Source organism: Pantherophis guttatus, chromosome 1, assembly GCF_059756535.1.
Source record: "Pantherophis guttatus breed Tessera chromosome 1, ASM5975653v1, whole genome shotgun sequence".
NCBI classification, from domain to species: Eukaryota; Metazoa; Chordata; class Lepidosauria; order Squamata; family Colubridae; genus Pantherophis; species Pantherophis guttatus.
Window position 1 is genome coordinate 247,124,147 of NC_142063.1, and position 71,917 is coordinate 247,196,063.

The 71,917-nt window shown below is 38.0% G+C and overlaps 3 protein-coding genes across 6 annotated transcripts; all 3 read left to right on the plus strand.

Annotated features, from left to right (window-relative positions):
* The first annotated feature begins 420 nt into the window (after window positions 1–420).
* On the plus strand, window positions 421–22,519 carry AMD1 (adenosylmethionine decarboxylase 1). Of its 3 annotated transcripts, none has more exons than XM_034409165.3 (9): window positions 421–1,845; window positions 7,413–7,499; window positions 11,517–11,643; window positions 13,655–13,757; window positions 15,066–15,108; window positions 15,204–15,348; window positions 18,617–18,709; window positions 18,811–18,966; window positions 20,226–22,519. In XM_034409165.3, the coding sequence occupies exons 1-9, from the start codon at window positions 1,712–1,714 to the stop codon at window positions 20,358–20,360; spliced, it is 1,023 nt and encodes a 340-aa protein (XP_034265056.1). In that variant the 5' UTR covers window positions 421–1,711; the 3' UTR covers window positions 20,361–22,519. The 3 variants fall into 3 exon arrangements, with proteins under 3 accessions (XP_034265056.1, XP_034265057.1, XP_087738765.1); XM_034409166.3 differs by lacking the exon at window positions 421–1,845 and adding an exon at window positions 2,249–3,506; XM_087882639.1 differs by lacking the exon at window positions 421–1,845 and adding an exon at window positions 4,267–4,348.
* Window positions 22,520–26,198: 3,679 nt separating this feature from the next.
* Window positions 26,199–32,913, plus strand: GTF3C6 (general transcription factor IIIC subunit 6). 2 transcript variants are annotated; one of them, XM_034409168.3, is made up of 6 exons: window positions 26,199–26,330; window positions 28,684–28,764; window positions 30,205–30,268; window positions 30,938–30,982; window positions 31,067–31,180; window positions 32,257–32,913. In XM_034409168.3, exons 1-6 carry the CDS (start codon window positions 26,244–26,246, stop codon window positions 32,556–32,558), a joined length of 693 nt encoding a protein of 230 aa, XP_034265059.2. In that variant the 5' UTR covers window positions 26,199–26,243; the 3' UTR covers window positions 32,559–32,913. The 2 variants fall into 2 exon arrangements, with proteins under 2 accessions (XP_034265059.2, XP_034265060.2); XM_034409169.3 differs by having other exon boundaries at window positions 26,206–26,330; window positions 31,070–31,180.
* Window positions 32,914–33,845: 932 nt separating this feature from the next.
* RPF2 (ribosome production factor 2 homolog) lies at window positions 33,846–57,886 on the plus strand. The gene is made up of 10 exons (XM_060689097.2): window positions 33,846–33,946; window positions 36,110–36,242; window positions 37,740–37,777; window positions 40,154–40,193; window positions 43,216–43,297; window positions 44,666–44,742; window positions 52,668–52,767; window positions 53,196–53,298; window positions 56,388–56,532; window positions 57,462–57,886. The coding sequence occupies exons 1-10, from the start codon at window positions 33,924–33,926 to the stop codon at window positions 57,636–57,638; spliced, it is 918 nt and encodes a 305-aa protein (XP_060545080.1). The 5' UTR covers window positions 33,846–33,923; the 3' UTR covers window positions 57,639–57,886.
* The last annotated feature ends 14,031 nt before the right edge of the window (window positions 57,887–71,917 follow it).

Genomic DNA, 71,917 nt, shown 5'->3' on the forward strand with positions numbered 1-71,917 from the left:
ATTTGGCGGTTTCATGTTCCATCTTGTGCTGCATAAGTGTGATTCTGTCTCATGGTACTGAAGAATTCCCCTGCCTATAATGATACTTTACAAATTACGTACAGACTCAGTGATTAGATATTTATGACTAAAAAGATACAAATAATGCATACAGGCTGGAATCTTAAATACACTTATTAAGGAATAAGCACCACTTCCAGCTATAGGATTGTTCTCCAAGTAAACATAAAATGTATTGCATAACCAAAGGATACATAATGGGATTTTACGTGACTATTTAAAATCTTAGCAAGATTATCAACTACAGGACTATTTATTTAATGCTAATGGAATTGTAGTGGTTTTGATAGTACCATTGGTATGATTGTCTAGTTAATCTGGTTAAGACGGAAGAATTCTTAAGCAGTCTTTTCAATTAAGCAGTTTATTTTTTATTATTACCTCATTCCTCATTGTAAGAGCAGCTCAGTGTCTTACAAAATATAAAACTAGTCACCATAAACTTAATATCTTAAAAGCAGAAGTAAACTTTTTTATAAAAACCCTCAAAAGCAAAATTAACAGGAAATAAATATTTTGGTTTTAAAAAGAAAGAAGAAATTCTTAAACCTTAAGCTTCCCTATGCAGTCCTTTCAGTGACATATGCAGCCTGATTCAATGTTTCTTTACTCAGAAGTCTCTAGGAAGTTTTATATACAAATACACTCTTTCATCAGTTAACACATGTCCCCTGCGCTCTTTATTTATTAGAAATAATTATTTCTCAAACACATACACCTCTTACTTTACTCATCCACTGTGGCTGAATTTCAGAAACCCCCCCCCCAACAACAATCGTGATTTTAGGAATTCTCAAAGTAAATTTCAACCAGCGCCATAGCTTCTTTCAGAAACATATCTCTTGAGCACTATGTTACCCTTACACATGCATTCGTTGTTCTTTTTGTGTTGGCTTTAAAAAAAAAAAAAGAATAACATAACTACTCCCTGCCGATTATTTTCTCGCTTGTTTCAAGCTCTCGCATGTGCCAGCCGGGGCCATCTACAGCGCACCTCGGTGGAGACCGCACGAGCTGGAACAGCCAACAAGCTGGGACGAGCTCCTAGTGCCTATCAGACAGCTCGAATGCCCTATCAGCGAAGGAAACGGGCGGGCCTAACGAGCGGACATCCAATAGCAGCAGACCCCCTGTACCTGTACGGTTATAAAAACTCTGCGTGGCTTCCCTCACTTCGCTTCCACAGTATGGCCGGCGACATTAGCTAGCGCTCGCTCAATGCTTTTCTCTGTAACGGGAACACACGGAATACAAGGAACCGAACCGCACCGCATCGCCTGCACGCTTGCCTACTCCGCACTTCTCGCCTTCCATTTCCCTCCTTCCCCTACCCCAAAGGATCCTGAACAACCCGCCACCCTTTCTGCAACCGCTCGCTGATATATATTTTATATATGAGCGCGCGCGCACACACACACACACACACACATGTATTTTATCTTATAACTTAATATAAGATTACTGCCCCATCCAAGGTAAAACCTGCTTGGGACGGGCTGAGACCCCACGAAGGCGCCGCGGCCCTGCCTAGAAGCAACAGTCCTATCAGCTGTAGCTGGTGTAGGTGAGGAGGGCGGCGGCGACAGCAGCAGATTTTGGTCGGGGAGCGTCGTTTTAATTTCTGTGGTTGGTTTTGCGGAGTTGTCTCACCATGATGGAGGAGAACGGTGCACACTTCTTCGAAGGGACTGAGAAGCTACTGGAGGTGTGGTTCGCCTGGCAACAGCCCTCGCCGCAGGAGCCGCACGAGAGTAATGGCTCCGGCGACCTCCGCACCATTCCCAGGTGAGTTAGGAGCCGGCAGGAGAGACGGTGGGAAACGGGAGGGTTAGAAGAACACGGAGGGGGTTAGCCGGGCGAGTGGGGGAATATGCCCGGCCGGTGGCGCGCATGCCCTGGTGAAGAGCGGCCGTCACGCCGCACCGCTGGGCGGGAAGCGAGCGAAGCTAATGGCCGGGGAAGAGGGGCGGGCATGGCGGCTGCTCCATTCAGGACGGCGTTATGTTGCGCGAGGCGAGGGAGGGTCGGGGCCCGCCCGCTCCGAAGGGGAGGGGAGGGACTTTCACCGGGACGGCCTTGCTGGGGGCGGGCAAGTGGGGGGGGGGGAGCGAGCCGGCCCCTTGAAGTAACGGCCGCTAACGTCCCCCCCCCCCCCTGGCGCATGCAGGCCCGGCCTCCGCGTGCGGCGGCTGATGGCAGGCCGGCCTTTTAAGTTCCCTCGTAGGCCGGCGCTCTGAGGGAAACTTAAACAGAAGAGCAGTTCACGTCGGGAAGGGCGGAGTTGTGACCTTGCTAGGGCGGGACGTGACCTTTCCGTGGCTGTCCTTTTAAATTTAAAGCAGGCCTCGGGGATTGCCGGTCGTCTCTTTCCTTTCCCCCCCGCCGGGGAATATATTCATTCCCAATGCACGGCGGGCTTTCCCGAGTGGGTCCCCTTATTTATTTGGCTTTGCGCTCCTTAACAACGGAGTGTGAACATAAGTTCTTGTCTTGTGCGGAAGGGAGTGTTTGATCCCGTGGGAAGGTCGGGGGCCACCGGGATTCTCGCAGGGTTTGGTATGAACCGAACGGGTAGACTTGATTGCTTGTTGGTATAAGAACTCGACGAACCCTAACAAGTTGGTCATCACAAGTGGGCGGGCAGGGCATCCACGGACACATCTCTGCACCAGCATGTTCTTCAAGAGCGGATTGGGTGCTTGGCTTGCAGCCTCGTAAAGAGGCTGGGACTATTCGGGTTTTTTCTCTGAAACTGGCTGCAGCTTAGTTATCTGATTCTTGACCGCAAGCCTTTTGTCGAAGTGTCGAGGAAGCATATAAGTTTCTTCTGCTTTTTCTGGTCTCTTCCAAGTACAGTAAAAAAAAAAAAATACTAATCATGCAGGCTGTTGAGGAAGCTGGCAAGGATTTTTTTTGTAGAATTTAGGGTTTGTTTGTTTGTTTTGCCCCTTAAAGGGTTAGCAAGAGCATGACTGTAAGCAGTGGCTGGGAGTGGGAGGTTTTATGTATGCATTTATTTGCCCTTCTGGAATTCAGGCAATGCAATGGGATAGACAGAAAAGCCCCTCCTGTGTTTAACTCAATTTGAAACCTTTTTTAAAAAAAAAAATAGGCTTCAGTCTCAAACTCCAGATGAAAAAACTGCTCCTCCGTTAATGAGATCAAGCATTACTTTTTAGTGTTACTTTAAGGGGTTGGGTCTGGGACTGTCATCTAGTGGGCATTTCAGGAATGTGGAGGAGGCGCCAACTCCTCAATAGTCATGGGGGAAGGGTTGCATTCTCTACAGCCTTAAATGCACACTAATAGTACTAGTATTTTACTTGCACTGCACGTACAAAATAATAGTTTGAATCTGCTTCAGTAGAATTTAGACATTTGAAAATTACAATGCCTAGTCTATATGCGTGTTTGAATGAGCTACATTTAGCAGAGAATAATTAAAGGTAAATGGAATAATGTACCCTTTCTGTGTATGTTTATTCTCATTCTCTTCTAATGTACGGCTAATGTGCTAAGAACATCAAAGAAATAATGGATAGTTTGGATAAGAAGAAAAACATGTAAAAATTTATATCTGTTCTCAGCTTTATGTAACTTTATGCATTTGTAATTTTTGTTAGCAAAGAGTAGTGAACTGCAGGAGTTTGTCTGCCAATAAATTACCTTTGTGGAATGCTCTCACAATAATTAGTGCACCTTCAGATTTTTTCTGAAAACAAAAGTCAATTTGGAAGGCCATGTCAAATCTCATTGGATAAGAGTTGCATTATGAATCAATTTGCCTACTGTGCAAAAATGTAAACTAATAATTGGGTTTGTATATTTCTGACATCAAACTACATTATGCCTATATATATCAAATATGTAGTAGCATAATTTAGTTTTATATGACAGTTCTATATTGTTTGAATTAATCTGTTACAGATTTAATGGTTTTCTAATATATTTCATGCAGATCAATTTTTAACTAAATCAGTTGTTTCACTTGATACTACATACTGGTTTGTGATTTGTACTGTTCATTTTGTAATGCAAAATCTATAAATAGCAAAATATAAGAAACTGCATAGTTACAAGTACCTAGACTGGATGTCTAATTATGTTTTTATTCTCTTTCCTTACAATATTCATATCATGGTACAAGCTTTTCCCTTGTCCAAATTTGTCCTTGAAATTGTTTTTTTATGTGGTAAATTAGGCTGAGAAATTACTGATGCATATCACCTATGATCTTGACCATACAGCGTGGAATGTTAAATACCAGTGTGCCCATTCAATTATTCTGGTAAATGTTTAATTATTAAAAGTTACTCTGAATTTATCCATTTATTTTTCTATGGATGGCAACTGTATGTTTCTCTATAAACAATCATTCATGAAGTATGTCAACAGATAGTTTCAGTAATACCCCAAGTGCTACTACAGGAATTACTTAAATTTATGATGGTTATAGACCCAAATTACATAAAAGAAATTATATAATGTAAAATACACTCTAGCATATATAGTAAAAGTCTGTACTTGTGTTTAGACTACTGTCATCAATACATGAATTCTGTATACTACTTTTTGACAGCAAGAGTTTCCCTGGAATTTGTTATATGCCAAAAGATACTGTACATAGAATTCATTTGTCCAATCTGGAAATGGGCGAAGAAGATGCCTTAATAGCTCGTTACAAATGCCTTAGTAAAAATTACAGTAAAGCAGAATGTGACTCTATAATTCAATACTCCATCTTTATAAGGACAAAGCTTTCCATCATGTGGAATTTTGCAGTATTTACTCTCCAACACTGCTGACAGTAAGATATTAAACTCTGGTAGTGTGAAGACCTTCTGAAACACATGTTGATCCAAACATAATGCTAGCTTGAAATAAAATTTCCTTTGACCCAGCATGAGCTCTGATTATGTTAACTAGTTGGGTAATAAAATGTCTGCAAGCAAATAACCAAGCTCAGAGATTAACATTTTTGCTTTCACTATTCTCCTGAATCAATGAAGGAGGGAGCCATTTTGATATCCGTTGGGAGATTGTTCCACAGGACTGGCATACTACGAAACAGCAACACCTTTGGTTTTAGTTCTCTTCTTTAAGCGGGGTGGGGAGTAAGAGCAGTTTCCCCTTTATAATCTAGTCAGATGGGTCTGTTCAGGTTGGAGTAATCAGTCTTCTAGATACCCAAATGCCAAGCCAGAAAAAGATCTGCAGATAAAGTCATATCCAGAAATCAATTGGTAGCTGGCCCAAGGTTCATGGCACTTGGCACATGCAGATGTGACATGCTGAAATTATCCTGAAATGTTTCTGATGTGTGCATGACAAGAAATATGTCAAAACAAAAATGTTCTATGTACGCCAGTCGCGAATTAGTTCTTTTTTGAAATAGGCTGCAACCATAAAATTGTTTCCACTGAGCATAAGAATAACACACCCCTCTCATAATATGAACAGATGTCCTAATTTTCAGAGATGCATGATAGATATATCCAATCTTGGTAACACATAATGTATACATGTTTCCATATATTCTAGAGTTAGAGAACCTATGGCTCTCCAGGATGGCAAGTGATGAATACTGTTGGACTTGGCAGCAGTGAAATGGCTATGATTTCATATTTCTGGCAGTTTGATACTAATCCAGTCATTTTCACATAATACATTGTCCCCCTTTTTTTAAAGAGCCTGGTATGGATTGTAAATTGCCTAGTCTGAGAAATTAGATGTTATCCCTATCTCTATTGTTTCCTGAGGAAACTTAAGGAGTCTGATATCTTCTTGTTTTGCAAAACACAACTGCCAAAGCAAGAATGTGCTTCAGCAGTCAGTTTTGAAAACACACAGCTCTCTTGTAAGATTATAGTGACTGAAGCTATTGAGTCAGCCAAAATTATATAGACCTTTAAACAGTACTGTAGCTCCTGCCAAGAAACTATAGATAGGGCTGCCATTTCCTATGAGTTGGTCATTATTTAAAGGGGGAGCATAAGGGTGGGCAAAACATTTCATGCACAGACCAAATCCAAATAATGAAAGTATTCTGTGATTCAGTTCAGCCAAACTATGACCCATCTGGAAGAGTAGGATGAACATTAAGCCACAATGTATTTGTTTGGTATATTAAACAAAATACATTTTCTAGTTTGTGCAGTAGGGTAAGCTAGCTTAATACAGGAAGGAAATATACAGACCTGTGCAACAATATGTTTGTGGTCTTTGGTATAAGAAAACTCTTGCTTTCTTCTGTACAACAACTAGGAAGTATAGAGGTGTTCTGTGGTTTAATCCTATAAAATCAGTCAAAGGATTAGTATTCTGTCTGACAACTTAGTTTATCCTCAGTTCTATCTTAAGATAATGACAGAATTATTTGGCTTGCTGTGAAGTGTAACAGGCTTGGCATATGTGCATGGAATGGTTGCTGAGGATTTGAAAGTATTCACGAGAATTATATAAGGGATTTTTCACCTAATTCCGAGGAAATAAGAATTATTCCAGATTGTGTATTTTTATCCCTTTATTAATTTTATAAATAACCCAAGGCAGCACATTATTTTTATATATAACTCAAGGAGTACCTAATACCCTTTCCTCTTCCTATTTTCCCCACAACAACAATCCTATTAGGTGGGTTAGCAGAGAAAGTGACTGGTCCAGATAGTTTGAGCAATATGATCTAACTAGTGCAATGTCACAATATACTTGATCAAATATTCAAAATTCAAGAGTGTAATATGTAATTAACTGAATACTGTAATGTCTTTATATTTTATAGTCTATATAACAACTATATAAGTTTCAAATTTAAATAAACTATACATTTTTCTCCTTTGAAGTCATGAATTATGGTGGTGACATCAAGCTCTATAACATAGTTTAGATTTACTACAAGTGCCTAAAGCTTTGACACTTGAATACTAGTATCAGAGGGCATTGGACAAGGTCAAAACTAGGCATTAAATTTGGTTTATAAGAAATATGCAGTATTTCAGCATGAAATACATGGTTTCCAAGAAGTTGGTAATTTAAATTGTCAAGAATCCGTAAAATTCAAATAAGTTTACAAATTCAAATAGTAATTTCTGACTTTCTACCATGTTGTCATTGTTGGTATATTTTTATGTCATTCTTAAATATACTTTTTTTAATAAGTAATAATGAGGTTGATAATTATATTATTTGATTAAGTTAAATTATAGATATTGTACAATAGTTTGCACATTCTGTTAAGTTCCTTTTTTATATTGAAATGTAGATTGACCTTTTGTGATAGTACATAGTACCCTCTTATTTTAAAAAATTATGAAATTCACTTAATACTTCTTTTATTGTATTCCTTTTGGCAGGTTTGAGTGGGACAAACTTCTGGAGAATGTGCATTGTTTGATCATAAGTGTGACAAAAACTGACAAGCAGGAAGCTTATGTACTCAGGTAAGTAAATAAAATTCCTGTACACAATGCATGGTCTTGTTTTTAATGTATTACAGTTTTACATAAATATTAACAACCATTCATTTAGTGACTGCTTGAAGTTTCAATGGCACTCAGGAATATCAGTTGCTCAGTTACCCTTCCTGACTAACTGGCTAGGATGTGATTGATCCCATTGTGTTAATACTTCCATATTGATTGGAAGTGTTCCCCTGCCTCAAGCAGGTAGTTATAAGAACATTATTGAAGAGATCATAGCATGCTTTGCTATGCAGTTTTAAGGAAACTAAATTTTTCGTTTTATGGAGAAAGTGGCTGAAAAGGAGTAGCACTGCAGCTTCTGACGCATCTGGTTAATATTGTTCACACCCATTTTTAAACAGCTTTTGGCAAGAATATACAGAGGTTAAGATTGTTGCCTTAAAGGATGACCCATATAGGTTATTGGACTGGGGAAATATGGCCTGAGTACTTTACCGAGATTTCTGTGCAACTTCTAGTAACATTTAACACTGACTTTATCTCAATGTTTTGATTGTAATGTGGTGCTGGGGAACTACTAACCAATATACAGTGTACAATGTCCCACAGCTTTTCATTTTGTCCCACAAAATCTACATGATAATTTGAGTTGAGTCATTGGATTCAATTCTCCAGTCCTTGAGGACCAGGGTGGATTTGATTTAAATCGAGTTGATGATTTAAATCACAATTTAAATCATGATTTAAATCACTAATAAAAAGGCTTGATTTAAATCAACTCGATTTAAATCATAATTTTTAAAGAGCAACTGTCATCTCTGCTACTCCTTTGACCCACTGTTGACTCACCGATAGTCCCAGTGTTGCAGAATATACAGCCTCATGCTACATAACTAAGCTCCATTTCATGCTGAATAAACTAAATTATTTATGTATCTTAAATAGAAAACTATCTTACGATAGATTTTTACCCCAAAAGTTTTTTATTAAAATAAATTCGATAAAAATCAAAAAAATCTGATTTAAATTTAAAAAAAATCTGATTTTTTTTATTTTTTAAAAAAAAATCATTGATTTTTATCCACCCTGTTGAGGACTCAGGTTCAACCTGTTCTGGGGAAGTTTGGTGACAGTGAAAGTTCTGTGCTAGTTAGCAGTATATTTTAAGAGATTTGCCCTGAGTTTTCAAATTCTATATGGCTTAGGACTGGACTATTTCAGAAATTGCTTTTTTGTTGTTAGAAACTTGTCTGACAAGTAAGAGCTACAGAATACGCCCTTTTGAAACTATTCCACTATTGGAGGCTTACCTATTTGGCAGAAAGAAAAGTCGTTCTGTGTTCTTGTTTTTGAAAATGGGATTGAGAATGAATTTTCATTATCAAACTGTAGTAGAAACAAATGTCTATGGAGATTCTCAATCATCCAAGTCATGGTTATCTCAAATGTGCTTTTCAAAAGGCAACTGGGCTTTTGGGGGTTTTTCCTTGAAAACATTTTGCTTCTCATCTAAGGAATTTTTCAGTTCTCTTCAAGGAACTGAAGAAACTTCTTGAATGAAAAGCAAAACATTTTCAAGGGAAAAAAAACAAAAAAAAGTCCAGTTGCTTTTTGAAAAGCACTTTTGGGATAACCATGACTGAGAATCTCCATAGACATTTGTAATAGGAAATATTCTTCTCCATGTTATAGGAAGTAGTCCTATCACATAGATACAATCACTTCATTAGATTCCATTATAATATAGGTCAAAGTTCAGAAAAAAGTGCTTCCTTAACTGTTGATTATATTGTACGTAATATGGTAAATACTTTTCACAATGGGGAGGGGGAATTCCTAAAAGCACCCCATTTATAATAGCTTGTGGACAAATACTTAATGATCATTTTTTCAAACTGCATCTGATGTCAAAAAAGACTTTCATTTCAACATTATTATAATAGTTTTCTATGTCAAGGCTTTGTTAAAATATTAATATATCAAATTAACATTTGTATTTAAATTATAATCAGTATTAAATATTCATTTTAAAATTAAGATTAAATGCTAATATATCGTACTACTATTAAATATTTTGAAAGAATACTAACATCACTGTAAGTGCAACATACCCACATCTCGATTTCTTGGAACTTGTGTTGTATTGTTCGGATGTTTTAAATATTCATGCAGTTTGAAGTTTGTCAGCGATTCTTGTAGCATGTGATGAAAACAATCATGTATTCTAGCAATGAAGTAAATTGGATGTTTCCATAAACAATTGCATGAGAAAGAAGTGAAAGATACCAGAACTAGATAAAATGCAGCAAGAGGAATTTATTGTTAAACGTTGCTATTTAATTATCCACAGCACCTTGATCAATAATTGATACTATGCTTATATGCTGATAGTTAAGCTGGTTAAGAATGTGATAGAATTACAGAACTTAAGGTTGAAATCAGTTTATTATTTGTTGTAATACTAGATACAATGAAATGTCTATGGAGATTCTCAATCAACTAGATCATGGTTGTTCCAAAGGTGCTTTTTCAACAGGCAACTGGAGTTTCTGGTTTTTCTTGGAAGACATTTCGCTTCTCATCCCAGAAGCTTCTTCAGCTCAGTCCATCTGCATTTAAAACACAAAAGCCACTCTTTTGAAGGCTGCAAAGTCCACATTTTGGACAGAGAGGACTGCTGGTTTGAAAGATGGGTCAAAGAGACCATTTATGTCAAAATTGAACAGCCCTCTCAACAGAGGGGGAGGGATACAACATATTCTATCTCCAGTCTACAATACAATCCTTTCAACAGTTCCAAGAAGGCTCCACACTCATTTGCACCGCTTAGGTGACCCTGTTGACACAGTTAAACCTCCAGGTGGCCTCAACAACTCTCTAAAAGAATGCAAATGACCAGCTGTCTGCAAGGACTAGAAATCCTTCCATTCCCCACTATCCAGTGAGAGCTGAAGAAGCTTCTTGGATGAGAAGTGAAACGTCTTCAAAGAAAAACCAGAAAGTCTAATTGCCTCTTGAAATGAAAACTGAGTAATGCAGTGTTTGTTTGTTACAGCACCTCCAGAAGATATTAGCTGTTCAGCTAATATCATCATTATCATATCTTTATTGCAGAATAAGCAAAATTGTTAGCATAACAAGTAACATTTTAGTGTAATTGTGTGAGATATTCTTAAAAGAAGGAATTCTAACATATTAAAGGGGAATTTTAAGACCTGTAGGAAGTGCCACCTTAGGGAAGTAATTTCAAATTGAAGAACAAGTTAGGGGTACTAGCTTTCCCATATCTCAATCATTTTTTCTCTTTGTTTATGTCTCTTTTTTAAATTTTATTTTGGTTAACATGATGTAGTGCTTTGTCCACAATACCTGTTATTATAGAAGTATATTTCAAAATCAGCTATATCTATGAAAGGATGTCCTTATATTTATTGTGTTATAACCTACTGTTTCTCCAAAGAGTTCAAAGTGGATTACATGGGGTTCTCCTTAATGTTATCTCAGTAACTCTGTTATCAAATAGGTTCAGTTGAATTAATTAATAGCCTAAGTTATCCAAAGAGTTCTATGGATAAATAAGGATTCAAACTTGGTTTAACCATTAATCACCATTCTGATTCTAATATTTACTTCAATACCTGTATTTTGAAATCTGCTTTAATGCACTATGACACATTTCCTTACCTCAGGATTAGATAAGAGTCTAAACAGAGTTGCCCATGTGGGTGTGGAAGAGTCAAAAGGGACAAATGATGAAAGCAGTATCATTGTAGCATAATGCAAGTTGGATCTTTTTTATGTGTTGCCTGCATTTTGCATATCTAAAATCAGGCAGTTTGTATCACAACAGCACTGTGCTACTTTTGTTATTTTGATGAAAGCATCAAAGCCTGCAGAAAGTTCTTACTCTAGAAAAAAAGGAAATCAATGTTTCATGTTGCACCCTTTATATAAAGATTTATACAAATCTATCATTTGGAATTTCTAAAATCCATTCAGATATGAAATATATTAATTATATTTTGTATTTTTCAGTGAGAGTAGCATGTTTGTCTCCAAGAGACGTTTCATTTTGAAGACATGTGGTACCACCCTCTTACTGCAGGCACTGGTTCCCCTATTAGAGCTTGCTAGAGAGTACTGTGGGTTTGACTCAATTCAGGTAAGAAAAGAAAAAAAATTCTGAGACATCTTCAAAGTTGTTAACTATCAATTATATATTAAATAGTATATTGACTTATTTTTTGGTATATATTTACAAAATATATCAGTAGTAAATGCTGAGCATCTAATAGTAATTTATTATTGTACAATATATAAGAAATGTTTTTCAGATTAATTCCCCTAATAATATTTCTGGGATTTTCATATCTCATTCATACTTGGTCTTTCTTGCACTACATATTATCTTGTCTTCACTCTTGTAGTGCTCTGCCACTCATGAATGATCATCTTAAGGTTGCTGAAGATGCAAACTTCATTGTCAAGAGGTTATGCAGAAATACATTTAAACACTTTTCAGTGAAAGTATCAGTGCTTCTGGGATCTTGGATTGGCAAGTGTCTCAACACAAAGCCCGCAAAGATTCCTGCTTTTAGGATGACATACAGTACAAAATCATTGATCAGTATTGCTAATAATTTTATTGGTGACAAATGACCAATTTGCCCAATATTTTTTTGAAAGTTTTTAAACTTATTTTACCCCACTTCTGACTTATAAAATGCACCCCTCCACAGTATGGCTTTTAACTAATATGGCTATCAGAGGTTGTATGAGATAGCTCATCTTCATAAAGATGGAGTGGATATATTCAGATTTTTTGTTTGACTTAAATTGGGGGCAGCAGGAGGAGAAAATAACATTTTCTTGAAGATGCTGAATAAAAATGCCATACCTGTAAGAGATAAGATACCAACTTCTAAGTGGCAGCCAGACTTAAATCAGATAATCCATATTCATAGTAAAGATGAAATAAGGATACTGCCTCAAATAGGCTGGCTTTAAATGATGCCAGCTTAAGGTGGGGGATATTCAACATATGCTATTGGAGGCTTCAGTATGAGGCTTGCAAAATGGTCAGGAGAAGGAAAGATCTAAGAGTACTCCTTTAAGCTAATTGGCATATATTTTATTAAAGTTCTTGATTCTCCTTTTCTATACTCCTGCTGAAACTGCAAGCAAATGCTTCAAGAACATTGTTCATATCCAATCATACTCTTAAGTACTTCCTGAATAAAAAAATGCACTTGACAAAATGCTAATAATATATATTCATTGTGTTCTTAAATATCAGTTCTGTTCTTCATTATACAAATATGTCACGAACCAATCATTTTGAAGCTTTATAATAACAAAATAGATTATCCTTATTTGAAGAAAGAAAATATAAAAGCTATTGCTATTTCAGAGTTATTTACTGTACAAGTATGCATAACCATCCCATTCTCTGGTTTTAAGTAAATATAAACCACACTGATGTACCAAGCAGAGCTTGTGTTTTTGTCTCTCTTGCTTCTTCATTTGCAATAACAGGAATATTGGGGATGGGGAGTAATATGTGAGACTTCAGGTAATCTTAAAGCATAAATTCGTTAAAAAATAAAAATAGTATATATCATATTTTTTGGACTATAAAACGCACGGGTGTATAAGACGCACCAAGTTTTCAAAGAGGTAAGCAAGAAAAAAAAAGTTTTTGCCCTCCCCAGCCCCCAGGAGCACTCTGCAGGCTTCCCAAACCCTCTGTGTGCCCCGTTTTTCGTAAAAATGGGATGCATGGGCCGGGGCTTCAGGAAGCCAAAAATGGCTGTATTCGATGTATAAGACGCACCAACATTTCCAACCTCTTTTTTTGGGGGGTGGGGTGGGGGGAGTGCATCTTATACTCCGAAAAGTATGGTAGTTGAAAAATTGGTCCAGTTGAAAATAAATGTTATTCTAAAGATGCCACTTTTTAATGTTTATACTCCACCTTGGTATCTTTTATGTAGCAAATTATATTGTTTATGAATTTCTAAGTGATTACTGCATTCATTCATTTATTTAAGTATAGATGCATGTCTATATATGTATACAGTGGTAAAACCTTGTACAGTAGATAATTTCCTTTTATATAAGCATGCAATTGAAGAAAACATACTTACTTTATTTGAAATCTTGGTTCCCCTCAGAGCTTCTTCTATTCACGTAAAAATTTCATGAAGCCTTCCCACCAAGAGTACCCACATAGGAATTTCCAGGAAGAAGTAGAGTTCCTTAATGAAATATTTCCAAGTAAGTAAATGTATTAATATCTCTTCAATATTACCTCTTCAATAAGTATAAATGTATTATAATCTCTTCAATTTACAAGTAAATTGAATTTTCTCTTCAATTTATAAGTAAAATCTGGCTACTCAGAATGTTTATGCATAGGAGACTGTTCAAATTAGTCATGATTTCATGGCTAATCTGACTGAAAGATATAATAAAAATAATAAAGCAGAAAGTTGCTCTGTCAGCAACATTTTATTTTATTTAACTTTTTCAAAACAATTACCCATGAAGATTTTTACATGTGCAACATAGATGCAGTGTTGTTTACTATCAGTTTATGATAGTAAGAATGAAAATGCCATTTGTAACTGAAGCCTAATTTAATACACAGACCTTGCTTTTGGCATGATATATGTAATAGATTTATATGCTAATATTTGTGGAGCATGCATTTTGTTGAAATACTGTAGATTTTTCTACTTAGTAGTATAGAAAATGATTGTACAGGTAAAAAATAGAGATGTACATTATTTTGATCTGAAGTGGCAAAAGGTGCTTTGGATCCAAGATGAACATGCTGTGTACCTGTTGGTTCCTTAAAGAAGCTGTTTACTCAAGGAAAGGTGTAACTTCTTTAAGGAACCACTGAGAGGCTGAGTAAGTATACCCACATCAGACCCAAAGTACATTTCCTGCTTTGGAAGAAAATACTGCACACCTCTAAAAAGAAACTATTTGCTACTTTCTATAATATAGTAAATTACTTTAATACCAATAAGTATGGTATAGCTATATATTTTTTTTCTTCACAATATACTTTTCTTTTTCTTCTTCTTCCTAGTGTTTTTTCCCCAAGTGCAGGGTTCTCTTCTCTTCTCTTCTCTTCTCTTCTCTTCTCTTCTCTTCTCTTCCTTATCAATCAAGTGTTGATCCACTGGTTACAAGAGGAAATAACTGACCAGCTTGTCACCCATCCTGACAAAATGGCTGAGAGAAAATGACTAGCCCAAAGTTAGCCAGCCAGCTTTCATGCCTAAGGCAGGACTAGAACTCACAAATCTCCTTGTTTCTAGCCTGGTGGCTTAACCACTATATACTGCAGTAGTAAATAATTAGAAAAAAATTCTTGACAAAAAAGATGTAATAGTAAATACCTAAAGCCAGAAAATAATTCATTAAAAGCATTTATTGGTACAGTGTTCCATGATTTCTTTATGAGTTACAGAATGTTGTATAGATCTGTCTGTTCATATAGTCAGATTTAATCCAGGAATATAATGGAAAGAGTTCTTTTTATAAGACCACTTTTCATTTTATCTGCCACAGATGGAGCAGCATACTGCATGGGCCGTATGAATTCTGACTGCTGGTAAGTTTGCTTCTATCAGTGTAACATTTGAAGCAGTATAAATCTTTTTATACCAGTTTAGAATATTTTTTTCTGAAATGCATTTTTTAAAACAGGTACCTGTACACTCTGGATGTCCCAGAGAGTCGAGTAATCAATCAGCCAGATCAAACATTGGAAATTCTGATGAGCGAGCTTGATCCAGCAGTTATGGACCAGTTCTACATGAAAGATGGTGTTACTGCAAATGATGTCACTCGTGTAAGTCTTGAATTATGGTAATTAAAATAGATTAGATTAATTCAGTGAATATTAGAGCTTTTTGTCCGAACAGCCATTCATTTTCAGGCGGGGTGGGTGTGGGTGTGGTTGGGTGGTGTTTTTTCTCTTTACATACAATATGTGTTTAATGTCAATTCGTTTACATAGTAATACTTATTAAGTTCCTAATTTCTACCTCTTTTATCCAGCCATTAACAAAACAAGTCCCAGGTTTGAAAATATTCTGTGTTCTTTTATTTTGGTATGGTGATAAAAAATATAATTTCCCAATTTTTGGATATTATAATGCTATTTTTTAATGTGGGTTTCTTGAAGGCAAATTATACCTATTTTCAATTTTTGTAATTGTGCAAAAAAAATTCCTTTTTAAGGGGGAGTTCAATCCGTTTATGTTCATTGACAGCATTCCACTTTCCTTCTCCACCTTCTTTACTTACTGGTATATATAGGTTTTATTTTCCTAGTTGTTCTTGCCTGTTTCTGTTCCTTTACCCTTGCTCCTTCTTGATCTGCCTTTTCTGTTTCTCCTTCTTCTCATTGTAGATTTCTCTCTTCTACTGTTAGTTCCTCCTGTCTTTTATATTCTACTTTTTCTTTTGCGTCTTTTTCCCCAGACAAGGCTATGTAACTATCATAAAATTCTGTTGCCTTACAGAATCCAGTCTCTATCTTTTACCATCCCAATTTATTAAAATTCCCTCTGGGATCAGCCATCTAAAATTTATTTCTCTTTCAATTAATTTAATAGTCAAAAATTTGTATTGCTTCTGTGAATCTCTTACCCTCCTAGAGATCTGTTTCAGAACCACAATCTCTTTTCCTCTATATTAAAATGGATCATCTCTTATTTTTCTCAATATTTCATCTCTCATTGATTTTTTTCACAAATCTCACATGTACCTCCCTAGTGACCTTGTGTCTCTTTGCATAGCTTGAATTTATTCTAAATATTTAATCTATCTTTCCGCCCCGCCGCCCTCATCTCTTGTTTCCCTATGTCTAGGGCACCCGTAACAACTCTATAATCAATTCCGGGAGATCTTCTTTATCTTCATATATGTTCTGGTTCTTAAAAAGTGTGCTACTTTTTCCATTTCTAAAACTACAACTGTATCCCCCAGATTTTTATTTGCTTGTATCAATCTTTGGTTTATTTCTTCCATTTTTTGTTCTGCTTCTTCTGATTTGTCCTCTATTTTCTTTGTTCATTGTGGCGTTTCTAACAAGTCCTGTGTATAGGTTCAAGATCATCTTGAGGTGGATCCCTTTCTAATCTAATCTTTGTATACCATATATTTTTAATAATGACTTTTTTGACATGTTTATTGTTTTATATCTTTGTTGTGGTATACCATCCATGTAACTTCTTGTGAGATGGCTAGCCATATAAATTTGATAAATAAACAAAATCCTTTGGAAAGTTGATAACAGATAGTCCTTGAATTACAACCATTTGTTTAGTGACCATTTGAAGTTCAACAGCACTGACAAAAGTTACTTATGACCATTTTTCACATTTATGACCGTTGCAGCATTTCCATGATCACGTGATCAAAATTAGGATAGTTGGCAACTGGTTCACATTTATGGTGGTTGCAGTGTTCCAGAGTCATGTTTTTTGTTTTTTTTTAATTTGATTTATATGCCGCCCTTCTCCGGAGACTCAGGGCGGCTTACAATGCGTTAAGCAATAGCCTTCATTCTTTTGTATGTTTTATACAAAGTCAGCTTATTGCCCCCACAAACTGGGTCCTCATTTCACCTACCTTAGAAAGGATGGAAGGCTGAGTCAACCTTGAGCCTTGGAGAGATTCGAACCAGCAGAAATTGCAGGCAGCTGTGTTAATTACAGGGTGCACTAAACCCCTGTACTATCAAGGCTCTTAATGTAATTATCTTTTGCGACCTGACAAGCAAAGTCAATGGGGAAGCCAGTTTCACTTAACAACTTTGTTACTAACTTAACAACTGCAGTGATTCATTTAATAATTGCAGCAAGAAAGATCATAAAATAAGGCAAAACTCACTTAACAACTGTCTCATTTATCAGCAGAAATTTTGAACTCATTTGTCATAAATTGAGGACTACCTGTACCATCTGCCCCTCAGCTCCATAAAGATAATTACATAGTCCAAATTTGAATGTATTCCAAATTACAGGTTCTTTTAGCATGCTAAAATATTTTCTTGACTATAATTCATGGACTAAAACATAATTATATGAGGTTTTTTTGTGAGAGGAGGGTTACTTCAAGTCAATGTTGACTCCTGGCAATTGCCTAGACATTTTTTCTTTGTAAAATTTTGGAAGGGGTTTTCCATTCCTTCTCTTTCTATGAAAGACTGCCTGTCCTAGCCACCCAGCTAGCTTTCTGCCAAAGGTGGGACTAGAATTCCCAGACTATCAGTTTTTACTCTGATCCTTTAATCATTACACCAAACTATTCTCTAAGTCATAGTTTAACCTAACAAATAAATAAATCTGTTGAATTAAAGCAGTGAATGACTCCAATCTTCTAACTAAGCAGTGCTCTTATTTCAGCTTTACACTATCAAAACTGGTATTTTTTTTAAGCATTAGTTTCTAGTTGAGTTTGATTTTTAAAAAATCTTCCGGTAAAATACAGAAGCAGCATTAAATTATCTATACAAGAATTCTAACTATTCTAAAGCTGTAGCTGTGGGGCAATTAAGCCTTCATCTCAGATGCACCTTTAATTACTATTGTTTTGCTTTGACAAGAGTTACATCTATAAATATAGAAGAGACCTTGGTTGGAAGTTATTTAACAACTACATTTACTTTTTCTTAAGCTTCTTTCTCTTTCATTTCACTTACGCAATTCAAAATTAACAAAATACCTAAAGGGAAAACAGTGTTTAACACTTCTCAGAATATTAGCTGGAACAATGTTTAATGTTTCATTAAATATTTAATAATGAAATACCTCTAACAAAAACAAAGAGTAACAATAAAACCAAATAACATTTTTTAAAAAGGAGCAAAAGATGGTAAAATTGAGCAATAACAACAACAACAAAATAGGCACATTATTCAGAAGGGGCTTCAATCACCTTAATAAAGAGCCAGATCTTCAGGACTGTGAAAGAACAATAATGTGGGTCTCAGATGGGAGCTCATTATCTGAGAGAAGAAAAGTTTAATGATTTGAATGAAAAATAACTGTGGTAGACATAACATGAATCTTCTGAAATATTCATTAGTATGAATCTTCTTTATTTTATAGGTGAGTGGAATTCGTGACCTGATACCAGGTTCTGTCATTGATGCTACAATGTTCAATCCTTGTGGGTATTCAATGAATGGGATGAAAACAGAAGTGAGTTTGATATTTTTTTCTAAATTCCATTAAGTATTTTCAGAAACAATGTAACTACATTAAAAATACTAACATAGGTTATTTATTTTGCTCCTCTCCAGGGAACTTACTGGACTATTCACATCACTCCAGAACCAGAGTTCTCATATGTTAGTTTTGAAACAAACATAAGTCAGACATCCTACGATGACCTAATTAGGAAGGTCATAGACATTTTTAAGCCAGGAAAATTTGTGACAACTCTCTTTGTTAATCAGGTAAATATCTTTTACTTTGGGAACATGGTACAGATCTTTTAGATATGTTTTTAAAAAACTCCTAAGTTACATAATTGAATTGAGTGTTTGTTTAGTTTGGGAGTAGAAATCATAACCAGTCCCCATCTATACAGAAGTAAACAAATAACAGTAACTGAATCTGTAATAAAGGGAATCACCCATCCTCCAATTGACTTAACATCTTTATCAATTAAGGGAAAGTAGTTGAATTTCATCATAACAGACTTAATTGGCATACATTTCTATGGCTATAGCTACCTCATTTAATGCAATCCTTATAAATTTATATGTAGTAAATGTTATGCAACCACTAGACATTCAGAGATGTAAATTTGAGGCATATGCATTCTCAATTATTATACATATCCTTAAGATAGATGATTTATGGAAATAGAGCTATTCTGTGGGGCAGTACCTACAGTTGCTTCCACCATAACCAATTTCTCAGAAATCAACAATAGCTGCATAATCACTGTATTCTGATGTAAAATTTGCTAATTTTAAAGTTACTTAATGTAATTTTCTGATTTTGAATAATTCTTGTAAAACCATAACTTGCTGATCTTCTTTATGCAATTGATTTGTGAAAGGGATCATTTCAGTTTTACATATCCAGAAGATTGCTGCATATAAATTTAATAAGTAGCCAAGTGCATATATCCTTATATTCTACTTGTTTATTAATCTGGTTGTTCTGTCTTTCTTGTACATATTTTCTAACAGATCTATTCTGTGGTTTTGGGAAGCCAGGAGACATGCGCAATTCTTATTGAGTTCCCTCAGATACATTATTTTGTACTGGTTTTCCTGGTTTCTAAAATTCCTGAGTTTAATTGTTAAATCTATGTTAATTTCATTTTTAAATTATTCTTTTCATCTATCACCATTGTGGAAATAACATATCCTTTCAAATTAATTTTATTTGCTATTCTATTTTTTGTTCTACATAATCTTATCAATCTCGAAATTATTGTGAAACATTTCTAAACTTATTCCCATACATTCATTCTCTTGTTCTCTTCCAAATAATTATACCTACCAGCTGTGGTTCTTGTCACTCAGCTCAGAAACTGAGTTCTTATACAGGACAGTACATGCCATAGTAATGCTTAAAGCGCCAGAGCACACACTGTTGTATAGTTGAAGATAGTTATTTCTACACATTGTAATATTCCAAAGCTGATTTTAAATGTTTGATTAGTTTTCTCCAAGATTTTATTACTTTTCCTTTCTTCTAGAGCTCAAAATGTCGCACCGTGTTTTCTTCAGCCCAGAAGATTGAAGGTTTTAAGCGTCTTGATCGCCAGATTGCCCAGTTTAATGACTACAACTTCGTTTTTACCAGTTTTGCCAAGAATAAGCAGCAAAGTTGATTAGGAGGAATGAAGAAGAAAAAACGCAAAAATATACCCAATAGAGGTGGTGGTGGTTGCTTTCTAGTAAATGATACAAGGGGCCATATTTTTCATATCCACCTCGTAGTTGCAGAAAGCCCTAGATGTAATCATAGTATAATTTTCAATTGTATGCATTATTATAACAGAGTTTTAGATATATTGCATGAACACTCTCTTCTGTGTTTAGATATTCTATTTCACTTTTGCTGTGAAACTGAAGCGCATGTAGAAACATTTTACTGTATGAGACTCTACAGCATTTATAAAAACAACTCAAATAGGTTTACATGCAACATAGTTTTTCTCCAAGTATCACCAAAAATTCCCCACAGACAAGGATTTCGTCCTCATTAGAATTTCCCCTAGACTTACTTAACTAAAAGACTTAGTTGGCAAATTTTTTTTCATTTGTATGCTGTAACAAATTTTAAAATAATTATTGAATGTGTGGTTTCTAATTGGCACATTTTTGCAACAACTGAATAACAGATTAATAATCACAGTTTAAGATGTTGAAACTGATACCGGTAGAACAAAACTGGTTATGCTTAATGGGATATTTTCACTTTAAAAATATCGAACAATTTTTATCACATTGGATCTGCATACAATTCTACAATGAATTGAAGTGGCAATTTGCTGTGGTTAGCACATTACCTTTTCACCTATGGGTGAAAATGTATTTGTTTAGTTGTCAACATGTTTTGACAGTTGTGTAATTTTTGGCAAATCCATTCTTGCTCCATGTCCTTTGTTTAAAGGCAACCCATAGCAGTTGGTGGCAGTCGTTGGACATCTGTTTTAAATATATAAACAAAATTTTGACAATTAAGGACACAGTTGATTCCAGGCTTTTCAGAGTTCAGATGCAGTTTTGGCATCTAGGAACCTAATCGGTTAGAAGATTGGTGCGCTTTATGGTAATTTTAACAGAAATTTGGTAGAAAACGGTGAAATGTGATTTCAAACTACTGCACAAAATAGCTGCCGTTTCTTACTGTGAAATATGCTGGCTCAAATGTTAACTTTATATTAATTCAAACACAGGCCCTTCCACTCTGTAATGTCCTGTGACAACAATGCATGTGATGTTTAAGCTAAATTTAGCAATATTGTGACTTCATCTGTGTTTCTTCCTAATTAATATGCAGTTCTTTTTTACATGGTGTAGAAGGCATTGGGTGATTTCGCTGCAGTGAGCAAATATGAGGAGCCTAAATACAGTCATGTAAAACATTTATATGTAGTACAATAGTAACAAAATAGACATGGATATTGCTTCATGGATATTAAATGCAAGTTCCTGAGAGAGCATGTTCTGTCACCTCAAATGCTGTGGGATTTCAGCTGTTGAGACCAGCAAATCTTATAGATGTGTCATTCTAATCCTTGGCTGTTTTTGATTATGAGTGTTTTGTTCCTTTTGTATTTATAAAGGAAACATTTTTAGTGTTTCTATGTTATTAAACCTACTTGCTTGGAAATCAAGCAATTGGAACATTTTTTTCCTACCAAAATCAATAAATGTTGTTTCTGTGTAGCACCTAGCAGTTTATGGTGCTTTTGCTTTTTAAGGGCCAATTTTTCAAATGTTTTTATAAAGAGTACTCCAAGTCAATAGCACTCTTTGACATGAGATCTGTTCAACTACAGATTCCTTGAAGTAATGCTGGAAATGCAGAACTTTACATAAGCCTTGGATAGAAATAAAGCAGTTCAATGGATCTTCATGAATTAGTAGGCTGAACAAAATGGGAGGGGGATATGTTTGGTGTTTAAAATTATCTCTGGTGTTAGACATGGAACATTAAAATGTACAAAGATATATCTGTACCAGAAATCATAATGCTTCAATAAAAGTTTGCTTTCTAAGCTGCTGCAAATAGTAAAAATGCTACTACCCTGACTTAGATAATTCTGCTTTGTGTTTATAACAACAAAGCCTTGATACAAATTAACAGATGTTACCCGTATTTTCTCAATAGTCCCTCTATGTGCTGAATGCCAGGGTGATTCAAGAAGATTAAATCTACTGGAAATGCTATTCTTGTTAATCAAACTAGAACTCTGTTTCTATTCAATGAAAAAGCATGATGATTAAGAATGAAAGCTGATATTAAAGATCTTTAAAAGTATCTCAAATTGTAATACTGTATAATCAATCTTAGAATGTTGTAAAGCTTCATGAAATTTTTACTACCATCTTTAATTTTAAAGACTGGTTTATTATTCAGAGATGAAAATTTATGAAATCTTCAAAGCTGAATTTACAGATATGCCATATCTTGGAGAGTGTAAGGAGCAAACTCTTATGTGTCCTACTGCTTATTTTTTACTAACTATAACATTTTAACTTGGATTAGTCTACATTCGACTGTGTAGCTCTTGGCTTTGTGCCCTCATGTATGAATTCCTATTTTCAAATCTTACAGGCTATTCCAATCAGAACTATGGTATGCACAGGTTTGCAATTGGCCTCTACAATATTATAACTTCAGAATCCATAAATTTTCATTTAATTGGACTCCATCTGAAGTCAGTAATTAAGGACTTCAAGAGAGGTGTTTTTTTAAAGAGCAAAACAGCACATCAAGTAGGAAACAAAACTCAATGAGACAGAACGAGGTTGGTGAGGGTGTTCCACAAATAAATTCACCATTGACCCACCACTCCATCCATCTCAAGGCACATTTTCCTACCCATTCATCAGCTGTGAGGCATACTAGATGGAGACAGTTATGAGATTTATAGGGGTGACGAAAGAACGACTATAAGCATGATTTTAAAAATACAGTAGCATTGCAAAAAGCATTGGTTTATTAAAGATAGTATACATTGGTAGGTCCTTATTTTTAGATCTTGCCACCAGTTGATAATGGAACCATATATAATTGACAGGGACCTGATTATTTACCCTCTGAAGTAAATTTCTTGGATAACAGAAAAATGTGTAAATATTATTTATGACTTTGCTCTGGTAATGCTCTGCTATACTGATTTAAAACATTTAAAAAAATCTGATATTCTTTCTCCAGTATTGCTTTCCCATCTGAGGAAATTTCAGGGATTGAATTTCTGCCTTTTAACTTTGGTTAATCACTGAATTTGCATAGTCTATGAAGCAGCTAACTTCATTCCCACAAGTTTGTCTATGGCTTCATTAGCTCATTTTCTAGTGCAGACATGTTGGACTAAGATAAAATGTGGTTGGGTAATCTAGTTCAGTATTTTGTATGAACTTAATTCAAAATATAGTAATCACCAGGACCAGAAATGCACAAACTAGATTAAAATGTTCATTACAGTAGTTCTTGTCTTAAGACTGTAATGGAATGTGCCCATTACAGTTGTATATCATGATGGTTGTAAAAAAATCATGTAATTTTTAGTTTTTTTGTGGCAATTGTTAAAGCAAATGTGGCAGTTAACAAGTTAAATGTGGCAAACACGGAGTTAAGTGAATCCATTGTTTATTATAGTATGATTTTCCTGAGAACAGTCACATGACCAGAGGATGTTATAAGTGGCCATAAATATGGCCAAGTTGCTAAGAGCCTCTTGAAGTGTGGTCATGTGATTGCAGGGATGGTGGGGAACTGACCATCGAAACTTCAGAACCAGATTGTAAACTCTGTTTTCCAGATACGCTGTCACTTCGGTCATTAAGTGACAGCTACAAGTCAAGGACCGCCTGCATGTGGTTCACTATGTTGTGGCAAGTCAGAACATGATGGCTGATGTATCTACAAAATCTGACTTCAAAACCAAGGATAATTTTTCTAAAATGACAATTTGAAATGCTTATACAGAATCAAGTTCATCTATTGGGCCATATATATAAACTTTGATAAGACAGACCAAATAAAAGCATGTATTATAAACTGGATGCAAACCCTAAAGACCCAATAAAATAACAGGAAGAATTATGGAACAAATCAATAGTATTTACAAACTATGCTTTTAGAGAGAACTGATATAAAATGATTTACAGATATTCAACCCTGTCAGTGATTGTTAATAGACAACTCTTATACGGTAGTAATAAATGCTGGAACTATCATGCGACAAGGAACACCCAAAAGTATCGAAAATTGAAAAAAAAACAGTTCAGAGAATCTTGAACAAATTGGAAATGAAATCACTTTTTCCCTGAGTTAAGTATAAGTTCAGAACATCATAAAAACATTTTTACTACTTTTTCAACTCTTTCCACCAATTTTTCATTATTGGCACATGATAATTTTTATCCATGTTCCAATGAATCATTTTGGTGACTGCAGCCTTCCAGCCTTCCGAGTAAAATGAGGACCCAGATTGTTGAGGGCAATATGCTGACTGTAAACCACTTGGTGTAAAGCACTATAAAGTGGCATGTGAATCTTAAGTGCTATTGTTCATAATCAGTTTGTGCGATCTTGCATGAGCTGAGTATATATGACATACTATTTCTTCTGCCTCTGCACAATCTGCAATTTGAATCATTTGGTGATTTTGTTCAGTTCTAGCCTTGGCTCCATTGGTTCAAATAGTTTGCTTTTGCACAGCGAAAATCAAGCTTTCAGTTTCTCTTTAATGTTCCAATCGTAAGCAATTGCTAGGTTTTATCTTTATCCACTTTCCCCTCGATCTTTTGTAGAAATTGACCATGTAATACTTTTCCTTCCCAGCATTCTGTTCGTTTGTATTAACATTATTTTGATATTCATGTTTTATTTCCTGCACATCCAATAAGTTTCAATTTTTAATTTACATTGGTGCTTGTTCTTGATTTTTACATAATCAGCCAATGCACGTTTTTTTTTTCTTCAACAGTTTCACCTGAAATAAACCTCTGCCTCCATTTCTGCAGGGCAGATATAATCCATATCACAGTGGAGAGGTAACACATGGTTAATACTCATTAGCTATTTCCGTCCCAATTGTCCAGCTCAGCTTGTTTCCAGCTAATAATTCCAGCAATGATTGTATCATAAGTATGGCCCAGGCTTTGATAACTGTTTTTACCATTCAATTTTATTTTATTTTTAAAAATACATTAAAAAATTAAATATAAAAAATTATAAAGCCAATCACTGTTGTAGAAAGTGTCAGCTACACAGCTGCAATAGTATTTCTCATCCCTAGTGATGCTAACGGGCAGAGATATTCCCCACCCTAATATGTTCACAGTAACTTTCTTACAACAAATCCCTGATAAAGCAGATGTATAAAGTGGTTTTGCATAAATAAAATGATAGGATGTGGGAACAACAAAGTATAAATCACAGGACAAAGTTAGACTTTTTTTTCCCCAAACCCTCAACCACCCTTCTCTAAAAATTAAAATCCGGGAGGCTGCTTGATTGATGGATTAAGCGCCCCAAAATCATCACCCACTCTTAAAGACCATCGAAATTGATGTTCTCCATGTGTCCATACTAGCCGCCCTAGTCCTTCAGCTATTCATTACTATTCATTAGTCCATCCACCTTGCTGCTTGGTTGTCTTTTTCTTTTTCTCTCCACCTTTCCCAGCAATATCGTCTTCTCCAGAGAGGTGACTCTTAACACGATGTGTCCATAACTAGGAAAATTTAAGCCTAATTCATTTCTATTTCGGAACAAAATTCTGGTAAAAGAAGGAAAAGCCATGTTGGCAGGCGAACTCGAGTGCTTCGGGCTACTCTACGCACTAGGCGCTTACCCCCCGGCGAACGGATCCGCCGTTTCCCCCAGTCAGACTAAGTCGTGAACAAGCCGTGGTTAAAACCAGGCTACTAAGCTCAAGGTTCGCGCGAGGACCCACAACCCAAAACTCCCCCCCCCCTCCGCCCGCCAGGCGGCGCTTCTGCCGCAAAAGACGCGCGAGGTTTCAGCTGAGATGGCGGCGGGAGCGTCACGTGACGCCGGCGGAGTCCCTGGTAGCATGGAGGCGGCGGATGGGACACAGCAAGAGGAAGAGGTCGAGGTGGGTTTGAGTGGCGGGGAAGAGCCCAGCGGGATGCGACCATTGCAAGATGCCTCTGCACGGCAACCGTCGGGGAAGGGACTTTCTCTCCTTCGGGATTGCCGAGTCTTGACGATGTCGCGGGGAGATTTCGCTGCCTGCGGATTGCCCTGCAGCCAATGTACCAAAACGGGAGAATAATATGTGTAGCTCAGGGTTGAAATGAGGGGTCGTTGGTGCTCGCTGAGCTCGGTTATTTCCTTGCAGGCGTTTCATTACCCGAAGTAGGTAAGTAACATCATCAGTGCTACTATGTTACCTAGTTTGGGTAATGAAAAGTCTGCAGAGCGCACCAAGGACCCTTCGCTTTTGAATGGGCTGTGCTGCATTAACGGCACACACAACACCTGCAGCAGAATAAGAGCGCCCGTCAGCCTCTTTGTAGGCTGGGTTGCTTTTAGGGAGGGAAGCGTGAATCTCCACCTCAGTGTAAACTCCACTTCACCCGTAAGGAGGCGCTGAGGGTCTTAGCGCTGCTGCGTTATCGTCCTTGTTTTGAGCCTTCTCGGGCAGTTGAAAAACTCCAGCTTTTCCCAATTTGAAGTCCTCCAGATGTTTTAGACGTTGGTTCCAGAGGTGGGTTTCAGAAGGTTCTGACCAGTTCTGGAAAACCGGTAGCGGAAATTCTGAGTAGTTCGGAGAACCGGTAGTAAAAATTCTGACTGGCATGGCCCCCATCTATTCTCTGCCTCCCGAGTCCCAGCTGATTTGGAGGAAATGGGGATTTTGCAGTAACCTTCCCCTGAATTTGGGAGGGAATGGAGATTTTACAGTAGCCTTCCCATGCCACGCCCATCAAGCCACACCTACTGAACAGGTAGTAAAAAAATTTGAAACCCACCACTGGTTGGTTCCCATAAGCCTTAACCAACACTCCTGGCTGGGCCTTGAAAACGTAACTTCTGTTTATAGAGACCAGCGGCTTGATTCATGAGCGATGCTCTCCGGAAGCGGAATTCTTTTCTACAGCTTTGGGAGGAATCTGGATCTGATGAGATCTAGCCCTTTCCCCTTTGAAACAATGGGGGGAGGGAAACACTTTACTTAGGATATAAATATCATTTAATTTGTATTTTATTTCATTAAATGGGGAAAAAGCTGAAGGAGAGAATAGTATGGATGCAGACTTGGGCTCCTGGAGGAAAGAGGTTATCTAACGTTATTGATTGTGTACTGTCAAGTTGTTTTTGGCTCCTAATAACCATATAGATCAGGGATCCCCAACCCCCAGGCTGTGGCACACTACCAGGTTGTGGCCTATTTGAAACTGGGCCGTGTGAGAAGTGGACTGGTGTGCACATGCATCTCCATTCATGCGACCCTAGTCCACCACTCACTTGGCCCGGTTCCCCTCCCCCCCCAAGCCAGCAAACCACAAAGGTTAAGGACTGCTAATATAGATTTTCTCCATGACAAATATGAAGCCAACAAATGAATAAATTATTATTTTTTAAAGTTTTCTGCTGTTTTGCAGGAAACTGGAACTAGCATGCATGGCTTCTAGGGTAGTTAACTACTTAAGCCTAATGGGAAGAATTTCTTCTAAATCATTTTAATTGGTAACTTAACATATTTACTACTGGTACCCTTATCACAATTTATCAACAAAGTAGAAAAAAATGACTTTGATCACCAAATGTGGAGAATTGCCTTTCCGAATTGCAGGTGTAATCTTTTTAATGGTGCAATGAATGTAAAATGACAAAACATAGTTCTTTTTTATTTTCCAATGAATTAATGTAAGTTTGTCCTGTGTGTGTTAACTGTTAAGAATAGTGAAGCACTATATAGAAGCAGTATAGAAAATCAACAACTTTTGGGCAGTGGGGAGGAATGTTGGGTTTGAAATACCATGGTTACTTATTCTTCTGCTAGATTTTTATCTCACTAAAGACAGTTTATTTGGTGGCATACACTACTTTCTACTTTATTTTTTTTCCTACAACAACCCTGTGGAATATATCTAGAAGAGAGAGAGTGACTATTTACCAGTGACCTTTACAGTGACCAAGAAGAAAACAGAACCTGGATTGTCTAGTGCTAATTCCCATACCATATTAGCTCATTTGGTTCTCATTTGGCAAACCAATATCAGAGGATGACACAAATAACTTCCACAGTATTTTACATTTGGGTGAAATGGTAGAGAAAACATTGGATGGCTGCTTTTTCATAGTGTCACAGTCGTGCTTAAACACCCATATTGGAACAATGTCAGTGACAATAATGTATATTTCAAATGGGTATGTATGTCAGGCTAAAAGATTGAGCTGTTAAATACACTATTTACAATGTTTTGTAATTTTCCCTCTAGGAACAATTAGTTGTGGTAGAATTGTCTGGAATAATCGATTCAGACTTTCTGGAAAAATGTGATAATAAATGCAAGATTTTGGTAAGTGTTTTTAACATAGTACAAGTTAATATATCTTTTTATTAAAAAGTACAATTGTGATTCTATTCAAAATCTTTTAAAATGGCAGGAGTTAAACTACTAAATTTATTTCTTGCTTAACAAAGTGGGTATGAGCGTGATGTTTTACTCAGCCTTTTTTTGCTTCTTACAACAAACATTCATTGTAATAGAACACATACTTCCATTCCTTACAACAGACCACATCTTAAAATCTCTCCATACATTTTCCTTTGCTTAATCAACATTCTACTGAGTACACAAATTCACATTCTTAATCTAGATTTTTCCACTACAACTTGTAGTTATTTTCATGCTATTTTCCCTATCAAACAGAGCTATCTTGGTCTTAGATACCCTGTTTCCCTGAAAATATCCCCTGATAATAAGCCCAATTGGGCTTTTGAGCGCATGTGCTAAAATAAGCCCCCCCCCCGAAAATAAGCCCTTCCCAAAAATATTTAAATGCAGAGCTGGAAATCAGGTCAGACAGCAAGAGGAGTCCCATCTTGCTCCATGCGCCCCAAAATAATAAGATCTCCCCAAAAATAAGGCCAAGCCCTTATTTCGGGGTTCAAAAAAATATAAGACAGGATCTTATTTTCGGGGAAACACGGGTACATTGATTTCCAGATTCATGTTCCTTACTACAAGTTATCTAATATGTGCTGCAAAACATGTTGGCTGTCAGCCAACAAATCAGAATCATTTGAATACAGTATGTTCACCAACCAACATACGTCTAATATCACTACAAGTATTCCTTATACATTTATCCATATTGCACAACCAAGGCAACATCATGTATCTTGGCCCTACTCTCTGTTTTATGATTTACTAAGTATTCTCTTTATTCTTATGGATGCTTTACTTCATTTATATGCCATTGTTTTTGCATTTAGCAACCAACCTGCTAAAACATTCCATAATTGAAACCTGTTTATCATTGTTTTTCTATATTAAAATATACAGCTTTTTTTTTTTTTTTGCTGTTTGTATATTTCTTGGTGCCTTACAGAAAAACAAAATGCTTTGCTCTGCTCACTTCCGGTTTGCTAAACTCAAATTTAGCTTATTGTCATCTCTTGTACACTTTCTATCTGAATTTGGCACAATTCTCCCTAAGTAAAAACCAATTAGATGTGGTAAATTTTGGTTAGTAATACTAAAGACATAACCAACAGCCCATTTTATCCAAGCTTGCTCATTCTAGAAAGCATATTCAGGGTACTGATGAATATTCATGATGTCTGGATATTCCTGCTCATTACAAATGGCAGTGATAAATGTCTGTCCATGCACAAAACATTTTGTAGTGACATGTCATTTTTATCAATTTTAGAGATATCACCCAGTTTAGATCATGCTTTGAATTCACTGACTTCCTTTCTGTCAAATGTGCTTCTGTCTTTATGATTTTAGGGAATTGACACAGAGAGACCTATTTTGCAAATAGACAGATATATCTTTGCTGGAGAATATGAAGGTAAGAAAAGTAATGAATAGCCTATTTTATAAGCTGTGATGTAAAGTAACATGAACCTTAAGAACCATTTTACTTTCTTTTTGTCTTTCTTCTTCGTAATTTTTTTATATAGAAACAGAGGGAACTTCTTCATCTAGTCAATAAACTGATCAAAAATTAATTTATAGTTTCAAATCAGTAATTTCCTTGATTATGTAAACAATCCTGAATGGGTGACCAAATTTAAAAATAAACCAAGGAAAAGCATGCAATTCTGTGGATAGTGAGGTTAAGCTTAATACTAGTCACATTTGTATTTAACTCTTAACTTTATATGTGCTCCACACATTGGGCCCAAATTGGGACACTACCTATTAGGGCAACAACTGGAAGATACATAAGCCTCCTATCTAAAAAACAAACTTGTTTCTGTTCAGACTTAGAGGTAGAATCTGTCTCACATGTCCAGGATTAAACTCAACTTTCTGAGAGAGATGAACATCTTCATCTCTAAATCAGCACACTACTTAGATATTGTACTATATACAAGTCTTTTATTGTGTTTGATCTTGGGCTGTAAATAAATTTTGAATGTATGCATGCAATCTTCTAATTCTTTCATAGATTTGAGTAAATATTACTCTTTAAAATAAGTATTTTCTTTATCAATTTGTTTACTCTCATCCTCAGATACCCTTGGAACATGTGTAGTGTTTGAGGAAAACCATGATCATGGTAAGCAGTACTTTGTATTTTAGTTTTTCAGAATCTCAACTTTTTTTTTTAAAATGAGAAACATTCTGCTTTTTTTCTTGACAGTAGATGTGGAAGGCAACCAAAAATTGCAACTAAAATATAAATGCCACACAATGAAGAAACTAAATATGACGCGGACACTTCTGATTGAGAAAAAGGAAGGGGACGAGAACATAGGTGATTTTCAAATTCTAGAACTTCATCCTCTTTTTCTAAAACTTCATTTTTTGTTTCCTCTGTCTAAAAATATACTTTAGGTATATCCACAAGATCCCTTAATATCATGTATTGCTTTTATGCTTTTTTCTGTCTAGGTTTCATATACTCTAATTGGGTTCACAGATAGTTTAAATATTATATTGCAGAATACATTGTTATAAATCATAGCAACATAACAATATTGCTTGTGTAACATTGTAAGCCAAAGCTAAATTACTGTTTTGTAAAACAGTCACAGACTGCTCTACATTGCTGTTTTCATGGCTTGTAAATACATACTTTCTCTGCACCACTTCAACATCAGACAACTTTAATTGAGCTTTTATAAAATTGTAGCTTAGCAACTCTTTCTGTTATCCTAATGAGATCTTAACCAGTCGATCATAATATCCTGAATTGTAAATATAAATTAGTTACTAAAAATGTTCCCACTCCTTAATTGATAGAATCAATTTGAGAAAAAGCAGAGTTAGTGTATGTTCTGTTTGACGTCAGAATAATAATCTTGCAGATCTGGAAGGGCAAGAGCCCCATCTACCTTCATTTATCCATTTTAACGTTACTTGTCAGATCTATTGCAGATTAACCCAAATCTGCCATTATTGGAGTTCAAATCATGGTTGCCCATCATAAGAAGGACCTGTTACTGAAGATTAATGTGATACAAATATTTCCATTTAATGTTGTATTTCACTTTAGAATCCTTAAATTTAGAAGTAGTATTTTTTTCTCACGTTTTGTTGTAGTACCTCACCATAGCAGTCATGCAATATGCATTTTTGTAATGCAGTATTATCTCAACATGAATCTTTTTAATCACAAGTAGCAGCCAGATAATCTTTGAATTTTGCTGTGCAACAGTCTCAGTATGAGCATCATTTATAGAGTGGTATCACTGCTGGGAAGCCAGAAAAGGGGGGATAAGAGAAGAGGAGAGCAAGGGATGAGACAGAATTTCAATAAATGACATTTGTTTATTTATATTCTTCTTACTAACTCCTTCCTATCTCTTTCCCCTCATTTTAATTTGTCAGGAGGCGGCATAGAATGGCTAGATCTTAAAGACAAAGACTTCTCATACAGCAGACCAAACATGATTTGTAATTTCTTGTATGAAAAAGATGACGAAACAGCTGAATCCCAAGATAAGCTGACAGAAGAGTCTGAAGAAGAAGCCAGTGACAAAGGAAACATGGATTGGAATTTGGAACCTGGGATTCCAGCTGACAATGCAAAGGATGATGCTGAACCTCTTTTGGATACTCCAGATCCCATCACAAAAAATCCTTCCATAGAGAACAGTCAGAACATTGCTTCAGAAGAGCCTCCACATTGATATAAGCTGTTTGATTGAGCAGCAGTCACTGACTGATATCTGATATATACATATTGTCATTAGAAAGACTCTGAATTTGTATACAAATTATTTTGTGAAAGTTTTGTTAGGATCACATTCCTTTTGTGATATTGTCTAATACATTTCCCAAGTTCTCTACCTCTTTGTTAAAGGAATTGGAAAGTGGAAAGAGAGACTTCCGTTGAACTTGGAAGCTCTTATTTTGATTACAGATTCCCTTCTCTTGCCTTCTCCCGGTTACTTCTTTTGCTTCCTATCTTGTCTGGTGAAGAATTCTGTAGAACTCAAGTTTGTTTTCTATTTTGTGATTTTGATATAATAAAAGATGCAACTCTAATAAGGACTTGGATTTTTCTTTTTGACCAATAGAGCTGCCTTTGCTTTTTATAATGTAAAATTATTTATCACAATTTACAAACTATGGTTTAAAAGAATCTACATATTTTCAAGCAGCAACCTCCTTGCACATATGTACAAACAGCAGCACAATGAACATTTAACCCCTTCTGAAGCTTAAGTGGAACACCATGAATAGGACGTTGCCCAAATAAAATGTGATCTAAAAGCAGGAGATAATGCAGTACAAATCATGAATTCCTTGACTCTTAATTTTTTGCTTCTAACATAAGATTCAAATTGTGTATACAGGTACTCCTCTACTTACGACCACAATTGAGCCCAAATTTTATGTTGCTAAGTGAAACATTCATCAAGTGAGTTTTTCCCCATTTTACGGCCTTTCTTGCCCCAATTGTTAAGTGAAGCACTGCAGTTGTCAATTTAGTAACACAGTCGTTAAGTGAATCTGGTTTCCCCATTGACTACTCGTCAGAAGGCTGCAAAAGGGGATCACATGACACGGGAGACTGCAACCGTGTCATAAATACGAAGCATTTGCCAAGCATCTGAATTTTGATCATGTGACTATAGGCATGCTGCAAGGTTGTAAGTGTGAAAAACGGTCATATGTCCCATTTTTCAGTGCCCTTATCAATGAACTGATAAGTCGAGGGCTGCCTGAAGTATATAACATCTTCAAGAACAGGGATCTCTAAAGTTTTAAACTTTTAAGACTTGTGGACTTCAACTCCCAGAATTCCTCAGCCAGCCATGCTGGGCTGGGGAATTCTGGGAGTTGAAGTCCATATGTTTTAAAATTGCCAAGTTTGGAGATCTCTGTTCAAGAACCATCGCTTCTTGGGGGGGGTTCTTCGTTTTCTATCTCTATGTTCAAATCGCGGCGGATGTGATGTCATAACGTGATTTTTTTTTTTTATAACTCTTTCCGGTGCCCTTAGTTTGTCTGGTCCACGTGGGTGAAGCTATCTGTCCTATACCGGGAAGATGGAGCCTTTAGACCGTGTGGTGTAAGTACCGGGTTTTCAGCGCTTGTCCGTTTTGAGTCCTTTTTTTCCTTTGGGGTTATTAAATGAAAAGCATTTCTGGGCTCGTAAGGGTGTGTGGGAGGGGGGGAGAAAGCATTTGTGTACTTAGAAAGTGATATGCGCAGCCTTTTATCAAGTAGATGCGGGGGAGAAAAAAAAAGAAAAAGCTGGTTTTATGCTTGTAGTTAAGCTTGGCATGAGATTTGCTTAATGCATTGTAAGCCGCCCTGAGTCTCCGGAGAAGGGCGGCATATAAATCAAATTAAAAAAAAAAAATTCACGGGGCATCCCGAACTCACGCCGCTTATCTTCGGTTGGTAGAAATCTGCTTGTAGCAAGCCTAAATATATCGGTCTAAAACGACCAGCCAGCAATCACAAGTCTGCACTACTATTAATCTTCTCATCGTTCCCACCACCCGTCTCCTTCCACTTATGACTGCATGACTGTAATTTTGTTGCTTGTATCCTTACGATTTATATCGATATTGTTTCCTGATTGCTAATTTGTGCACTATGACTATCATTAAGTGTTGTACCTTATGATTCTTGACGAATGTATCTTTTCTTTCATGTACACTGAGATGCCCCAAGACAAATTCCTTGTGTGTCCAATCACACTTGGCAAATAAAAATTATATTCTATTCTTTTCCCCGACCTGCTGTGGCTCTACAATTCTGTCCGTGTTCACTAATAATAGGCTCTGCGGGAAAATCACTAAATATCTTGAAACGGGTAAAAAAAATCATTGCACTATATAATAAGAGGAAACAGTGAATTTCTTGGTGGGATGCAGCTAAACTGCCATTTGTTTTTTTTATTAAAGGAATGTTTCTTAATTTTAAGACTTTCGTGTTAAGGTGTTGTGTGTTTTCTCTTGAGAGGTTGCAGTTACATTTCAAATGAAGTGAAACGAATGAATGTTTATTTGGTAGGTACTAATACCAGTGGTACACTTATGTATGCCTCTCCATGTTTTGGATTATGTGCCAATTGCACAGCAGACAGATATGAAATACAGTAGTTACAATCTGACAAGTTGTTTGTTTCCTGCTTTGTTTCAAACCCTCCAGTTCTGTGATGTTTTGGTTCCGTGCTGGTATTTGGATGATTGCAAATTTGGGTTCTAGTTTATTCACTGGTATATCAAATAAAGTTAGTAATATTCTTGGAGAGAGTGGTGGTAGTTCTGATGGAGAATTATTTTTTCAACTCTCAAAAGAGGAATCCTGAAGCGGTTGATTCTAGGTGTGCTGGTTTACTGAGTGAAATGGGGTGAGGAATGAAGAGATGATATGGGTGTGTAGTACCTATGGCAAGAGGTCATGCTACAACAAACCAAGATAAGATATGTTGTTTTTCATCTTTACAGTGTGATTATGGAGTATCTTAGTTGGAGAGAAGAAAAACATTGGTCAGTTAGAAAGGAGAGATTCGAGGAATTATATTGCAACTTAGTTTTAATTTTTCAAACATTTAGATTGTCTGTTCCAGAGATATAAACAATGTATGTTGCTTTAAAATAGAAAACAATTAAATTATTGGTAGGCATGGAAAGAATGTGAATAAGCCTTCCATTCTTTTCTTTCTTTCACTATGCAGAAATAAAATTTTAGGCCATGGAGGAGGAATAAAAATATTCAACTTTATTTTGCCCAATTCTTGAGAATGAATTGGAGATTGTAATTTCAAGTAATTCTGCCCAATTGGTACATAGTCACATAGCCAATAACCCAAAGTTGGGTTTTACCCATTTAATGCATACTGTACAAACAGCTTATAAAAATGTAAATAAAAACCTAAACATCCAGACAGAATCAAAAACCCAGCCTTGGCAACCTGGTATGAATCAGGCTAATCTTTTAGACTTCTGGATGCCTCACTTCAGTGGGTCATGCTGAGATGCAAGTAGTCTTTCTCAGATGCATTAGATAACATTTTTCCTTTTCATTCATAGATTCAGTTTGCATCAATAATGTTCTGCTGCTGGTTATATCATGTCTGTATTTTTTATAACTTGTCATGTTACAATTTTATGATGGGCAGCATTTAGAAGTGCTAAATAAAATAATAGCATTGTAGATCTTGATTAAATATTTTGTGAAACTTCATTTATTATTTGTTCATTTGTTTTTTTCATGGCAGAAAGCCTAAAACAAAGAGAGCCAAAAGATTTCTTGAAAAAAGAGAGCCTAAACTGACAGAAAACACCAAAAATGCAATGCTCATAAAAGGAGGAAATGCAAGTTTAACAGTTGCAGAAGTACTCAAAAATATTGTAAGTATGTTTAGAAATTTCTGCAAAAGTAATGGTACTTCTTTGGGTATTGGATCCAGAAAATATACAATGTAAATCAGTGGTTCTTAACCTTTTTTTCACCACTAACTCCCTTTAAATATATTTTGTGGCCCCAGATCCCCAAATCTTAACTCAAGATTTAAATCGTTAACATTTCTTCAAGCCTTCACGGACTCCCTGCGACAACATCGCTTCCCCCCAGGAGTCCACAGACCACAGGTTGAGAAACACTACTGTTCTCAATAATAGTAATAGCATTATTACCAATTATCACCAGAATCTGGAACACAATGAAGTAGGAATTCAGTCATTTAAATCTCAGCATTTGATTTTTAGTTGTTTCTGCTCCAGTTTTTTGTCTTATTTTCCTTGTAAAACAATAAGAGAAGAAATATGTTCTCTAGAAGTCTATTTTTTTATGGAATTTGTGGGAATGGTAACTTTTGTTAGCGATACTGGAATTGTGTTGACTAGAAGTCCAAATCTAGAGTGCATGGAGCCTTACACGTGTTATAGAGGAGACCTACACTTTTTTAGTGTTGTCTCTTCATTTTCCCTACTCTGCCTTCCTCAACATATCTGTATTCACTTAACTTATTTCGATTTCCATCTTGAGGGCTCAAGGACACTTATCTTTAAGGGTTCCCATTATAAGCAGATCGTAGTGTTAGAGCTGGAGGAAGAAAAGTAGGTTTAACAAAAGGAAAGGAAAAGGAAAATAGTTTTAAAAACTTCCAGAGGAGGATACCTTCCATGAAGCTGAGAGGTCATTTTTTCACTCTGTCATAGGGGTGGCATTCACTTACCTTCCCTACGGTTCGCAAATGTGTGTGTGTGTGTGTGTGTGTGTGTGTGTGTGTGTGTGTGCGTGCTCGGCTCGCAAATGCTGTCTTCCCGCATGTGCAAGGCTTCCACGCATGCGCAGAACCTCGAAAACATGAAAAAAATGTGATGTCATGATGTCCACGCAGGTGGGTGGGGCATCCCACAGTCGCCCCTACTGGTTTGTCCAATCTGAATCCACCACTGCTCTGTCAGAAGAACTCCCCAATTTGGCAAGGGTGGGGTGAAAGTGACTTCCAATAGCAAAATGTCATCTGTTTTAATAAAATCCTCAGGATATGAGAAGAGGACAACAGCGAAGGATACTAGATGTTAACATAATGTTGCTGTTCCATCACCATTGTGGGAGAATGTAATTGATCTGATTCAGATGAAACCTTTGTAGTGAGATGACAGTATTTGTGCCTCAGTGTTGCTATCGGAGCCAGCAAGTGATTAGCAGAGTTATTTGGTAGACCCATTACTGGAAAACTGTTAGTGTGCTTAAAGCCCGGTGAAGTCCTTCAGGCACTCATTAATCTAGGCTTTATTTGTTCTAAATTGATGTAAACAAATATATTACCATTTGAAGATTTGCATTGTTAACTGCATTGTTAAATGTGACTTCTAAATTAAAGTGTTCTTTTCTTATAGTATGCCCTGAAAAAGCCCTTCGCTGTCTTATATAAAAGGTAAGTGATATATTGCTGGTGTATTTTTCTCTGGTATTCAGATGTGATACAGATCTATATGGCAATTTGGTATATGTGTGTATACACCATATTTTCCCCAAAATAAGATCTAACCGGAAGATAAGCCCTAATGCGTTTTTGGGAGGAAAAATTAATATAAGACCCGGTCTTATTTTCGGGGAAACACGGGTATATTGTATATATATGAATGACGTATACATTCACACATTATAATAGGATTGTTCAAAGCAGTTGGAAGAGGTGTTTTAAGATCATTAAAACAGCAATGTCTCTTACTTTCTTCCAAATGAAGGAAATCTGCATGCAGAAACAGCCAGGAACACTTTCTAAAGCTTCAGAGAAGGGCCAGCTACTTTAACAATTTAAAAAGAAGTATAAAATATGCTTTTGAATTCTTTGCATAATTTAACTTAGATGTATGCACACACACAGATACATGCAAATTCACATACCTAATTATACATACATGCACCCTAGTTTGTCAACTAGTACAACCTATGAAAAGTAGGTTCTAGGTTCCAAAACCTCTCCCTAAAACTGGGTTCAGTTTATCTGGAGATGGGTTTATCTGCGAGTATATGCAATATGGTATTCATATAGTACAGAAATTCAACACTTGAATTTCTAATCAAAATACCATGAAAAATGTACCACCACAGATAAACCAAATATACATAAGAAAATGTTAAGGATTAGCTTATCCACAAGAGCAGGGGTGAAATGTAAAATTTGTTACTACCGGTTCTGTGGGCATGGCTTGGTGGGGGGGATGTAATGTGACTGGGTGGGCATGGCCAACTTTTTTTTTTTTTAAACTTTTCAGAGCATTTTTTCTAATGTTTTGAAAAGCTTCTGCCGATCAAGCAACTCAGCTGGGATCGTCAGAGACTTTTCAAAGCATTTTTTTTAACCACCTCTTCGGCCAAGAGGTTGCAGAAAAAAATGCTTTGAAAAGCCTCTGACGATCCCAGATGAGCCGCGCGATCATCAGAGGCTTTTTTTTTTACTTTTAAAAGCATTTTTTCGTCGGAAGAGGTTGTAGAAAAAATGTTTTTAAAAGTAAAAAAAAAAAAAAAGCCTCTGATGATCGTGCGGCTCAGCTGGGCACGGTGGGGGGCAGGGATTTTTGCTACTGGTTCTCCGAACCACTCGCCGCCATCGCTACTGGATCAGGCAATCCGGTCCGAACCGGGAGCATTTCACCCCTGCACAAGAGGCATACTTTTCATGGTATTTTGGTTTAACATTTGAGTGTCAGCTTATCGGCAGATGGGCTTATCTGCAAATATATGTGGTAGTTGAGGGAGGTTTATGTTTAATGCAAAAAAAATCTATAAAACACTGCGCAATAGAAAGTGTATATAACCAGGCAAATCATTTGATGTGTAACAGCCTTATCTAATCTAATGCTTTTTAGATACATGCAGAATTTGTATTGGCTCTGCTGACTGAAAAGATTGGGATCTAATCCACCTGGAGTGTATGTGCCTGGGCCTTCTGCCACAACACAAATACATTTCCAAAGAATTGTATAGTAGTGAGTAATAGCTCAGGGTTGGAAGCAGAAGTAGAAAGAGAACCCCCCATATTTGGAAGAGGTATATCAGAAGCTGGATACAGTGCCCAAGAATATTTAATTAGTTGCTGTATGAACTGATAATGACCAGCATCAAAAACAAATGGCATCACAGTTCTTAGGTAAGAAAAACAGCAGCATTTTACTTTAAATCAGTTTGCACATCATGCTAAACCATGCTGTGTTCAGACAGCACCCATTGGCTTCTTCTAATGACTGCTATCTACTAACTACAAAGCTATAGCAGTGATGGCTAACCTTTTTGCCGTCGCATGCCAAAAGTGGGGGGAGCGTGCGGGGGTCGCGCACGTGTGTGCCCACACCCATAAATCAATGTGCCCCGCCCCCCTGCGCTCCCCCCCCCCCAGCTTTTGGCACGTGATGGCACAGTGGATCAGGTAGGCCCATTTTTCACCCTCCCCAGGCTCCAGAGGCTTTCTAGGAGCCTGGGGAAGGCAAAAACAGCCTTCCCCACTCCCTGGAGGCCCTCCAGAGGATGGAAACAGCGTGTTTCCCAACTTCCGTTGGGCCCTGAAAAGCAGTTGGTTGGCGTGCGCATGCATACTGGAGTTGAGCTAGGACATTGCTCGTGTGCCCACAGATATGGCTCTGCGTGCCACCTGTGGCGTGCGTGCCACAGGTTTGCCATCATGGCTATAGGAGGAGGCATCCATGATTTGCTTAGCATATAATATGAACCAAGCAGGTTTTTTTGGTGGGTACTAGTTTGCGGGTAGGTTAAAGCAGGTATTTACAAGTTTTTTAAAAATCTGTTTCAGAAAGAATATTACAAGGCCCTTTGAAGACCAGTCCTCTCTGGTGAGTATTAGGTTTAGGCTTATGTATGTGAGATAGAAAAATAGATCCAAATACTTTCTGGAATGGTGAAATCTAATTTGGTTATACAACATCCAGTCTATATTGGCTATCCCCCACATTGTGCTAAATTAGCTCTCTCTTGTCTGATGTCACTAAGAGGGTTTGGACTACAACTCTTCCTTTCTAGAAGAAATGATTGAAAATGAATTCAAAGCATCTCGAGAGAGGAACTGTTGAAGGATGTTAGTTACAATGCTGGAAACAAATAGCTGTTGAAACAGAACTATATGTGCCATTGCCCATTGCATATCTTCTGCTACAGCCATGATGAGGAGTTTGAACATTTTGGTGTTTTTTTTTAAAGCTATGATTAACTTGTCATCTGAATCCAAAGCAGTTCTAAATACTAACTGTAACTTGTTTCAAACATGCCAGGATTAATCACAATCTGAATGACATAAATGTTGAGTGAATTAAGTTACTCTTTATCTACATTCTACTAAAACTCTCGTTCCCATAACTTTTAACTGGGCAAAATCATAACACAGACAATTTGTCTAAAATCTGGGACCCGTTACTCCCATGGAATTTGTAAAAGTTATAAAATTGAAAAATTTTATAAAACCTGACATAAAAATTATCACTTAACAGTTTATAACATAATAAAATGTTGTAAAACATTTCCTGTGGTCAACTCCTGATGTTCATGCTACACGGTTCAACATGGACTATTTTCAAAGCAGATTTATCTGAATATCTCCCAGAATGTTGAAGTCCAGTGAAGGCAATACATTAGAAGCCCTTCCATTGTTTTTCTTTCATGTGTCTTTCTCTATTCAGTCCTGTGGGAAGCTGGTGAAGATTTGGAGAAATCTGATGAGGAAATGCCTCTGGAATGAGATGACCCGTTGGGTCACAGGATATCTAGCTTAAGCTGAAAGCAATGATTTCTAGATTTCCTAAATTTATGCTCTTTTTCAGTCAAACTGTGATGGTTAGCTTGATAAAGCTTGAATTGGGCCATGGAAACAAATAAAATACCATATTTTTTGGACTATAAGACGCACCGGAGTATAAGACGCACCTTAGTTTTTGGAGAGGAAAATAAGAAAAAAGCTGATTGGCGGGTTGATCAGCCTCCGGAATACCCCCAATCAGCTGTTCCCAGAGGTGAATTTTAGCAACAGGTTCATTGGTTGTGAGCTCTGTGCCTTGCTTTTTTTTCTGCCTCTGTTTCAGAGACTTTTTTTCTGAAGCTTCGTTTCAGAGGCTTTTTTTCTGAAGCTCCATTTCAGAGGCTTTTTTCAGCGGGGCTACATTTAGAGTATACGACGTACCCATATTTTTACCATCTTTTTTGGGGGGAGAAAAGTGCATCTTTTACTCTGAAAAATACGGTAAACGTTGCTGTTACGGTATTTTCTGAGTTCTCTAGCAATACATTTGTTTGCCTCTAGATGGCTCTGTCGCAGAAAAGATAGCTGATCCTTTGCATTTACCAGCATATGATATTGTTATTATATTTTTATCCAGCTTTTTAAAATATTTACATTTCTATTTAGGTCAACTGAAGAGAGCAAGCATGCCCAATATTTCTGCCTCCTATTTTCCCCACAAAAATATTTTCTAAGGCTTAAGAACAGTTTCCAGGCCTTATAGAAACATACTATAGCTTGAGAAAGCAGAATATGTTTTGATTATAAGCTAAAAAATGAGAATATTGTTTTTACATATTTTTTTCCTCTGTGGGTTACATTATGGGTGTGGAACAGTTATTAATAAAAAGGAACAATAATCCTATTGTTTTGGTTTATAACTTACCCCGAGGTCAGTGTATTCTCTTGTAAAGACGTTGAGAGAAGTTTGTTCTCAGTGTGAAGCTGTCATTATGTTAACCCAGAAAAAACTGGAATGTGAAAGAGTTCTGTCAGATTTTGGGAGGAAACGCAATATTGGGTGTTTTATAAATAGTACATTGTGATAACAATTTATATGCAATTAATCTTTCTGAATTTCTGAAAAAGGATAATTGCAAAATCTTTGCTGATTTTGATCCAGAGTACTTCATAGATAACTGATAAAAGAGAATATTTATAGCTCAGAGTGCTCTCTGAGCTCAGTTATTTTCTTGCAGACATTTCATTACTATACTAGGTAACATTATCAGTGCATTTTACATCCACTGTTCATTTAGTAATTGATTAGCAACCATTTGCAAATATAACTATAATAAACAGTAGTTTAAAAAAAACATTTTCCAACCAATGCATGCCTTTATGATGCTACACAACAGGAGTCTTCAGTGTGAAACTGATTTAAGGTCTGGTCAGTTTAGGCCAGGGGTGTCAAACACACAGTCCGTGGGCTGCATCCGGCCTACAATAAGCCACAGAATTGGCCCTCAGGCCATCCTGGAGACAGTGAGGGACCGGCCCCTGCTGCCCTGGGACCGGCTGCGCCCACCCAGTTGGCTACAATGACCAGACCATGCCCATCCTGGCCCCCCAAGGGCAAACAAAATCCCGATGCAGCCAGCAATGGGATCGAGTTTGACACCCCTGGTTTAGGCAGCAGATCATTCTTATCGACTAAAGTCACAGTGCTGAACTTGTTAATTTGATGTTAGGGAAAAGCATCTCTGGAAAAGATAACTTGTTTAGGCAATCTCTCCACCTGCAACGGGGCAAAAAACAGGAGAAACAGATCAGGCACAGAATACTGTATGAGAACTTTATCTGAATGAGACAGTGGCAGCTGGTGTTCTTTGCCATGTCTCTGTCCCGTGTTTGTTTAGCAACCATGTCATTTAATGACCAAGTTGTCAGATCAGAATGTGATTGCTAAACAAGAAGAAAGTGGAAACGAAATTGGGAATTGTAAGCCAATGGAATCTTCTCTTTTGGCAAGATTTACAGTGGTGTAATAGCTACTCAGTCTTCTCAAATTATGCCTTGAAAGCTGGTTTTGCATTGTGTTCTGCAAAGCATTTCAATATATTTAAACCTCCGTGTTCTGTTGTTAGGAATTTTTTTCCAAGAAGTCTGATTGTTCTTTGTTCCTGTTTGGATCTCATAGCAAGAAGAGGCCTAATAATCTGACCATAGGTAACGTGTCTGGGTTTTATTTATATAATTATTGTATATTAGAGAAAGTAGATCAAGAGCCTCTTGGTGTGTGAAAACAAGTCTGTTCTTGTCTTGAGCCAAATAGATGAAATTTAAAGAAAAGGGTCAGTGGGGGAATTGTGGTCAAGGCCAGTTGATATAAGCTCATCTCTTTCAGGGTTAGAATCCGTGCAGATAGGCTTTGATACTTCTGCTTAGCTAACTGTCTGGAATCAAAGTTTCTCTATCATGTAACAATAAGCCATAATGTTATTTTTTTGATTAGTTCAATGCAGACTAGGCCAGTATGGTTTGCTCATAGTGTAACTAACTCACTACTTTTCTTTTCTTTTCTTTTCTTTTCTTTTCTTTACTTTACTTTACTTTACTTTACTTTACTTTACTTTACTTTACTTTACTTTACTTTACTTTACTTTACTTTACTTTACTTTACTTTACTTTACTTTCATTGCACAACAAAATTAAATGCCATCTTCAGTATACATTATAGTTATAAAAATAAAACACAAACACAGATCCTTCACATTCTATACACTTGAATTGAAAACCAATATTGCATTAATATTACACTGTACAGTAGAATCCCTGGTGCCCTGGGATGGAAGCTGTTTTTCAGCCTATTAGTCCTTGTTTTTATTATCCTGTACTGTCTGCCACATGGTAAAAGTTCAAAAAAAGGGTTCTCAGGATGAGAGGGATCTAAGAATGTTTTGAACTTTCTTAAGGCAGTGGGAGCTATAAAGCTCTTCCAAAGAGGGGAGAGGGCAACCAGTGATCCTCTGGGCAATGACGTTAACCCTCTGGAGTGCTGTCCTATCTGCCACTGCAATTGACAAACCATACACAGATGCAGTAAGTTAAAATATTCTCTATGGTGCAGCGGTAGAAGGTCACCAGCAGTTTTTCAGTCAGTTGTTGTTTCCTGAGAAGTCTCAGGTAGTATAATCTCTGCTGGGCCCTTTTGACCAGTGCTGCAATGTGAGTGCCCCAGGTCAGGTCCTCTTTTATGATAACACCCAGAAACTTAACACTGGCCATTTGCTCCATTCGGTCTCCATTGATAAGCAAGGGCTGATTGTCAAGTGAGCTTGAGGAAAAGAGGATGTTAGTCTTGTTAGTCTTGTTAGTCTTGTCAGGTCTTCTAATACTTTCTAATTTTTTTAAGGAAAAACATATGAGCACTGTGTTTTCACAGATATCATAATGATGCATGAAGAATTGTATTTATTAGAAACTTAACTATATGTATAAGCCATGTACCATAAAAAGGGGATTCATTTCTAAAATGGAAATATATTTGCATTGTCAAAAGACACATTTTAATGATCTTTCACTCTCTTTTGATAGGTCGAATGTATGACTATCATATTCTGGATATGATTGAACTGGGCATTGAGAAGTTTGTTGCCCTCAAAGATATTAAGGTAACATTCTGAAATATCACCAGTTCCTTACTGACTTAATTTGTTGGAGGTGTATCTCTTTTCTCTCTGATTACTGCTTCTAAATTGCTGTTTGATCAGTCTTTTAGTGTATTAATAAAGGAGAATATTTGTAGCTCAGGATTGACATAAGGGGTCCTTGGTGTTCTCTGAGCTTGCTTGTTTTCTTGCAGACGTTCCTTGCTAGCACTGATGATGTTACCTAATTTGGGTAATGAAACATCTGCAAGAAAACAAGCAAACTCAGCACCAAGGACCACTTTTAATGTATTTTGATCATATTTATTTGTGCCCTTGAGTCAGCATTGATAACTGAATTAGTCTTTCTTGACAATTTAATTTAATTTTGCAGTAAACACTTTTTTGTACTAACACTTTTAAACTGATACAAACAGAAAAATCGGGGATACTACTTGAAACTCAATGTGACTATAATGTGTGAAAGTATATCTTTATCCAGGAAGCTTTTCCCGTGGTTTGTTCTCACTGGAATCTGCTTTTTGAACTTGGGCGATGGGATTATCAATGAAGAAGCTGTATTTTGCTATAGTCCAGGGGTCTTGAAATTAGGTAGTCAAGTCTAGCCAGCTGTGATGGGTTACTGCTTTTGATTGACACCATCAGCTGCTCTACTTGTTCCAAGAATTCCTGGATATTTAAGCTGTTACTTTTGGCTGATGTTCCCAGGGCAGTGTTTACCAGTGGTGCTGTCATCTGATTTAAATAAAAACTTAGAAGATCAAATTGGTTTCAGCAGTTTAAGACAGCCTATATTGAAACTTATTTTTTAACCATATGAAACTATAGGAGCACCTGCTTTGTTTTTAGACAGTAAATGTACATATCACAGTGCAGTGTCTTAGAAGAAACACTCTTCTAATACCGTGCCTGTCATTTCAGTTTTTATGAGCACATTAAAGAATAGTTAACTTTTAAAATGCCTACCATATTTTTTGGAGTATAAGATGCTCCAGAGTATAAGACGCACCTTCATTTTGGGGGGAGGAAAATAAGGGGGAAAAAATTCTGCTTGAGAGGCTCTCAGTTTGAGAGGCTGTGTTTGCAGCCTCCAAAAACTCCATTTGCAAAAGAGCTTCTCTTTGCCAAGTCAGCCTCTCAAACAGACCTTTTGGAGGCTGTTTGAGAGGCTCTCTGTTTGGGAGGCTGCATTTGCAGCCTCCAAAAGGGTGAGGACCGGTGGGTGGGCGGAGCTACATTCTGTGTATAAGATGCACCCTAATTCACGCTCTTTTGGGGGGGAAGTGCGTCTTATACTCCGAAAAATATGGTAATTTGTTGGATTACTTGTTTAATTGCCTTTCTCCATTGAGAGTGGAGACAGCAGCCAGCGCGGGTAGTGCCCATCCAATCAGCTTGAAGGACTGAGCCTGCCAATTATTCTTAGTCCCGCCCTTGTTGCCGGGCAGCCCAGTTTTTGGCTCAGTCCTTCAGCGCTGGCTGGTGTGTGGGACTGCTCTCTGACTAAAATTCTCCCTTTTATCCCTTTTGTGCTGGTTTTTCTGAATTTTTTGACTTGGACTGTTTGACTGTGATCTGGCTCTCGATTTGGACATTGGTTGATTATTCCTGCTGACTTGGACCGGTTTGGCATCGAGTTTGTGAGTTACCCAACCCTTCCCTTTACTTCGATTTCCCCTGACTTGTTCAGGGGTGTGGGGATTCCCTGCCCTCGTTCCTCACAAGGAGGGTTTAGGATCGTTGATCTTCGAGGGACATTCTACCGTTGCGCTCTCCTCGCCCTCTGCATTTAACCACTTTCGCTTCTATTTACTGTCGGCGGTTGCGGCGGGCGCTTTATAGCGGCGCCGGCCATTTTGGACTGCAAGTTTTTCCCGCCGTTTGAGAGAGCGCGAGTCTTTGCAGCCGGCGGTTCCTCATTAACAATTCTTGCCGGCTGAGGTCCTTTCGCCCCGGAACGCCTCCCTTACAACCGCTTGCCACAGGCTAATTATATTTAGATGAGAAGCGTGGCGGGCTGAGTGGCTATTCTGTGGAGCCTTGCGCCCCCTCCTCTACGTGGCTGTGCCGGTTGCTGCTGCTCCAATATTGACCCGCAGGCTCTCTCCTTATTAAGCAAGGTTGTTGCCTGAGTAGCTGAGGAGCTTCGCGCCCCCTCTTTCTGTGTGGCAGTGGTCCGGATCCGTGGGCGTTTTAAAATTGTGCCCTGTGGAGCTTCGCGCCCCCCCCTTACTCTATTACAGCAATTGTGGGCCTCTGCGCTTCCATCGTTAATTGTTAGTGGAGCTTCGCACCCCCCCCCCTTTGCCTTAATTGCCTGCTACGGCCACAGGACTGTGGTCTTAATTACCTGATTGATTAGCTGATTGATTGCCCTCCTTCACCAACGTTTCAAATTTGCTTCGGGCCTTCCCCACCACACCTTACAATTTGTGGAGTTCTTACGCTCCCAATTTCATCTGTCTGACATTTGATTGGTTAAAATTAATTGATAATTTATTCAACGCTGCCTCCTGCGGAGTTCCTCTCGCTCCCTTCTATTTACTCACAATCTAATTACTGAGGCACAGTCTGGTGCGTGGGGTTTTTACATTCAGTCTTATTGTCTGTCATGCCTAAGGCCCTTTCTAAGTCTAAGCACGGCCGGAAGGCCAGTGCAGGCGAAATTGGCCAATCAGACTCCACGTCTGTTACCCAGCAATCTGCCATGGAAGATTCCAGGTCTCATTCCAAAACTTCTCAACGCTCACGTTCTCACCACAAGTCTTCCACGGGTGGCTTGTCATCTTCTTCTAAAGTAGAAAAACGTAGAGACAAAGTTTTGACCAGACTATGTGACAAGGCATCCGCTCAGTTGCCTCCTTCCTCTCCTCAACAACCTGCTCCTTCTAATCCACCTCCAGTCACTGTGTCCCATTCACCTACTCCTGACCAGCTGTCTCTGCAAGATTGCCCAGTGACTATTTCCGAAGAAAATTTGTGGGGTTCTGGATCAGTTTCTCAGCAACCGGTCCCCGATCCAGCAACATCACAGGCGGCTCATTCCTCTGAATCTGTGCCTGCCCGCTCTTTGGATCCGTTCGTTCCTCCAGATCAGCTACAGCAGATGATTGAGGCGGCGGTTCAAAGATCCTTGGCCGCCCGTTCGGGCCTTTCCAGTCGACATGGATCGGTTAGAGAGCCTTCACCCTTTTCAGCGGACCACAGTGACGAAGGCTGTTCACATTCAGTTCGCTCCGCTTCTCCTACTTCTTCTCACTACAGTCATCCTTCAGCCTTGATTGACGACGGAGATCCTGATTCTGACCTGTCAGAGGATGAGAACCTTCCCCCGGATCAGCCGACCTTCACGGGTCTCTTCCCTCAAGCCTTGTTCAAATCTTTGCTCTTCAAGGCTGTTAATACGGCCCGTTTATCCTCTCCAAATGCGGATCCGGTACCCCCTTCGTCTTCCTCTGGATCTTTGGACCCGATGTTCGCGGAACCAGCTAGGCCTATAACATCCGTTCCTACTCCTCCTCTCTTTCTGGACGTTGTGAAACGTCAGTGGGAATCTCCAGCATCTGCTCCCCTACCTTCGGCTAATGACAAAAGAAACTTTCAAGTATCCTCGGATTTGGAGGCCCTTCTCCAAATTCCTTCGGTGGATGCCCCTGTTGCAGCTCTTCTCCCTAACTCCAATGTTCCGGGCGAGCCGGATGAAGGTCTCCGTCCTGATGAACGCAGATCTGATCAAGTCCTTCAAAAGGCCTTTCAAAGCTCCTCCTGGGCGATTAAAGCCACCACTACAGCATCCTTCTTTAATCGAACAACGTTGCTTTGGTTGCGTCAGTTACAAGAAAAGCTAGCCCCCGGAGATACTCGTATCAAGCAAGACCTGAATAAAATCGTAGCTGCCGTTCAATTTTCAGCCGACTCAACTCTGAATGCTGCTAGGTTCTCCGCAAAATCTTTGGCTTCGGCAGTCACGGCTCGTCGTTTGTTATATCTCCGTCATTGGCAGGCAGATGCTAGACATAAGTGGCGATTGGCTTCGGTTCCCTTTAAGGGTACGAAGCTTTTCGGGGACGCCTTAGATCCTTTCCTCACAGAAACCAGGGACAAAAAGAAGGTCTTAGCTGCTGTTTTCCGGAGAGGAGCACCCCGTTTCTCACCTTACCCTTCTCGTTCTTACTCCAGAGGTGCGGATGGGGGGTCCTCTTCTTCTTCTCCCTTTCCCACTTTTAGGAGAGATGGGTCTTTCAGCAGGCAGCGGGGGTCTTCCGATAGGTCTTTCAGAGGGCGTCCCTTTAACTTTAAGCGGCCCTTTCGAGGGGGAGGAGGTCGTTTCGTCCGTCGCCGTCGCTGATTGCCCTTTGGATCCTCCCATTGGCGGTAGATTGGGTCTCTTTGCTACTGTCTGGGAAGAATCCACCTCGGACAAGTGGGTCCACGCCACCTTAAGATCCGGCTTGGCCATTGAATTTGTTGCCCCCCCCCTCACACCTTTGTCCGCTGTCCGATTTCTCGTAATCCAGTCAAGAAGTCCCTTATGGATTCATCGGTTCAGCATCTCCTGACCATCAGGGCTATCCAACCTGTGCCTCCCGGTCAAGAGGGTTCGGGATTCTATTCGAGGGTCTTTCTAGTCCCTAAGTCATCGGGGGGGTGGCGGCCCATTCTGGACCTCAAACGTTTAAACAGATACGTTGTGTACCGAAAATTTAAAATGCAATCATTAAAATCAATTCTGGACGGTGTTCGGAGGGGCGATCTCCTCTCCTCCATTGACCTAACCGAGGCCTACCTTCATATCCCTATCCTTCCTTCCCATAGACGGTTTTTAAGGTTTTGTTATGACGGGGCTCACTACCAATATAGGGCTCTCCCATTTGGCCTTTCTTCGGCCCCCCGCACCTTTACGAAGGTGTTGGCTTCCTTGGCGGCTCAACTCCGTATCCGTTCAGTTCGTCTCCTGTGTTACTTAGATGATATTCTTTTGTTGTCCCCTTCTGTACAGCAAGCTGTTTTAGATATTCGTCTGACGGTTGAGACACTGGCGGCTCACGGGTTTTCTGTTAATTTGGAAAAGAGCCATCTCTCTCCCTCCACTAGATTAGTGCATTTGGGTGCCCTGATTGACTCGGTTCAGGGCAAAGTTTTTCTTTCTCCCGACAGACAAGCTAGTCTAAGGCAGTTGGTTTCCCGGGTTGAGGGGAGTCGGGTGGTTTCCCCCTATGTTTTGTCTCAACTCTTAGGTAAGATGATATCTGCGATAGCTATTGTTCCCTGGGCTCAACTGCACGCCAGGGAACTCCAATGGTTTCTCTTACCCTTGCAGAAGGCCGGCAGAGGCACTTCATCGAAGCCGATCCCTCTCCCTCCTGCGGTACGAAGATCCCTTCGGTGGTGGCGCTCCCCCGCTCTCTCAGCAGGTTGCTTCTTCCTCGAGCCCGCGAGGGTGGTGGTGACGACGGATGCCAGTCTCCTGGGCTGGGGAGCCCATTGCCAAGGTCAACTGGCTCAAGGGACATGGAGTCCCTCGGAAGCTCGACATCCCATCAATTGGCTGGAACTGAAGGCTGTCTTCTTGGCTCTAAAGTCGTTCCGCAGTCTGGTCTCCGGAGCTCATGTCCTCGTCCTTACAGACAATGTCGCCGCAAAGGCTCATTTGAACAAACTGGGGGGCACCAGATCGAAATCTCTTCTAACCCTGGCAGTCGCGTTGGGTATCTGGTCAGAGCGTCACCTGTGTTCCCTTCGGGCGGAACACATTTCCGGGGCTCAGAATGTTCAAGCAGACTGGTTGAGTCGCCGTCAAATAGACAATGCGGAATGGCGTCTCCTTCCGCTCATCTTCCGGGAGCTGTCTCTCCGCTTCGGCCATCCTGTGATCGACCTGTTCGCGACTCACGAGAACTCCCAACTTCCGCTGTTCTTCTCGCGATACCCTCATCCTCGAGCAGCCGGCGTCGACGCTCTTCGAACTCCATGGCCGTCGGGCCTTCTGTACGCATTTCCCCCGACGGCCCTCCTTCCCAGGGTCATACGCAAGATTCTATCCGAGCGAGCGGAAGTGATCCTTGTGGCTCCTCATTGGCCTCGGAGACCCTGGTTTGCGGACCTCGTGTCCCTATCGGTGACCCCATCGTGGCGCATTCCTCTCTCGGACAATATTCTCTCGCAAGGCGCCCTGAAGCACCCAGATCCGGCCTGGCTCAATCTAACCGCTTGGAGGTTGAGCGGTGCACTTTGAGGGAAGTTCAAATTCCAGCAGATGTTGTGCATACCTTACTATCCTCCCGACGGCCTTCTACGGAACGCATTTACTCTGCCACCTGGCGGAGTTTCTACAGCTGGTGTAGTCAGGTTGGTGTCTCGCCTTTCCAACCGTCTATTATACATATTCTGATGTTTTTGCAAAAGGGTCTCTCCCAGGGTCTCTCCCCCAACACTCTCCGCCGACACATTGCAGCTTTATCTTCAGTACTTACCTGCGGCTCCTTGCCACCTCTGGCTCACCACCCTTTGGTCCGGCGTTTTCTCCGGGGAGCAAAGAACTTATGCCCTCCTGTTCTGCATCGCTACCCGACCTGGGATCTCCCTCTGGTCTTACAGTCTCTTACGAGTCCTCCGTACGAGCCACTTCAGACTACCAGTCTCAGACTTCTCACCTGCAAGGTTGCCTTCCTAGTGGCCATCACTTCGGCTCGCCGCATATCCGAGCTCGCCGCTTTGTCCACTCGTTCGGACCTTTGTGTTTTCCACGCAGACCGAGTGGTACTCCGTTTGGACCCGACATTCGTGCCGAAGGTCAACTCTGTTTTTCATCGTGCACAGGAGCTGGTTCTGCCAAATTTCTGCCCCCGGCCTTCTCATCCTCTGGAACGACGTTGGCACTCCCTTGATGTCCGGCGGGCCCTACGAATTTATCTAAAGAGGACAGCCCCTTTCCGTCGTTCGGAGTCGCTTTTGTCTCTTTCTTACCTACATCTCAAGGCAGTAAGGTCTCGTCTTCAACCATTGGTCGTTGGATTCGCCAGACGATTGCCACAGCCTATGATGTTAGATCCCTTCCCCGCCCGTCAGGTTTGACAGCTCACTCCACCCGCAGCGCAGCTACGACGGCGGCTTGGGCGACGCAGGCTTCCTTGCTTGAAATTTGTAGGGCGGCTACGTGGACTTCTCCTAGTCCTTTCATCCGGCACTACAAGCTCGACCAGTTTGCGTCGGCCGAAGCCTCATTTGGTCGCCGGGTTCTGCAAAGGGTTGTTGCCGGAGAGGACAATGCGGTCCAGCGTGATCCCCCCCTGACATCGGGACAGTGAACTTGGGTATGTCCCACGCTGGCTGCTGTCTCCACTCTCAATGGAGAAGGAGCGTTGGTCCTACCTGATACGTTCCTTCTCGTTGAGTGGAGACAGCAGCCAGACCCTCCCCTTTTTTTTCCTCGAGCTGGACCCTGATTGTTTTTTCTGTTCTTTCTGTCCTTTGGTTCCCTTTCTTGTCCCACACACTGAGTCTGTCTTCCAGTCTTCGCCAAAAGCTGGGCTGCCCGGCAACAAGGGCGGGACTAAGAATAATTGGCAGGCTCAGTCCTTCAAGCTGATTGGATGGGCACTACCCGCGCTGGCTGCTGTCTCCACTCAACGAGAAGGAACGTATCAGGTAGGACCAACGCTCCTTTTAAATTTAAATATGTTGTCCACTAAATATTTTGGGTTGTAGTTCCCAGAATTCTCAGTTAGTACAGACAACAGCTTGGAGTGTAGTCCCAACATATCCAAAAAAGGAACATCTGAGCTGCCAGTTAACATTGGCAAGGTCTACCCAGCAAGTCTGTTCCTGTTGTGAGTGATCTGGTGATAGGTCTTCTGGGATACTTTTTCTCCTTCTCTTGGTCCTCTGCCAATCATTTTTTTTCTTTAATCTTTTAATTTTTATAATAGAACAGCAAGTGTCCGGAGGGAACAAAGCCCATGCTGATATTTGCAGGAGATGCTTTTGACATTGATGAGGAACACAGAAGGTTAAAAAGCCTTCTAATTGGTAAGCCATTTGAGTTAACCTGCTAGTGTCATATAGACCTGTTTCTTAAATTTTTTTGCTTTCAGGATCCCTTTCCATTTTTAATAATGATGGAGGACCCCAAAAAAGCTTCTTCTTCTTTTTTTTTGTATGAGTTATATTTATTTATATTTGCCATATGAAAAATTAAGTTTGTTATTGAATCTTGTAAAAATAATATTAAATCCAGTAGATATTAACATAAGATATTTTTCATGGAAAAAAAACTATTTTAAAACTAATAAAAAGAATAATCAGAAGAATTACATTATTAGATATTGGTTTGCCAATATCTTTACTATCTGGCAAATAATTTTGTTTTTGCGAACCCCGAAGAAGGTCTTAAGGGATCCCAGGCATCCTTGGACCACCTTTTAAAAACTAACTCTTGCTCTTTTTTTGCCCTTTAGATTTTTTCAGAGGCCCCGTTGTGCCCAGTATTCGTCTGGCCGGCTTAGAACATGTTCTGCATTTCACAGCAGTGGATGAAAAGATCTATATGAGAAGTTACAAGTAAGTCTGTGTGGTGGTTGGATATGTGCCACAACATGCAGTCATACACTGACTAGGACTAGAGATGTGGTGCATTTGTGTATGATTGGATTAGAGCACTGTTTCTCAACCTTGGTAGCTTGAAGATGGGTGGAGTTCAACTCCCAGAATCTGGGGGATTCTGGGAGTTGAACTCCACCCATCTTCAAGCTTCCAAGGTTGAGAAACACTGGATTAGAGCAATGTAGGAAAGACGTTTTAGGTGGGGAAAAGTCTAATTTCATCCTTTCAGGCTGGCTTCCCATGGTATTATCCCACAGATTATAAAGTATTGCATTGTGTGGTACACCTACTGTCTGTATGAAATGGCCGAAGACCCAATTAAAATGTCACTTAAAATCCTCATCTACTTAAAAGAAACGTAATGTTACGTTACGGTAAATTAATTGTTACAGGTAAATTAATTGTACTTAGAGATTTTATTTTCAAGCTAAACATGTTGATAAAAACTATGGATTCTCAGCACTAGCAAAGTGCGTATACATATGAAACACATATACCGCTCAAGCAAATTCTTTCTCCAAAAATCATGATTTCCTCAGAAAACGCCCACCAAAGTACTCTCCTTTTAAACCAGAAGGTACCCTATTATTTCTACAATATTCCTTGTGGTTCAAACTATCCAGTTGTGATTGGTTTTGTCAGTATTGCTCTCCCACTGTGTTAATATTCATTAACCTTTACTGTGCTAACACAGCTTAATGTCACCTACTTTGCAGTAAAGCCCCACTGTATTCTATTCTTGAAGGTTTATCTAGATTTAATTATCTGTTTTGGATTGTTATAGAATAACTGTTAGCTTTATATTGTTATCTTCAGCAATTCAGGGTCTGGAATAGAGTGATTGTTGAATACTGATATCCCTACTTTGCTGTTCTTTGCATTTCTGTGAAAGCTGAACATAGACACAAGACCTGTTTACAAACTGTTGATCTCAAATTCCATCTGCTTTGCTATGATATCAGTTCAGGTTTATTATGACCCACATACATGTCTTAGTTTCTTAATATGTTTGAAATATTAGGGCCAGTTGTCTTCTGTGAATATAAAACATTACTATAGACGTACTGAGACAAACTTTCAGAATTTTTCATACAACATAGCCATATCTGGAATATCCTGAACTTTGAGAATTCTTTTTGAACCCTGTATAGAATCCAATCATAAAAACTGAGTTTCATGTGACTAATCAACTGTCCAAAGTCTGGGGCGTGAAGTTTTATCATAGTCTCTCTGTCTCTCTCATAAGATAAGAGAAGGAGGTTGGAACATAAGATCAGAGTATATGATCACCAATGTTTATAATCTAATAATATCAGACATTATATTATGCTTGGTTGACTAACCATCTCAGTGGAGAGAATAATGAGAAAAGAACAAATCAGACTTATGTATCAGTCTGAAGATTTTGGAAACTGCTGCCACTCATAGGCTGCACAGTACAGGGAAATTCCAACTGTTTAAAATTTTTAAATGTTTTAATATCACAAATGTCAATCTACTAAGTGTTAATCAGCAGGAATATAGTTCAGATGCAATAAGAACCGGGTTTCTGATAAGATTATAAAAGGAATTTGCTTTACTTTCAAATGATCAAAGACAAAATACAGAGAAGACATTGTTTACCTTTTATGAGCGGGTACATCTCTTTTCAAACTTAGTCATGTCTGATATTTATTAATACAGCTTTGGTAGAATGTGGCAATGATGCATGTTTTTAAACAACTGGTATGTGCAGGGGGACTTGGGACTGATGAACCAAGAAGAATATTAATTAAGAATTAATATTAATTAATTTATGTTAAAGTATATTAATTGCATCTAGCTGCTATTAGGCTACAATTGGTTATTTCTGTGTGTAATTTCAACAAGGATGGAGAAGAAATTACTCAGATATCCTTCAACCAATCCATTTCTCTTATGAGATGATCAGGCTACTATTTTGGAAACTGGATTGCACCAAGTCCTTAGTTTTGAAATTAAATATGGATCAAAAATAAACTGATGAACAACTGGATGTCATACTTCTCTATTGCTGTAATAGTAGATGGGGAGAGTATGTATAAATAAAGGGACAGAACTGAATGATGCCAGTGGTAAAATGGGTGTATGGTGGTGAGGTCAGTATCCAGCTGTCTTCTAGACACAGCAGAATGATGTTGAAGTTTTCTTTTTTCTACCCAGACTTTAGATTTGGAGGCATACAGGCGGAGAAGGAAGAAAGAAAATCTTGCATGGGTTGCAGGGCAAATATAGTCTAGAGATTTGCTTGTCCATCATTGGTTGTAAAGTTGTTTTCCAAATGTAGATACTAAAATCTAATTACCCAGTTAGATGCTTCAACCCAAAACCCAGCAGTTTGTCTTTATCTGATGCTGACCAATTTTTGATCTTCCTTGCCCTCTTCTCCATCATTTCTGCTGTTGCCCCCCCCTTTTTTTTCTTTCTCTATCTTTTTTATCCAAGCTGCATTCTTGCTGTATTTCTGTTATTTTTTCCTGCAATATACACCTTTAGTTTCTTTTCTATAACCTCTTTAATAATATTTTTCGGCACTATTTGATCTCATTAAATTGTTCCCTTTGAAGGTTACTTGTATAGCCAAAAAAGGACATTATAAACTAATGTTTACCTCAAAATACTTTTCTGCAAAATAAGCCAAAGTATGTTATCTATATGGTAAATGAAGCAATATTTTCTATCTCACAAAAGTGTATGCATAGTGTTTCTCCAGAAAGAATCTATGGAGAAAGGGCTGCTAATATTCCTTTGGGAGGCAATATTTATGGCATATTGTGGGGTGCTCCTTTCTGCTTAGTCCCCCAGGATCTTTTACACAGTACTTGATTTTAGTAAATATTTATCCATTGATATTATTTATATAGACCTGATATATTTTTGCAAGTTGGCGTGAGGTATTGATATGAACTGCATAGGACTGATTTGTTCTTCGTGCTGAAGTGTCTGGAAGAAGGAAGATTGCTACAAGGATTCAGAATGTCAGATGAACTAATCAAATAAGGTTTTTTTTCCCTTGTCCTATTTTCAAGGGTGTTATTGAAAAAGTCTGGTTGTAAAATACCAAGGATTGAACTTGAAGATATGGGACCCTCATTAGATTTGGTGATAAGGAGAACACATTTGGCATCAGATGATCTGTATAAGCTGTCACTAAAGCAACCTAAAGCTCTCAAGGTAGGTGGACAAGTCTTTATACATTTAATGCCAGGAAAGTCTGCCCCAAGTGCAGAACTGAAAGTGATACATAACTGAAAATATATATTTTTTTTGTTTGTGGATCAGAGCAACTGAACTACAATTCTTTACAGTTTTATTTACTTAATTAAATCCACTAATATGTGCTACCCTGTTTTTCTTAATGTACTTTAAGGATTACAAATGTCCTTTGAATCTACTTCGGGAATGATTGCTGCTTGGCTTATTTGTAGTCACTATTTATTTTATTGAGGTAGGGATATCCTTGTATGTATGCCCTCAAGCCAGTCTTGATTCCAGGCAACTGCCTGGACTAATCCCTGCAGTTTTCTTGGCAAAGTTTTGGAAATAGTTTGCCATTGCTGCCTTCTTAGACTGAAAGAGAATGACTTTGTGCCTAAAGCAGGACTAGAACTCATGGTCTCCCAGTTTCTAGCCTGGTGCCTTAACTACACCAAACTGGCTCTCCATGGATGTGTTTAGGTAATATCATAAAGAGCTAACATGATATGACAGAGTTAGTCTAGTTTTGTAATCCTTAAGTCATTATTTTTGGAGTTTTTGCAAATTAAACCAGTTTTCTCTAACTTGAGCGCCTTCCTCATATGACATATGTGGATCAATCTACAGGGCTTCTGATGAGAATTCTGGGAGAGATCAGCATATTGGAAGGCAATAGAGTTAGGGAGCGTTAGAATTGAATTTGGTCCACAAATGAGACATCAATACAATTTTCCAGATGTCATGGCTTTGTTTTTCCTAATTAATTTAAATTAGATGAAATAATGAATTAACTAATTAGATTTAAGTTGTAATGGAAGGACATTTTCCAGTCATTGGATAAGGATTGCATTTTGAAGAAATGTCATTCAAGATCAAAAACAATGGGCATTTTCTTGTATTTCTAGCCGAAGAAAAAGAAGAATGTCTCTCATGATGTCTTTGGGACAAAATATGGGCGGATTCACATGCAGAAACAGGACCTGGATAAACTGCAGACTAGAAAAATGAAAGGCTTAAAGAAAAGACCATCTGAAAAGAAAACTGAAGATGGAGAAGATCCAAAGAAACTAAAGTTGGAATGAGAAGTTTAGACTGGAAGGAGCATTTGAATTTGGCTCCTATCAGTGAAATGCTATATAAACTTAAACCTTACCATGTAAATTTTACTATTTTTCCTTTTTCTGAAGATGTTTTTAAACAGTGGAGGATCTTAATTTTTTTCTAGTCAAGTTTACCTGATCTTTGATATAAATATGTCTGGCCATTATAGGTGCTTGACCTTGCCATAATCTTTTCCCAATCTTTATCATAAATTATTTAGAATATAAAATACAGCATTTGTTTGTTTTTTCAGGGGGTTGGAGCGGATTTGCTCAAATATATTTGAGCAAATATATTTGATTTGCTCAAATTATATAGAGCCAAAGGCTTGTCTAGAAATGAAGAACAATTTCCAGAATGTTTTGGGCTTATATCCTTTCAATTTGTTGTTGGTTGACTGCTCTGAGTTAAGTCTGTACTCTTATTTATCATCATTGCTGTTTGCCAATCTGGGTTGTTGTATCTCCATATATGTCTGGATTTCAAGGGCCAGAATTCTGAGCAATAGCTATGCTGGCTGGAAATTCTAAGAGTCAATACAGAGTTTTGGGGAAACTGGTTTACATAATATATTTGTTTTGCCATTGATAAAATCCAGAGTCCCACATTTATATCAAGAACTCATTTCTTTTGACTAAGAATAACATGAAAAGGAAGCACATTAGAAGCAAGATTTTTCAAGAACTTTAAAATGTGAATGTACATAGAACTATAAGGTTAGGAACAGCAGGTGACTTCTCCCCCTCTAGCTTAATATTTTTGGATTATAGTATGTATTCTTGCTTTAGGGAAAAGCAACAAAAACTGCAGGCGTTGCAAAAACAAAGTAAACAATGTACATGCCTATAAACAAACTTACCCATCATGCTATGACATACCTAAGTCCAATTAATGTACAGCTAGAAAACAAAACAAAAAAAATTCTTGGTTGATAAGATTTATTTGAGCAGAGTCCAATTTGTTATCAAGATAGCTTCTCAGCTTCTGTATTCATTTCTACATTTCCAACCTACACAATCCAGAGACTCTTCAGCCTACATAGACTATAAAAAAATACCAAGCAAAGCATCTACAGCTTAACAACTATAAAGAGCAAAACAATACCATCCAAATAGAAAACCGCAAACAATAAAAATAGAAAATGAAGGTGGCATGACAATATCAAGACAAGGTTCTCCACAACAACTCTGTCCTTAAAAACCTCCAAAATATCAGGAGGGAAGAGGCTGTTCCATAGTGCCAGTCTTGACTCAGAAAAGCAGTGCCTCCCAGACCTCCCCAAAACATAACATCATATATGGCTTTTCTTTCTGTGACCTAATTGGTCATAGGACACAGGATGAAACATTTTTTACTGAAGTCTTCTTTTCAAAGTCTTTTCAGATTTGATGCTGATACTCTCAGAAACTCTTACAAAAACATCTCAATATCCTGTCCGTTTGCAATAGACCTTAACTTCAAATGGCTGGTTTAAAAAGCTTTAAAAAGCTTAAATGGTCCATTAATAATGCCCCATAGTGCTAGTGCTAGTAATTTGGTAGAATTAATTTAGTAGCATACTTGAGATGAAGTGTCTTCATCAAAGTCTGAAACAGCCATGATTCATTTCAGTTTAGAGTTGTTAGAACATCAGACCTCACATGAAGGATGATTCTCACTTAACAAACTAAGGGCCAGGGTTGTTTCTTTTTAATAAAGAAGAATTTATGCTACAATCTAGCATAAGGGCCTGGTGGCTCAGCAGACTAAAAGCATTGTGATTAACACCAGCTGTCTGCAATTACTGTAAGTTCGAATCTCACCAGGCTCAAGGTTGACTCAGCCTTCCATCCTTTCTAAAGTAGGTTAAATGAGGACCCAGTTTGTGGGGGCAATAAGCTGACTTTGTATAAATATACAAAAGTATGAAGGCTATTGCTTAATGCATTGTAAGCCGCCTTGAGTCTCCGGAGAAGGGCGGCATATAAATCAAATTAAAAAAAAAAATCTAAATTGAGCATCCATCTCATACTGGGAGTCGGGTTGGGGTTGTTAACAAAAAAAATGCAAACTAAAAAGCAGCTCCTTTTAGGTACCAACAAGGAACTATAATTGATTGCTTGTTCTTTATTTATAATGTGATATATATGAGTTCATTCATTTGACCCTTATTTGGGCTTCAAGTGGAAAGTTGTTTGTTCAAAATCTTTCCCAAATCTATAATCCATTGTTAAAGATGGCTCTCTTTTTCCTTATTTACCTCTTTGAAAATTATTGTGATTTAATTATTTGGCATACATGTCATAAAAATGAGTGGAAGATAGTGAGAAATGTGAATACACTTGTCATTTTCTTTTGATCAGTTGCTGCTGGCAATGCTTTAATTATAATTTTTTTTATTGTTCAAGCTGCCCTGAATAACATAATGTTTAAAATTATTTTGGTTTCAACTTGACAGCACGCTATTGAACAAGCTACTTTTTGTGATGTATGTTGGGAGTGATTACTTTCTTCCATTCTTCAGTTTCTTAAAAAAATGTTGGATGCGCCGATAATCATAAAGAGGCCACATGTGGAGATAATAAGTTTTTAGGAGCAGCATTAGATATGTTTGGTTAATGAAATCAAATGGAACAGATGTGCTTATGATGAAAAAGTTTAATTTAAATATATTATTTAAATACACAGATTTTCTACCTTGATTTAGATCAAGATGAGGAAATGGCAAATTTTATTAAAACTAATTTGTCCATTTAAAATTATACATCATTTTTAAACAGTCAATAATTTAACATAGACACATAAAGGAAGAAACTCTTTAAAAAACTAACTAGTTGCAATACTAAAGTTTTTCCTACCCAATTTGCTGCTCCTTGTTGTTGATATACATTGTGGATATACATCATAAATGTCTTCTGATTCACATACTGTATTACTCCACAGAATAGCTTGTTTAGCTAAACATATTGCATGAATTTGTTCATTTTGTTTTGTCATGATTTATGGCTTAGCATGATATCAACATTAAGTGTTGATGTGTGCATGAGACTGCAATGGAGTAATTTTTAAAAGGATTCACGTTAAAGGAAATTATATTACTTTCATACTAAATAGATTTCTGCCCTCTGTTAAAATTGCTTCAGTGTTTAATATCCCTGAATTACACAGGGAGTATTTTTTTTTACGGAAGGAGATAATCATCTAACCTAAATGGTTGAAGTCAAAAAAACCAATTATAGTGAGATAATGATACAAATTCTTAGGTTGGGAGGGGCATGGAAATGAGCAGTGGGCAGCATTTACAAATGAGATGCAACCTAGTGTTGATTTTAAATTATCAGAGAGAAAATGCTATCAAAATGGAAAAAGTTCACTGTTGTTGAGAATGTAAGTGGAATCCAGTCGTATCTCAGAAGCACGTTTACTTGTTGACCGTATTATTTAGTTTTACCATATAGCTGCCGTGTATATGTTTAATACCTGTTTTCATTCATTTATAAATGTGTGTGTATGTAAGAGAGAGAGCATTTTGTGTCAAGTATTTGTATGAAAGTAGGAATGAACCTGTATCAAAGATGCAGGATTTGAGAGGCATTCAAAATAGGATGTAGAGGCAGAATGACTTGTTCTAGGAGAGTTCAGTTTTTGCAGCATATGTACAAATACTAGAATCAAGATTTTTAGGAAGATTTAGCAATAATGATTTACAGAACAAGAGATGGTTCTCAAAACACGAAATCTGCAGAACACTGAGTTTCCATGTGAACTGGATGATGTGATAGCACTTAGGTGGAAAAGTACTAGGAAGTATGAGAAGAGTAGCAAGCTGAAACTGGCCAAGCTTGTCAGAAATTATAAAAATAGATGGGAACAGCATGTACCCTGTTTGGGGCCCTCATAGCTTAAAAGCACCTTTTTGTTGTAGCTGCTGCTGCATAGTTTATAAGATCCATGGACCTGTGCAGTAGAAATACTATTGTCATGTAATATTTTCACTATCTGTGTTTTTGTTGTGGCAAAGCTGTGCGTGTGCATGCATGTGTGTCTTTCCCATCCTATCTTCCCATCCTTCCATCCCATTGCAACCCAATCACAACAATGGATTAACAATTTGTTTGTGTTAATCTATTTTGAGCTGAACAGGCTCACAGTACGAGGGAGCAAGTAACATTGGCTTGGTACGTGCACCATGTTAAATAGTGATTTATTTGATTTTGACTCAGTGCGTTGTATGGGCGCACCCATTGTGCCTTGTATGGCATGGGTTGTGGCTTTGTACTATATGTGATGTCAGACTTTGGGTTTCATCAACAAACAGTAATCAATCCGACCCTAACGTATTACAATGTGCTTTCACAAGGTTGCACTAATTTCCTTCACTTGGTCCAGATGTTCCTGTAAGATTTTTAGCTTTAGAATGTTTGCTCCAAACCATGTAATCCAGTTACCGGGAATGAGTTGGGTTTTTGTTTTTCTTGCTTTCTCTTGTGGTTGACTAACACAGAGGATTTGTTTGGCAAATATATTGTCCTATACAGCAGTTCTGTAGTTTAGATAACGAGAAATTCTAGATCCAGCTCCATGACCAGTTTCTTAATGCAAGAGCTGAGTGGGATTTTAGAAAATGATTAGTTCTGTAGATGAATATATACCTGAAAATAGAAGTAGCCCCAAATCCAGAGAATGGGAAGAAAGGACTGTTTATTCAAAGAAGTGTAATTGTGCAGCTGAAATACTTACCCTGTGATCTTTGCTAATAGCTATGGAAAGCAACTTTTTGGTCCAAAACATTGTTTGGAATATAAATGGCAATGAAGCTGTTGGCAGCAGAATGGGACTTGTTCAATTTATGCCTCAACTTACTGTTGCTTTGCAGCACAAGGGTGAAGTCTGAAAACCCTCTTTGAAGCAACAGATCTGATACGTAATCTATCCAGCTGAGTGGACCAGTCAGCAAAGAGAAATACCTGTTGTTGTTTTAGAAAAAAGATGCAATTTAATTAAACAACCATAAATATGTTATCTAATTCAACAATATATATTTAATTCAACAAATTAACAAATATAAAATATTGCATAAATATTTTGTTGCACGCACAAACCCAAATGACGCCTTGGAGCCCCTTCAAATTAAGAATGGTAATTTAGAACAGGGCAGAAGAGAGAAATTGGAATATATGTGAGGATTAATCACTGCATTTTTCAGACTATAAGACGCTCCAGACTATAAGACGCACCTACCATTTTTGGTGACGAAAACTAGAAAAAGAAATCTGCATCTGCCTCCCAGCAATTTTGCCTGGTTGCAGCAAACAGCAAATAGCCTGCTTTACTTTCATTTTCGTTTTCAGCATAGCTTGAGTAGCACAAGAAAAAAAAAAACTGCTCCCAACAATTTACCTCCTTGCAGCAAGCAGCAGAGGCCTGCGCAAAACAGCTGAGACTCGGGAGGCCGATCCAACAGACAATCTACTTGTGCTAATTAGGCTGTGCTGAAGCGGAAATGGGCTGTTTTTTCTTGCTGCTTGCTGCAAGGAGGTAAATTGCTGGGAGGCAGAGGCCAAAGGATAGGGGCCAGTGGGTGGCCGGGGCTACATTCAGTGTATAAGACACACTTAAATTTTCACCCCCTTTTAGGGAGGGGAAAGGTGCGTCTTATACTCCGAAAAATACAGTATATTAATTCATTGTCATTTTTTTTTCTGTACAGTCTTTATTTCCCCTGGCCTTATCTATTTGTTGCCTGCCTGTTTGCCTGCCATTGAAAGCCCATGGCAGTCTTCTGACTGCCCATCATATAAAAACTTTGCACTGCAGATCTGCAGATAGGAATCTCTGGAGAATTCTGGGTGGGTGAAGTATAATGAGAAAAGCTTTTTCATTGCCTTCCTCTACTTCTGTATCGTTACTATATAATGCTGTAGCTTTAAGTTGTAGACCTGGAGAAGATCCTGAGCAAAAACCAGAGGCAGAACTTCTGTCTCCCTGATGCATTCATAGGACCTGGACTTAAACTCAAGGATAAAGTTGACAAGCTGTATATTCTTTATTATACTGTCTTACTGTTGCAGAAGAATAGATTCCTTCAGTTCTATTGAACTGAAAGTGGTTATAGAGCTTTTGTTAGAGTGAAAAGAAGCAAAAAAAAAAAAAAAAGTCGCTTGTGTGGTTTTGAGACCGGACCTACTGTGGGTTTATTTGTGCTGTGTTTTGTTACCCTGCAAAATCTGCATGTTTACTTCCTCTGTAGCACTTTTAGAAGTTAGTTTTAATTTTAGAAATTGTGTCTGACAGATGCTATCTTATCTGGCCAGGCTGGGGTTAGCCCCTACCATTATAACTCTTCACATTTCTGCCTTCCATTCTCATCTTCAATATCTATATGCACACAAAAGTATAAATTAATAGCATATTTTCAGCCACCTCCCTCATCAGACAGAATTGGGGATAGTCCAATTTGATACCCATGCACATTGGATGTACCTCTCTGAACCCCTTATCAATAGTACCTGGGGATTCAAATATTGTAAGCCAGATATAAGGAAAATACGAGCAATGCCAGCAATATGAAACAGTATTTTGAGAATTCTGAAGAAGTCCAAACACATCCGTCTCTGAAATGAGTTTTTTGTTAAAGTCTATAAGCTTAATGGTTGGTACAATACATGTGGAATATATTTCTTATTCATCTCTGTTTGCACTTGATAGTGTCTATGGCATGTTAAATAATCACAGAGGCATTATATGTACTGTGTACATCCAAAAATTCAATATGTTGCAGCTGAAGATCAATGGAAATAATAATGCACAGCAAGATTATTGGGGTGAGGGGGTTGTAATAATAAAGGAAAGGAAACCCTATATTGAATGAATTACAGTATATCTGCAGGAATGTTTTTCTTCTGCCTTAAATATTTACCTCTCTAAAAAAAACATACAAAATTGTGGCTGGTGAAAAAGGCACAGATAGAAGTGTAGAAGAATGCAGTTTTGTCTATTTATACATTTCTAAAAAAATATTTTTAAAGCTAAGAAAAAAGCAGTCTTCTAAAATGTAGCAACAGCACTTAGACTTATATACCGCTTCACAGTGCTTTACAGCCCTCTCTAAGCGGTTTACAGAGTCAGCATATTGCCCCCAACAATCTGGATCCTTATTTTACCCACCTTGGAAGGATGGAACCCTGAATCAAACTTGATCCAGTTAGGATCGAACTGGCAAATTGCTGGCAGTCGGCAATCAGCAGAATCAGCCTGCAATACTGTAACTCAAAACACTACCACCATTGCTTTTACTTTTTCATCATGATTAAGGGCTTCCTTGTAAAGCTGTGTCAGGAAACCTTCCTGAGAGAATTTATAAGAAATAGCTTTAAATTATAAAATCAATATACAGAAGACATAAAGAGGAGAAAATGGAATTGTTCCAAATTACACAATATGGTTAAGGCCTGAATTCCTGTGGCCTGTGACGCATTAACTTGTAACGTGGCCGGCCCTTCAGCAGAAAATGAGAAAATATCCCGAATTCAGTAGTGACTCTAAAATGATAAAGCTGACTGTTTTTAAACCCTCATTCTGAATTTGTCATTTTATTTCAGACATTGACAAGCAAAACAATATTTTGAAAAAGTCCCATGTTAAGTTGCTCAATTCAGTATACACACAGAAACTGACCAGAATAAAATGTTATACAATTGTATAACAATACAAGGACAATTGTAAATTTTAAAAATTGGGGCTTAAAAAAAATCTAGTAAGATATGCAATTTTAATAAGGCAATTAAATGATTAGTTAGAATACCAGAACAGTAAAATTATCTATTTAAAGGATAGACCCCATTATAATGGTAAAATCCAAGGGAAAAATGTATGATCAGTGCCATGAGTAATGTAGCATATACTTTTTCATAATGTTTATTACACATAAATATTTGGATTTCTGAGAAATATTCCTAGTACATATTATGAAAACACATGACAAATAATTAGAGGGCGAGGATGTTTTCTGTTGTTCCCACTCACATGTTTGCAGTGGCATTCCTTTGATTACACTCTCATTCCATATTATTCGAACTGGATCATAAAGTGCATCTCAACAATATTGCTAATCCCCTCTCCACCCTTCAACCTGACAGGGTTATCTTTGCAGATAATTCCAAATGTTTTGATTTCCCCAATAAATTAAAACTGTTGATTTAGGATTGTTGTCTTCAGTCATTTAGCGTTGGCTACTGGGAAATGTTTCAAATGCGTTCCTTCCCTCGTTCTTCACAAGAATTTGCTCTTCCTGTCACATGACCTCATTGCTGCTACTCCCTTATTTCAGAATGAATGTCAAGTCAATCAGGAGGCCCAAGGTTTTTTTTATTTGACCTACTTTTTAGCTCTAAATCTCTTCAGATTTTTATTTGGTTCTCTACTGAAATGAGGTAGTTATTCTTGTCTCAAGATAGCCGATCAGGTCAGCATGCTCAAATGTTTATATCTGCCATTGGAAGGAAGAAATGCATCCTAATATGGTCATTTAAAATAAAATATTTATTCGATGCATATAGCTGCCCATCTCAAATGATGGTGAGGAGTTAACAACAACAAAAATAAAGAGGCAGTTGGCTACTGAGACAGCAAACACAAAACAACCACTAATACAAAAGTAGTCCTTGTTTAGTGATTGCAAATGGTTCTGGTGAAATGGTCACTAAGTGAATTGGGTGACAGAAGGAGAAAGTTTGCTGGTTGCTGTTGTCTCATTCAGATAAAGTTTTCTCATATAGGGTCCTGTGCCTGATCCACTCTTCTCTCTCTTTTGATTCCCTCACAGGGTGGAGAGATTGCCTAAACAAGCTATCTCTTCTGAGTTGGTTTTCTTCACAGCACAAAGTCTCTAAAATCTCTGAAAAGTGCTAACTTCAAGTTAACAAGCTTAATTTTGTGACTTTAATTAGTTAATTAGAACCCTTTGTTGCCTGAAACTGACTACAGTGAAGGCTTTTTTTTCTTGTAAATGTGTGCATTGGTTGAAAAATGATTTTTATTACTATTTGCTATCATCTTTGCGAATGGTCACTATCTGAGGCCGTTGTTAAACCAGGAATACATATACCATACAAATATTTCAGTAAAACTAATTTACAGGCTCTAGAAAACACACCAACCCCCAAGCTTGGGAATACAGCTATGTCTTCAGAACCTTGCAAAAGGCCAACAGGATCAGGGACAACATGATTTCTGAAGAGGAATGATGTTCCATAAAGAGTTGCTGCAACAAAAGGCTTTCTTCCTGATTCCCACCAAGTGGCCTTTCCTAGCGTGGACCCATAATATCTCTGAATTGGCCTTCCACAGGGGGCCTGGGTTATCTTGAAAAGGGTCACCAAATAATTCTGGATGGAAAAGGGAGGAAAATTGCAATAGCGATAGCAATAGTATGTAGACTTACATACCATCCCATAGTGCTTTACAGCACTCTCTAAGTGGTTTACAAAATCAGCATATTGCCCCCAATAATCTGGGTCCTCATTTTACTGACCTTGGAAGGATGGAAGGCTGAGTCAATCTTGAGCTGGTCAGAATTGAACTGGCAGTGAGCAGTCAGCCTGCAATACTGCATTCTAACCACTCCACCATCACAGGTATTTTGTTTCCCTTACTACCATATGGAATTGTGGCTCTATGTCCAGGAAATGTTTTGTTGGGCTCACTCCTTGTCCCCCAGTGGTACTCTAGGTATCTTTCAGCTGTTTCATTTCCCTCAACTTCTCAGTAATCCTTGGGGGTCTGAGAGAAAAGAATGGATATAATCCAACCCAAAGCCCTCACAATCAATTCACTCCAGCAGCAACCAATCCTTGGTCAGAATGTAGACCAGATAGATCTTCGCAGACAATCCCAATCTCCTCTAGAACCGTACAGGGTGCATCAGTCCTCTGGATTGTACCAATCAAATAGTTCCAGTCTCACCAGTGGGGGAGAGCATCAGATAACTCCAAGGTCAAGAAAAACAATCCGATTATGACAGAGGAAATAGCAGTCTTCCCCTACTGTAGATCACATTGCCTTTATTCCAAGAAAAAAACTAAATCTAACATACAGTCATTGTTATATGTCAGACTATCAGGCCTTTGATGGCTATGAATCATCTCTGACTCTGTCCACAAGCAAGGCAAGTTGAAGTCTCCAAGGGCAATGAGCCTAGGAAACTCCACTGCCAACAGGGCCGCTGTTGCAATAGTAAGGGCCCAACCATCCCACAGAGCCCAACCTAACAAATAGGGTCTTGCAACCTACCTGTGTTATTGTGCCTTTGATACCACCAGAGCATCTTGGATAACATAGCCATCCTCTATCCTTGCCCTGAGTTCTCAGTTGATGTGATACCTGAATCTTGGGTGGGCATATTTCCAAGGGGGAATAAACCAGGTCTTGATGCAAAGTTGTAAACTAAAGATCACCATTCCCAATTTGGAGTCTTTTGGTGTCTTCAAAGATACTGCAGTTCCATTCACATAACTTTAGCTAACATTGAGGGGGCTGGTGTAGAGCCAAACCACAAACATTCCTTGCTTTATTGTAATTTTCTTAGCCTAATCCCCAAGCTTTCATTTGGTAACTCTAATTTCCAATGAAGAAACAATATATTCTGATAGTAAGATAACCAATAATCCTGTGTTGCAAAAGAAATTTCATTCTCTGATGGCAGCATTGTTATCCTCTCTCCAAACTCCTAAAGTAAGGTTAATACGCACTGAAACAACAAATTGTCTATAATACCGGTAATACCGAATTTTTACATTTTTCAAAAAATGTCAGAACATTAAGTTTGGTCTTTGCCTTGACTTTACCCTGCCATTTTTTTTGCCTCATAGAACACATGGATCATTCTATTTTTCTATCAGCAGTGGCCCTATCAACTGAGATACCTAGAAACTTTCAAAAAAGTTTCCTTAAAGCATCCAAGGAATCAACATTTGTTTAAAGAATGCAAGATATAATTTATTGCAAGCATTAACTTGATCTCCTGAGCCTATATACAATTCTTGTTCATTTAGTTTGTCAGCAACTGGACATTTTTTCATATCACAAAGTTTGCCCCTGAGAATAAAATGGTCACACAAACCTACATTATGCAATATCCATTAAATAGAGAGCACAAATAATCAATGTTATGAGACACTAACTAGAACAATTTAAAGAAGCTGTCATGAGGAAGAACGAAAATAGGGAAGAAGTTAACAGGCATAAATACACAATCTCCTTTTGATCCAATGAGTTTTAGAAGTATTAGGTTGACATTACAAGTATTTCCTGATAGGTAGAGGTGAGTACATAAAATATACCCATGTTTATTTGAACATGGTGAACCTTGCTTCGTTTATCTTATGCATGAAACGGATCCAGTAGACTGTGTTGGGCACAGTCCAGACAAAATATAATACTTCTAATTAAATCTTTGGTTTCAGTAATCAAGAGTTTAGCACCTGCTCAGTTCCTGGATGAAACTGACAAGTTCTAAAACTACTTAAACTGATATGGCAGGGCCACAAACACTGTTCGGAAATAAACATCAATACTACACGGATATTGAATTGAAGATGATTTTCTGAATGATTTTTCTTACCACATCCTTGCTCAATAAATAGATCAGAGATTAATATTGCAGTTTGCTTGAAGATCCTCAGGCTGTCTTTGGAACAAAAACAAGCTAATGGCAGGAAGAAGTTGTGCTTGCAACATTCACTTGTGACTCAGCTCCATAACAGTTTAAGCAAAGCAAAACAAGAGCATGAGCTGAAGAAAACCTTTTGTTCTTTCTCTTGGAAGGAAGTGTGCTTTTCTTCATGCTGCATATGAACCCTAGTAAGGTAGAATGCCTTCAAGAAAGCAGTTCAAATCCTTAATTGCTTTGTACAGATTTTAAATGTATTTCTTTTAAAATAATTCATTTATTTTTACATTTGCAGCTCTGGAAATTTTGACCTTTCACATTGTCGTACAGGGTAGAAGAGAGCAACTATATACACATTTGTCTCCCTCTATTTCAAGCTGATTGTGATGTTGCAGAGTGGAGTGGACAAAAGAGCCCACCTACAATTAGGCAGAGAAAAATGCTGGAAGATAATCCTCGATTCTTCAGCTTGAGCCCTCCCAGCCTTTTCTGTTTCTAAGAGGTGAGATCTGTGTGCATGCCATGTAACCATACCTGAAGTAGCCATCTGCCTCTGGATGAAGGGAGTCTGGCAAGAAGAAAGCAAACTGCAGATCTTTCAATGCACCATTGTTGCTATTTTGTCATGCCATTCTTTGTAGTTAGTCTGTGCAATGTTCTTGCAGCAACTAATGAGATGGTCCAGTGTTTCTTTGACTTCTTGCAGAGGCGGCGCTTACTATCTGTTGCTGTCTTCTCAATTCTGGCTTTGTATGCATTTGTTCTTAAGGCTTGGTCTTGTGCAGCCAGAATTAGCCCCTCTGTCTCTTTCTTCAACTTTCCTGCTCTTAGCCATTGCCAAGTCTTGTTATCATTATCATTACTATTATTTCAAGGTCAGCTGGATTTGCTTGTCACAATGAATTATGTAATATGATTCCCAAACAGCAATATCTGGAATCAATGAATATACTAATCCCAAATAAAGTAGATCAATTAATGGCTTAATGTGATGTGTGAATCCCATCTTTGACTCTCCAAATATCTGCACACCCAAGTATCTTATAGAGAATGGGAGGTTTCTGGAGTAATTTGAAAGTGAGGGTCAGTGTGGGAGAGAATTCATTGTGTTATGGGATATAGGTTGTCCATTCCAAACCATTTTTATTCTTTTTTTAAACCTGTACAGAGGAGGAGGAGGATTCAAAAGTACTTGCAAAAAAAAAAGCAAGGGGGAAAAAATCTTTGTAAGTATCAGAAAGGACAAACATCTTTTAATAATCGTGGCATTTTTCATTTGAACTACCTGTATTTTTTATTCAGCTGGGTAATTAATTGGAATTAATTTATTTGGTTTAAAACATTTACTTTAACAGCTTTTACCAAGTTGAGAAAGGGCAGTATGGAAATGTTTTCTACATGTTGATTTTACAGACTCAGCTTGAGAACTAAAACTTCAGATGTATTTCTTGCTCATGCAGCAATAAAGATTTTGCAAACACTGTAGCCTGCAGCCCTGTTAATCATACACCAGACTGAAAAGATTCTAACAGAGCTTTAAAAAACTTAAATGGAAAGGGGAAAAAATGGTTATTAGACTCAATACAGGAAGCAGGAAAAGCAGATGTATTGTCAGGTACAAATATTTGTATTGGCACTGGCTGCATGGCCAACATTTTCTGATGGGATGAAGCAATCTTGTGCATTTGCTCCATGCTGAATGCTATCATTCTGTCAATAGATTGAAAACATCCTATCTGTCATCACAAAATTTGCAGAAGGACCTAAAGTACAGAATTTGGGTTGGTTGGATGTAATCTTTGTCATTAGTGAGGTGGAGGAATCTCATTTCAAACCCTGAATGTTTAATGATCAAGTCCTTTTTCATGTGTTAATGGGTCCATCGGTAAGTCTGGTCAACAACGATAGGCACATCATGTTAATTCATTATTTTGTTAACCATGGTTTGTTGAGTAAGCCATAGTGTCTGGATTCTCACAGCACAGTAAATTAATACCCAGCAAACCACACCATCCCTTCACTTTGTAAAAATGCAGTTAGTGGTTGGATGAGAGATTTAATAGGATAACAGGATAACAGAGTTGGAAGGGAATTTGAGGTCTTCTAGTCTAACTCGTTCCTCAAACAGGAGACCCTATACCATTTATGGGAAACTATTTCAATTACTTGAATTATGCAATGGGAAAAAGGCACCATATAGAAATAATAAATAATAATGTGCTAGATTTTAGAATTGGTGATATGCATTTGCATTTGACATTCTGTTAGCTGTGCAGTTTATTGAACCAATATGATACGTGCAAACCAGCTTCATATTGTTCCCAAAGTTATAGGCGTGCACTTTCCTTCCAGATGTTGTTTGTTCTTATGTTCTAAATTGACATTCAGCTTTAAAAGCCAGGGCCCTGTTCATTTACCCAATTATATATTTATATACTCACACATGCTTACAAATATAATCATCCATGTTCTTATTCAATAATATTAACATATTTATTTTTAGCCAAATGCATTTCCTTTGCCTCAAACTGTCTTAACAGGAGGAGCCCGGCCATTGATTAATAGCAAAGTGGATCTAACAGAGAGGCATAAATTAATTCTATTTTGGGAAAT

Excerpts from the sequence above, each read along its gene's own strand:
- AMD1 (XM_034409165.3), top strand. The coding sequence starts at position 1,712 with ATGATGGAGGAGAACGGTGCACACTTCTTCGAAGGGACTGAGAAGCTA. Across the intron at positions 1,846-7,412 it reads GACCTCCGCACCATTCCCAG|GTTTGAGTGGGACAAACTTC; the intron begins GTGAGTTAGGAG and ends TCCTTTTGGCAG. Across the intron at positions 15,349-18,616 it reads CTGCAAATGATGTCACTCGT|GTGAGTGGAATTCGTGACCT; the intron begins GTAAGTCTTGAA and ends TTTATTTTATAG.
- GTF3C6 (XM_034409168.3), top strand. The coding sequence starts at position 26,244 with ATGGCGGCGGGAGCGTCACGTGACGCCGGCGGAGTCCCTGGTAGCATG. Across the intron at positions 30,269-30,937 it reads CTTTGCTGGAGAATATGAAG|ATACCCTTGGAACATGTGTA; the intron begins GTAAGAAAAGTA and ends TCTCATCCTCAG. Across the intron at positions 31,181-32,256 it reads GGAAGGGGACGAGAACATAG|GAGGCGGCATAGAATGGCTA; the intron begins GTGATTTTCAAA and ends TTAATTTGTCAG.
- RPF2 (XM_060689097.2), top strand. The coding sequence starts at position 33,924 with ATGGAGCCTTTAGACCGTGTGGT. Across the intron at positions 37,778-40,153 it reads TTCGCTGTCTTATATAAAAG|AAAGAATATTACAAGGCCCT; the intron begins GTAAGTGATATA and ends AATCTGTTTCAG. Across the intron at positions 52,768-53,195 it reads GTTAAAAAGCCTTCTAATTG|ATTTTTTCAGAGGCCCCGTT; the intron begins GTAAGCCATTTG and ends TTTGCCCTTTAG.